The sequence below is a fragment of the Mercenaria mercenaria genome, chromosome 8 (genome assembly GCF_021730395.1).
Source record: "Mercenaria mercenaria strain notata chromosome 8, MADL_Memer_1, whole genome shotgun sequence".
NCBI lineage: Eukaryota > Metazoa > Mollusca > Bivalvia > Venerida > Veneridae > Mercenaria > Mercenaria mercenaria.
The window spans coordinates 63,137,367-63,209,455 of NC_069368.1; the positions used below are offsets into that span (position 1 = coordinate 63,137,367).

The following is a 72,089-nucleotide window of genomic DNA, read 5'->3' on the forward strand; positions in this document are numbered from 1 at the left end:
AAGAGATATTTTTGCTGAAAGGATCAGAAAATGCGATCTGGTAGATTTCGCAAAATACTTGTCACATCTGCAAGCGTTAAATTTTAAAAAAGATTTAATATTTGTGGGGGTATTTTTTCTTTTACAATTATGAAAACCCTAAAATTAATCCGTTTTGAATTCATTTATTTATGTTTTTTATGCAAAATCATCGTTTTTCAGCGTTATACTGCCTTTTCCGCAAAGAAACGTCACAAAGTCAAAATCGTGGATTTTTATAAACGTTACTTGTTTATAAAACTATAATTTTATTTTCGGGGGGCATTTTTAGGCTATTTTGCATGGGAAAAGCTACCGCGCTCTTCCCAAAAAAAAAATGCAACAAAAAAAAAAATTACATGTTTTATTTCCCGGGAAGGAATTGATTTTTACATATAAGGCATATAAATAAAAAGGGGTAAAAGGGCAGAAACACGTTTGATTTTTTGGGATTGTTTTAATACTGAAGTGGGCTTCTATCCTTTTGTTGTCGTAAAAACCTATTGTTACGAACGATCAAGCTTTTTCGGTTAATCATCTACTCAGTTAATGGACAAAAAACAAATTTTAATTTTTAAAAGCGTACTCTTATGGTACTAAAGGATATGAATAAAAACATATTTTATAAGTTTTAAATGAAAAAAATTTAAATTCTGCAGGTTATGCTCTTCTTTACTCCGTCAAAAAAATTGTATAATATAGTACAGAATATTTTCAAGAAATTTGGGTAAAAATTTAAAATTTTTCACCAAGAATTACAGTTTTCAAGTCTAAAAAAACCCAAATAAAATCAAAATGAAAATCAAACCCCTTGCCTAATTCCCTTTTTTCAAACGAGTTTATTAATTTTTATAGCTCTAGCTCATAGTTTTATAAAAAGGGGACTTCAACAAAACTTCTTTATAACTTTACAACTCTTGGCCAACGTAACGCCTCCCAATTTATTTTTTTCTAAATTTGATAAATAAAAAATCTTTTTTAAATGAAAAATTTCAAAGTTGACAAATTTTTTAACAAAAGAAAGTTGAGACATTCACTTATTTAAGAAGCCTAAAAAATAGAATAAAAAGTTAGGGGGGTTTATACTGATCGCCCTTACTAGTTTCTGCTTCATTTACATAGAAGGAATTTTGGTAAAATGTTATTATTATTTCTAAAGGAATTAAAAACTGTTTAAAATTTATTAAATTTTTTTTTATTTTACTGATTTTTTTTTGTAAATTTTTGGGTTTACAGAGTACGTTTGAAAAAATTCCCATTTTATGCTTCATAAAATGGCCCACATGCAAAATTTAAAGTATTACACCCGGTTAATTTTGATTGTTTCCACCCCCCTCGATAGTTTCTTTCATAGCTCGTTTTTTTGCCAAGGTGAGATCTCGTATTAAATAGTGTTTTCCTTTACATGACAAAAAAAACATTGTGGTAATCATTTTACATGCGCTTTAAAAATGATGATAACACTTATACTGTTCGTCTTAAAATCCGTTTTGGTTCCGGTCATGCAAGTTACGACTACAAGGGAATAACTTTTACCACACCCCCCCAATAGCACGGGCCTCGCCCCATGTGATTTTAGACTAAATTTCTTTTTTGATATATCGCCTAGGGATACATAAATGTGGACTCGTTCGGGGTTGGGCAATATTTTTATAATACTCTAAAAATACTTTAATCGATACCGTTAGGCATTTTCTAAAAGGATTAGACACTTAAAAAATTTAGTTTTAAATAGGTGAATACTTCGAAGGGCCTGGACTAGTCAAATGCAATAATATGTCAGGTTTCCCTAACACGTCACTGTCAGAAGACTTCGGATGCCCCTATTTTAAAAAGAAAATGTTTTCAACAACAAAAAAAAATTAAAAGGGAAAATAGGCTTATTTGAGAAAAGAGGTTGATTGTTTGCTCCTTCGTATAAATTGGGGCTTTTTAAAGGGCAAGTGTAGAAAATTTCAAAGCTAACGTGATATTGTGTTAAAATAATTGTTTAAAAGCTAAAACGAAACAAAAAAAACCAAATTCCGACACAAATATTACATTTCCCCCAAAATGCGAGTGCAAGTTGGATTTGGGTTTTTATATTCCCTATGATGATAAAAATTTTCAAACACTCTGACGTTTGCCCTTGTACTTTGTAAAATGTAAAAACGAGTTATTAAAATTAAACATCAAAGTTGATCTTGCTTAAAAAAAAACACTTAAAGCATTCCATTCCCCAAAGAAAATGAGAGGGGTTTTTTTAAAAACAAATAATGCCTACCCTATTTTTAAGGAAACCAGTTAAATCTATGATATTTCACTTTAGAGATATACTATTTTCTTGAACTACTTAAACTTTTTAGAATAATTAACTTTTTATTTATAGATCAGTAAGGGTTTGGGACCAGTAATCACAGTGATTCATTTTAATTGGTGTCTTAATAGAGCTTCTTAGGGCGTGTAAAAATTTTCGAAGATTTATCAGTGTCGATGTTAAAACGGGGCGTAATTGCTTTAATCAAATGAAAATTTTCGAGACAAACTGCCCTGCCGGGACCGCTACTGGGGAAAATTGGGATTTTTATCAACTAGGGAATTAGACATTTTAAAAGTCTGAAATAAAAATTTTTAGAACCACGTCTCACTGAAAACGATACAAAAAATTTCGCAAGAATTGTATTTCCTTTCCAAATTATTTAAAAATATTCAGTTGAAATTTGTTTTTTTTTAAATTTATTTACTGAGTTGCTTACTCAGGTTTACCAAAAAACAACAATGTATGTAAAAATAGGTTAACTTAAGATTAGTATTGTTTTATTTTCATGTGAAAATACAAAAATATTTATTATAGTTTTATTATCGTAACCTGTTTACAGTGTGTTGCAGATATAAATATTTTTGATAAAGGGGAAAGGGTTAACTGATAAGTTTTTAAAAATTTTTTTTTCGCCCCTTTTAAAAAAAGGTAAAGCTTTTCCCATGGGAACATCGCGTAATGTCATCAAACCCCAAAAAAATGTTGTTGGGTTTTTTTTTTGCATCACGGAGACAGTGTTTTCGTTATTTTTGTGCAAACAATTTTAGTTCGAAATTTACAGAATACGGAGCTATTTTACACCCTTCCAGGGTCACGTCTGCATCTGCGACGGGGTCCCGATTTGGTTTGTTTTTGTATGTAAGCTTTTATCAAAGTAAATAGAGGGGAATTTTATTGCAACTTCCAATTGTTTTTTCACGAGAAAAATGACTGAATTTCAAAATCTATAACTCTCTTTTTTCTTTTTCGAAATATGCCCTTTTTTGACTTTAAAAATTTGCACTAAGCTTTTTTTGTAAGCCGGTATTCGACCCAATGGGAATGGATTTAAATTTACTGTTGATATGACTGCATTTTACATTCCCTGCTGTACTTGGTATCTTTAAAAAGTCCCCTTTTTTCGACTTTTTGGTTTTTTAAAAGTTTTTGTATGTAAGTTTTTATTAAAACCTACAGACGCAAGGATTAAAAATACAAAATTTTTCCACTGCGCTTGCACGAACTGATTGCACTGTGCGTTTCTTACCCTGTTTTCCATTTTTACATTTTTCCCCCCCCCCGCCCCCTTTTTGACTTTTGGGTTTATTAATTGACAAGTTGGTTTTAATAGTCGAGCGTTGCTGCCTTCACAGTTTTGATTAAATTGGATACAGTTAACGCAAATGGCCCCTAATCATTGTTGTTGTTTGGGATAAAAAGGTCATGGTTAATGAAGTACATACCCAAAAACGACCGCATTATCTAATTTAAAAATGTTTTAAATCAGTAACTAAAAAATATGTTATAAATTAAAAAAAAGGGAAAGCTTCCATTCTCTTACATTTATTTCTGGGGATTTCTACTTTCTAAAAAAACATATTTTGGACCCACTTTCAAAAGGACTTTTGGCATTTCAAGCTTTACTTATATTAACTTAAGAAAAACCGGGTATTTTTGCAAAATTTGATTTTTTCAATAATCACTTTTCTTTTTCATTTTTAGCCATCTAACGTTTTTTTGATGTTTTCTTTACGTGTTTTGAAGTATCTATTGTAATTTATTTTAAAGTCGATACAGTCAAAAAACCCTTTTCATTGTTAGCAAACAAAAAAACAAAAAAAAGGAAAATTAAATTTTGTGATTTTATTTTTTTGTTTTACAAATAAAACAAACGGGATCTAAAAATAATCATTTTTAAAGATAAATTTATTAACAGGTTAAAACATTGTTATTATGAACTATTTTTAATTTGAAACTAAAGTCGGATAATTGATTTAAAATATATCGAATTGAAAAAAATTTTTAACAGTTTTTTTAAATAATTAAATATGTCTTATTCTCACACGTAGATAATTTTTTTTATGTTTTCCCCGTCATAAATGGAACACTTAAATACGCCTGCTAAATTTTAATTATTATTATCAAAAGTGTCTAGAAGCCTTATTTTTTTCTTTTTTTTACAGCAAAATTATTTTTGGGAAAGAAGAAAATTTCTTTGAAAGGGGATCACTTTTTTATTTTTAAATGTGTATGTCTGTAAAGAGATAAGGATATACATTTCCAGGGGCATCAGTTTTGAAACTAGTTTTAACATCCCAGTTTTATTTTGGGGGTGCTGACTGTTTTTCAATTCGGTTTTTTACTGTGTTTTTATTTATGTTGTTTGGGGGTTCCCGGGAATTTTTTATAAAACCTGTAAAAGGGTTATTGTAAAAAAAATCCCCGATAAGTAAATTTATTCTTTCTGAATCGAAGACAAATTGCAGATCAAGGTTTGACATAAAACCAGACTCATCATGCGCATTTTGAAAAAGCAAAAAAGTTTTTTTTTTTTTAAATATTTTTGACTTTAGAAATCAAGTTTTTTAAATCGTATAGAAATTATGATTCGAAAAAATTTGATTTAAAAAAAAAAAAAAAAGAAAAGCCAAATACACATATTTATTTTCCCGTTGGGATTCTGACAATATAATGGACATCTGCTTCTAGAGTTTTCTGTTGATAGAAATCGTTGCGTCTTAATTTTCCTTGACGTCGATTACAATTCGTTTTGCAAGGGGATGATTACTTTGAAACATTTTTATTTGAATTTCGGGACAATTTAGGTCTTTCAACAAAACAACTTTTTACAATGACAGAGTTTTTTAGAAATTGGTTCAACTCGATTTTTACGACTTGTCTTACCTAACCAACAATTGAACAAAACGAATACGATCTGCAATTTTTAAAAAGAAATCAAAGCTTCGATAGAAAAAAAATTTTTAATTTTTTGAGAAATATAAAATTCCAGATATGCCTGTTCAGTTTGAATCCCTCAGTCTATAATGCAAAATTGTGCAAATGTAGATTTTGTTCATGCAGTTATTTTTAAAAGAAAAACGATATCACTTTTTTTAAGTTTTAACGTTTATTTTTACGCTAAGAAAAAATTTTAATCAATTCATCAAAAAAGAAGAACTGTTTTGAAAAAGTTTTGTAAATTTTTTGTTTTTTTGCCGTGAAGTCAATAAGCCTTTTTTGCGCCATTAATTAAACCACTAAAGTAAAAATTTACGACGGGAAAAGTGAAAAATTTTTTTTTATTTTAGTCAGCGTAAAAGGATAAATTATATTTTAAAAATTAAACTTAATTTTCTGTTTTCCTTACGGGGAAAGATGAATTAAACTTCCATTTTAATTTGTAAACACTATTTCTTCCACAGATGAGGTGGGCATTAAAGATATAAAGTTAATGGTTCTGGGATGTCGGTACACCATCTTCCCCGAGAAGAGTAAAAGGGTCGCTTTTATTTTATTACGACCTTTTTGAATGTAACAAAGAAAAAATTTTCAATTTCCTGTAATTTTTGAATTTTTTAGCATAAATAAAAAATCTAGTGTCATCTATGGGGTTCGGTAGTTTTTGTGAAATAAGGAAATCTTTTAAATTTTAGTCATTTTTCCTCTGAAAGCTACAAAAAATGTAAATGTGTAATAAAAAAAAAACGAACATTTTCCCTTTTATAGAATTTTTGTGGTATGTTGCATTTTCATCACGGCTTTTTTTTTCCTCAAATTATATTTGTTGCCAATGATTTTTTTACTCAAATTTAAAAGAAATAAGTTCATATTTCAACCCAAAGACTTTTTACTTCCATTTTTTCTTTGTTTAAAAAATATAGTCCCTTTTTGTACGTTTTGAAATCATGCAGTTTTTCTTTTTTTTTTTAATTGTAGTGGGACAAGGATATCAGTAAAAAATGCTACTTTGTTAACACAAAATTTGAACAGAAAAATGGGTTTTAAAATACTATATTTTTGTATTACAAAACCACAAAACTGGATCCCAACGTTCTGCATCCCAAGGGAAGGTAAATGTAGCGATAAAAATTAGAAAAATGCCAATTAACGATGTAAGCACCCCTAAGTTTTAGCCTCACCCTAAGTTGTTAAAAAACTGTATGAAAAGATTTAAATTTTTTTGAAGTAGCAGTACCTGTTTATATTTTCCATCGGGTAATTTGAAGAAGTCGTTATGATGTAACAGATACGATTACTTTACAAACAATATAGCTGACACATTCGTCTAAAGCAAACCAGATCTAAAGCCGCTCTAAAACTACACTTTAAAAAAAATAAAAAAGTTGAAAAACTGCATTCGCCCCCAAAAAAAGATAAAATGAAAATATTGCGGCTTGTTTTTCTGAGCCGTTTATGGGCGGTAATGAAAATGCAAGCACGCCCGCCCCCCAGCCCGAGTTGAGCAGAGCTCAAAATTTACAATTTTTTAATACCAAAAATTTATTTAAAGACATCAGATGATTAACAAGTGTCCCGGGTTTTAAAAATATGTTTTTTATAGAATTTAAGAAAAAATTTACCAAAACAAAACTTTCAACAAGAAAAATTTCCCAATTTTTTTAAAAAAACTGCAGGAATTTTACCGAAAAACCCAAAGGGAAACTTGCCCTTTCTTTGGGAGCCTAATACCATCAAAAGATGACTAACAAAATTTACGTGTAGAGCCCCGGATTGTTGTTTTTTGTTGTTGTTTTTTTTTTTTTATAAATCGGAAAGCAAAAAATTCATGTTAAAAAGGTAAAATATGTGATTTTAGTTTTACCAACATCAAATTGAGGGATTACGTAGAGATGAAAACAAAACCCCCCCAAAAAAAGAAATGTTAACAGATAATCAGACCGCCGATATTAACGGTTTTTTTGGGGGGGGATAGTTCTACCTATTAAACATAGAAGGAAATTTGGTGCAAATGTTAGATTATTTAAAGAAGTTAATGAAATGTTTTTGGGTTATTGATTTATTTTTAGTTTATGATTGTTTCGTAATTTTGGTTCATAGAGCGCGTAGTAACATTCTATTTTTCCCCCTTTATCAAAAGGAAACCCGGTGACATCAACTTTTTTGCATCGCAAAATTTATAATTGGGTTTGGGTTTTAAAATTTTTCACATAACTTTTCATCCGACACCTGACAGGATGGGACTAGCGCCCCGGGTTCTTTATCGGAGCACTTTTCAAACTTCTTTATCGGACGTGTAAAAAAAGTTTTTGGGAAATTTGGGTTCGGTATGTAATGTTTTTCAGTTTTTTAAAAATATTAAAAAACGTTTTTATTTCTACATTTTTTGTTCTGTTCCTGATTTTGGGGGCGTTTTTGGTTGTGTTGCGTTTTCATTTTTTTTTTTTGTGTTTCGTTTTGTTTGGAAAATAGCGAAAATCGTAATTAATTCGTAGTCGTTTAAGAAACTTTAAAAAATTAAAACAAGTTTTAAGAAAAAAAAAGGGGCAATAATATTTTTTTTAACGAAAAAAAAATGTTTTAATTCGCAGTTTTTTTTAAAAACAAAGGAAAAAAAAAAAAAAACAAATTTTAAACCGCCCAAAAAACAAAACAAAGGGGGCCCCACAATAAAATTTTCCCTAGAAGAATTTATTGAATGGTGGGGTTTTCAAAAACCCATAAAAAACGGGGGGTTTTTTTAAAAAAAAAAAAAAAAACAGAGTGACATTAATATTTTTAATGTAACAGAAAGAAACATGGAGATATTTCTTTGGACATGTTTTTCTCTTTTTTCATATCATTGAACAAAAGTTGATTATAAACTTCACAATACCAAAAATTTTTATAGGGAAAATGCCCTTCTTATTTTCTAAAGTATTACCAAGATCGGCATTTTCTATGACATAGCCCCAAAAGGGGGAAACACATAACTAAATATATCTACCCCTCCGGAACCCCTACATGAAGCCACTTTGGCAAATTTAACGGATATAAGTTAGTCAGAAATTTAAGAAAAAAAAATAAAAATCTGCATTTTATTCTTCGTTATTTTAATAAATAATATAAAAAGATAAAAAATCTCCAAACCCCGGGTAAAATTTTTTGTTGTTTAGTTCGTAGGTTTTAGTTTGTTTTCGCGAGCAAAGCGAAGAATGTTAACAAAATTTAATTTTTTTTACACAAAAAATAAATTGTAAAATGCACTATGAAAAAAAAGCAATGCCTCACAAGAAAGTTCGAATTTACTCTAATTATATTTCTTAGATTTTTGTATAAATTATAATTTCCCTTTTTACGCAAGTAAATTGAAGTAAATTTTTTTAAGTTTATTCAAAATACAGGGAATTTTCATTTTAAATAAAATTTCCCGTATCTTTTCTTTTCAATTTTCTGGAAATTTAAAAGGGCTTGGACACTATCATTGGTTTTAGCCTACATTTTGAATGCAAAATTCTCCATAAGTATTTAAACAATACCCAAATCGTTTCGAGTCAATGATAAACCAGTGTGTTAGTTAACTTATTACAGCAAAAAAACTGTTTTTTATCTGTTCCTATCAAGATGTTTTTCTTATTTTATCTTAGCTAGGATATATTTTTTTGAAAAATTAAAATGTTTAATTTCCGTAAAAATATAATGTCATCACTTTACGGAAGTTTTACTTATATGAATTCCAGTCGAAAAAAGTGACAAAATCTGTTTATTTAAGGAAAAAATAACATTTTAAAAATTAAAATCCTAAAAATAAATAAAAAAGCGAGCGATATTTTTGCAAACAACCTGTACTTGATTTATCTATACACTGTTCGTAATGTAAAGTTATTGATGCATTACATGTATGAATAGATATACATGTATAAGTGACCAGTCAGTTTTATTACAGTGGTTCAGGTAGTTATTTAAATACATGTACATATCTGTATAGCTGTGTTATAAGTGATGGCAGGTATTTGTGTGCTGTATAACATTAATACTACGAAAAGGCAGTCATCTTATCAAGCCGTAGGGTTGGTTCTTGCTTGGAATAAGTACCAGTGGCACAGATAATATTTGAGCCGCGCCATGAGAAAACCAACATAGTGCAATTGCGACCAGCATGGATCCAGACCAGCCTGTGCATCTGTGCAGTTTAGTCACGGATCTATGCTGTCCGCTAACGGTTTCTCTAATTCCAATAGGCTTTGAAACCGAACAGCATGGATCCTGACCAGAGTGCGCAGATGCGCAGGCTGGTCTGGATCCATGCTGATCGCAAAACACTATGTTGGTTTTCTCATGGCACGGCTCATTTGGCTTAAACATTTAATAAAAATGTATCCGAAATGACAGTTCTTTGTGGGGATTGCCTAAAGAAGCTGTATTGGAAAAAATTAAATCGGGATAAGTCTGACAACAGCCCATTTAAAGATAATGTTGTCTTATCAGGGCAGAAGTTGTGAGCAAACACATTCGAAATGTATCATTTGTAGGGCTAAAGTAGAAGCAGGTCGATGCATAAAAATTCCACCTGAAACTCGACTGTTCTGGACCTATGCATCACAGGCATATCAATAACAAGCGTTATTTCTGTTTGATGGACTATAGTCAGGATCAGATTATCTGCTGTGCACATATTGACTCTTTTTTGTGGTGTTTAGTCCGTCGCAAAGAACAATACTCAATTCAGTTTTCACAGAAGGAAAAACATGAAGTAATGAATCCGTGTGACATTTAATTCGTGTCTAACAGAAACAAATATAAACGCGCAGAAGAAGATGAAAAAAAATAAGAAATGAAAAATATATAAAAATACAAAAATAATAAAAACAAAATGGAAAACAAATAACATCCTCATCGCTAATGGCTGGCGTGCGCGTCGCGAGGAGGGCATGCAGACGATTAGCTGGTGTGTTGCTAGTATTTTACAGCACACATTTGCCAATGTACTGCAACAAACAACCAGGATAAGCCAATGAAAATTTAACCCAACGAATAATATTCACAGTAGTTGCTTCTCTCACTACTATACATGTATAAAATGCCTATGTGTACCCTTTCAAACATTTGCATAGTATTTGAGTTACAAACAGATGTAAAAATATGTGACAATCTAATTATTAAACATGAATGTAAAAAGTATTGGTTACTTTACATCTAGGAACACCCTGTAGTTATATTTTTTGTTTAAAAGTACTGTTCCACCCCTTGAATCAAAACAAAAGTCACGGAAAATGTGTATAATTAATATCTTCATGTGCTGGCCAAATATGGTTTTGATGCACGGGTGGGAACAATGTTGTATAAAGCAAAATAGCTTTTATATGTATAATAACAGGGTACGTAATTCTATTTAGAGCAAAAATCACAGTTTTATGAAACAAATATTGAAAATTTGACTTTAAGAAATAATCTGAAATATGTATTTTGATGGTGTATGTAATTAAATACTTATTTCTTAGTGGTTTATTTTTCACTCTTGGAGTAGGCAAATTCATATAGAAAGTGTCCGAAGTCCTTTGTTTAAAATGATACATGCTCAAATCTCCAACACTGTGTATCGGACATGTATGGCGTGATGACTATGATTTCTTGATCATTTTGATCAAGATAAGGGAAGTAATTGAATATCAAAGTAGTTTCATTCAGAATAAATTGGGTGACATTAGCCGATAGTGTAACCTCAAACTGGGAACGGTGCTCATTGTGAGGCATTCTGAACCATCTGGTCGGACACCCATACACTCCCCTTAACCTTATGTATAAGGTACCCAGATTATCCCCATGGTGGGCATCCGCAGGGGTTGATGGTCCTCAAATGCTTTCTTTTCAAATCATACGAATCATAGAAGTGCCAAAACCGAATGATAAACAGATGAGAATTAAATACAAAAAATGGAGCATTCTTTTATGTTTGACTTATCTCTGTAAACTATGCTCTTATATTCCAATGAAAATATGAATAAAATGACGGAATGTTTATAAAGTATTATAAGACAGACTGGTTGAATGGATGCTTGATTGTTTGAGTGAATGATTGATTCATTATACGAATATTATGAAAATCGATTAAATTAATATATTAGACTCACTGACTGACTGGCATCTACAAATGATAGGAAATGAAATGTTGTAAGATTGACCTAAATGTTTTAAGTATAAATCATTAAATGTTCTAAATTAATGTGTGATGAATAGACTGATTGATAGACTGACTAATGGAGTTATTGATTGAATAAAAATTAGTCATTATTTATACAAATAATTATTCACTAAATTTCATTAAGGAAAGAGACACTTGAGAAGAATGAATGAATGAATAATAAACTCCACGGTTGATTAATACATTGACTCATTGGTTTATTGATTCAATCAAAGAATGAAGGAATTAATACATGAATAAAACTTTACATATCAATCGAAATAAATGAGTAAATGAGTGTACAAATAATGAAAGCATTTATGTGGGAACTAACTAGGAAATGTGACATAAATAACTGATAATCAATAAAATATAAATAAACATACATAATTATCAATCGAATAAACAAGGGAAAAGGTAAATAGTATTCAAAATCAAATAAGAAACCAAAGTTGCTCAAGATTTCCGATTACTGTGAAATATAAAGCCATTTAATATTTAAAATACATTAACTTATCACTTAACTGCGGTCACCTTTGTTTCTGCTAGAAAAGGGTATTTGTGGATTAGAAAAAAAATAGTCTGCATATTTACCGTATGATCTTGAAATGACCATGTCTAATTATTATATGACTTGTGTTAATTTATTTGGGTACCGTTATATTATCTTCAAGAGCTTGAAGAAATCACTCTCAGTTTTATATATTCATTTAGACTGTTCACTAGCCAGATTTAATGGTTATTTACTTCTAAAAAATACTTGGATAAAATAACATAGATATATGTATATTTTATGACACAATACAGAAACCGCTTAACCTGTTATCTTTGTACGCTATACAATACGAAAACCTAACTCGTGTGAGCGGTATGCGTAAATATTGGAATATCAATCCTAAACCACATGTAAGACACTTGGATAAGTTTAACCCATTTGGTAACCTCAAACTGGACATGTGCCTTTGTGAGGCATTCTGAACCATCCGCAACCCTAGACCCGCCTTAACATCATGGCATTAAACTTTACGATATAGACATTTGGCGTAAAATTTAATCACATGACCTTCACATTTACTTCTGTGAAGACTCTCTCACTTCATATAAATGATCAGAATTATTTCTAAATTATTTCATTAAATTCGGGATTAAATGAAATTTTTGTCAATTAGATTTCTTTTTATACTGACATTGTGTTAAATTTGGTCAATGGTATTCAAAATTTACTTGCATGAATTTCCACTAAATTCAAATAAATCGTCAGATTTATTTATCTGAAATATCGTTAAATTTGGGATTGTATGAAGTTTTGGTTAATCATATTTCTGTTTATATAGTGATTTTGTGAAATTCAATCAGTAGAATTCAAAATATACTTGCATGAAGATCCTCTTGAAATTACAAATAAATCAAAGTTTACATAATATTTAAGAGTTTTTTAAATGCAAAAGAAATTTGGAAATTTCGTTAAAAAAACAAAACAACAACAACAAAAAAAAAGTAAAGTAAATTGGAACTAAATTTTGAAATTTAATTTACATTAAATTCACTTTAATGGAATTGCATTCAAAATTCATGTGATTAAATTACATTTTATCTTGTATAAAAATTCAAAATTCATGCAGTGTGTGTTGGCTTTTTTCCAACTGACAAACAGTATCATTTATAAATATTCTGAACATTTTGAAATTGATGCTATATTTTTTAGGACATCTACAATAGCTGGCTTTTATTTAGATAATATCATCTTTGAAAACATTCTGTCTTGTATTTTTTTTTTCATATTAGTACTTAATAATACCCTGAAAATTTTCACTTAGTTTGGTATTCGGAAATAAAAGATGGATTCCTTTTGATGTATTAACTTCATTATTCTTGTCTCATTTTAAACTTTTACATTTATTCGCGGGCTATATGAGTCCTTTAACCTTTACTTTTTGACAACACTGTTCAATGCAATTTCACTTACGAAAATGGCAATAATACAAGTCGAAATATTAACCCCTATATTTCATCCAATACAATTTAGGCAAGATGTGTTTTCTTCCCAGTTATTTTTGCAAAATATTTTAAACAATATATTCATTGTCATCAAGGTAAATGATTCCTATGAATAAATTCAAATTTTAAAGAATAAAATGAAATAAGAAAACTGAAAAATGTTTACAGGTCCATTGGTTTTAATCTATATCAGTTTACCTAAATCAGTGTCCAAAATAGAAACGGAAAATCTTTTTTTCTGTTTTGGTCCAAAATGTATTTCAGCGGTCAAAATAAAGGCATTTGCATAACAAAACATGACATTTTGTGTAGTCTAAACAAATGTAATCGCCAAAAAGACTTAAGACCATGAATGGTTTCATCGGGAATTCCCGACCAAATATTTCTGTACCATGTTCCATTTTCAGACGTTATTCACACTGAAATTTTCACTTAAACTATTCAAGCACCAAAATGTAGAGTTTCATCGGGAATTCCCGACCAAATATTTCGATTCTACGTGTTTCATTTTCACACTTTCCAAGCACCAGCATTTAGGATTTCATCGGGAATTCCCGACCAAATATTTGGATTTTATGTGTTCCATTTTCAAACGTTATTCTTACTGAAATGGTCACTTAAACTATTTAAGCACAAGCATGAAGGATTTCATCGGGAATTCCCGATCAAATATTTCGATTCAGTTCCGTTTTCAAACCTTATTCATACTGAAATGTATTAAATAACTGTGGTGTAGTGGACAGCAGTAATTAACGCTGAAATTTAGGAAATGAAATAAAGTTGCTTGATTTTTAAACAAACAAACAACGACAAAGATACTAAGAGCTTTATTAATGCCTTAAACTTACTACATATACATCTACAATATGAGCAGCGCGCCAAAATACATATATGTGAATTAATTAATAACAATGCGCAAAGAGATGTATAATTATTAAACAAATAATTATAGCATAACTAAAAACATGAAGCACCTCATAATTCATAACCAAGCAAGGGAAAGTGTATGAAGACAATTCCTTCAATTTACACAACATTACAAAATACACATGACCCTCCGATAATAGAATATAATATACCTGTGATGATCAATGCAAAATATCGTCTTACTCACAGAAATGACAATTTATTTCATTAGTTATTAGCAACAGTAAACAAAAAAAGTTGAGGTTGAACAGTATAAAACTAATTTGTAATAGTATTCAGAATAGAGTTGTATCTTACACAGTATAAAGCTTATCTAAGTTCCATCTTATTTTCAAATTGTAGAAATAAAATCTGTAAAAAGATCCTTTGGAAGCAAAGAATGCAACCAAGAATAATAATAGCAGACTCGGTTTTAGTCCAATGGTTTTAGTCCAATATATTTATTTTTATAACCCTAAAATGGCGTATGTTCGCTCTTGTCGGCACAATAAACCCCACTTTAGGTTTCTATTTGCAGACCTCGCATCGTTTGAGTATACATGTTAACATAGAAACCATCTATTTTCATGCAGAATGCATTCCAGTAGTGAAATAATTGTGATCAAAACGTTTGTTCCATACGAATGTGGGCAAAAACGAAATAATTATGATCTCTCTACCTTTGACCCCTTTCAGTGACGACTTAGAAGCAAAGTTCGACCGAATTACTGACCTTATTCCTAAAGAACGTTCATTTTCGTACGCCGACTCAACGCTTTATTCTACATTTTTCCAGATGAATCACGTAACAACATTCAGTCTATGGAATATGCCCAGAAAAGAAAAATATATTACACAATTTCTCTCCTTCTCACACCAAGGTGTTAATTTAAATTAGGTTCTTACTGAGGGCATTTGATTGCTAGCAATTAGCTTGATTATAAAGTCAGCATCATTGCAACTATATTAATCAATCTTATTTTATGTTATCACACTATTTGTACAGACTACATTTCATTCTGTGTATGTATCAATACCCACACAGCGAAATGAAAATTATTAGACTTAATATAAAAACAACACGGTCAAAACATTTTTATTCATTGAATTGAAAATTTATTATAAAATTATTGCAGTGACAAGATACATTTTTATCTTACTCGCCCTAATTTTTCATCCCCCATTATAATCATTTTAATTTGATTATCTATTATTAATATATTGTTAAATTAAGGACTAGTGGAAAATGCATTACGTTCGGTTTATCTAGCGTGTAAGACTACCTCTATCAGATTTTACAGACTGTTCGTCGGGCCTCAGTATTACGATAATGGTTCGAACTATACGTGTATTTATATTGAAAAAAATTGATACAAAGAAAATATAGGGCGAAGATGTTAAATAAAATATGGGATCAAAGTAATATTTCAATCTTTTTTTAAACATAAAACTTACCAAATATATATCATACATTTTAAACTAATTCAAGAGGTTTAAATATAATATATCAAAATACTATTCAAAATTGTGCAAATTGTAATGTCTTCAATTACATTCCGTTTTGTAAGAAGCGAATGTTATTGCGACTATTGTTTTTACTGTGATGTTTATCTTCGAAATGACGTCAGGTTATATATGATATGACGATAACTATGAATTGTCTACATAACAATTTATGTTGGAATTGTTTATGTTCTTAATGCACATATAAATACTACAAAATAACTTGTATGGTCCAAATCCATAGAAACAAATAGTAAATGTACAAAACTAGTAATAATTACGGGGCGCTTCATATTAACTCCTAACTGCCATATAAAATACAGAAGGAGGTTGTTACATGAAACGTGCATGCTTCTTATCCAAATTTTGAATCCACGACCGAATAATAAATACACAATCAACCATTACGCAAAACATTGTAAATCATAGTTTCAAAACTACTAAAAAATAATTTGCCGGCAGGAGCCAATTAGGTCACAAACACTGAAATAAAAAATAAATCTTATAAGTAGACTGTTTCAAGTGTTAAAGACATTAAAGCCTATAACTGCCAGGAAAATAATTCAATCAACTGTATAGAATATCATAATCATTCCAGCAGTTATAAGGTTATATTATTTTAAAAGGTTCATGATTAAAATACCGACATAAAGTGATGAACTGTATCAAATAGTTATCATTTGTATAAACTTGTCACGCCAACACATGTACATTCACATGTGTGTGTTGTTCTACATCACACACGTGCTAAACTATCTGAATAAATGGGCCTGCCAGCAAACTTAAAGACAGACGAAAGAGCAAAATAGGCTTGTTCTACAACACAAAATTTAAGTTTTTGAGAAATTTAAGAAATACTTGTCTCAACTTTAAACACTATATTGTTTTGTCATACAATTTCAACATATACATTAAAATATTGTTATTTGATTTTATACAAACAACGTAAAAAAGCATGTCTGAATACAATATTTGTTCATCTTGAAACAAAAATACTTATGAGGACGAATCTTGTACATATTAAAAGTACAAACGGTAGTTTGTTTTTGGTTTAAATGCCTTTTTATAACATTTTTCACTCATATTACATGTAGGAGGGACTAACAGAAATATCATTTAGATACGTAGAACTAAATGTATAACGCAATAAGCAATACCAATGTTCTCAGTATGAATGCATAAATGCGTGATAAATATTTTTGATAATTTTCTAGTAATAACCTGTTTATTTGTACCACTAGTTCAGTAAATTGCGTTATATTTAGCCTTCGTTTTGATGATGTTATTTGAACCGTTTTTCTTGTATTCTCGTGCAATGGACACTAGAGCAGTAGGATGACAGCGCGCTCGACAATCAAAGAACTGATTAAAAATGGGGTCAAAGTATTAGCACAGATATTCAGACAAAAGAAAAGACATAGATTAGACAAAAAATGTCCATGTATTTGTGGATTTTGATACTAGTAAGTCTTGCACTAAATGTCAATGTGACAACCAATTTCAGAGTCTACAAAGGGCCATAATAATTTTCAGCAAAATTAGTTGTCCGAGTTACGTACTCTTGCCTACAGATGGACATCATTATGATAAACAAGAATTCAAAGTATAAACGCAATATGTTAAATAATTTTGACAACATGGACTCGTATGAAAATAGAACAATTTTCCAAGTCCAAAAAGGACCGTAATTCATCCAAAATAGATGACAGAGTTATGTACTCTTTCCTACAGATAGATACTATTATACTTAACAAGTGATGAAAGTTTCAAAGCCATATGTCAAATACTTTACACAAAATATGAACTGGTACGAAAAGAAAAACTTATCGAAGATTTTAAGTCAAAATGTGCCATAATTCAGACGAAAATCCTTGATGGAGTTATGTACTCTTGCCTATAACTGTACATGGTGATGGTAATCAAGTGTTGAAAGTTTCAAAGCTTTATCTCAAAAGATAAATATTCAAGACTTTGTCAAAATGTGGACTGGTAGGAAAAACTTAACCAAGGTGTGACGCCGACGTCGTCGTGAGTAGGATAGCTCTACTTACTCTTCAAAAGGTCGAGTTAAAAATGATATTTCGTCTTCGAAAGTAGGCTTTTTTTTCAGCCGGCAGACAGCCTAGGGTTGTTATTCGACAGACTCCTCCTACAGAAATAACTGCCAGGGTATTAAAAGTACCAGTCCAGTGTGTATGATACAAGCACTTGAAGCTTTTCATTTTATTGAAAAACGTAGATGCTGGATCACTATACTATTTTAGCGCGTCCAAGTCAAAAGTGTAAAAGCACATACTTTAAACGTACGGAATAGTGTTATAGTATTTATGTAATAAACACATAATCCTCAAATATCTAAAATCACGAAATACATTGACCTTTGTTCATTAGTAAGAATATAACATACATTTGTAACAAAAAAATGCAAATATGTAAACATTACACATCTATATCGAATTCAATTGTCCCTTCTAAAATAATAATATGCATGTAATCAACAATATAAAATCTGGTCAAATCACCACAGTATTAAATAAATCTAACATCAAGGCCTGTTGCATACAGCGAACAATTTTGATAATAGATGGAGGCGAATCACCTGAAAACGGAATGGAATCTAGAGACGGAATATTTGCGTAACAAAATATCGTCCATCTCTACGAAATCTACCGCTGATTATCACTGAGCAGACCAGAATCATTGCGGAAATTATTAATGAATAGGTTACATGTCAGGTATAATAAATAGCCATTTACTATCTAAACAAAAGCGGGCCGTTAAATGTGTACAAGAGGTATACTGAAGAAAAAAATAACTAAAAGAGGCATCAACAGAAAATATTAAATTTGATTTGTAAAAAAAATGGTTACTTCTTTAAACTGTATCACTTACGATATAATTACGTGTGCGCTAATTGATCAATATCCTGTTATATGTTTTGAACACAAATAGAACAATTTATAAAGGTGATTCTATTATGACTGAAATGCTTTAATCATCATAACGATATTATGTCAACGTGAGTTTAGCGCCATGTATGTATCAAGAAATAGCACTTTCAAATTTCATAAAATATATATCTTAATAACATGTTTTAAACGAAATATCACATTGCACAACTGTGTTGATTAATATACACACATACTGAGTTAGATATTCGCTTTGCTGAATAATTCGCAATAATTTTGCCTGAACAATTATATTCCATCATATTTGATTTATTTTTTAATAAAGAACATATTAGAATCGAAATAATTGATAGAAAAACAGTGTTTTGTCACTATGCATTCACTGCGGTTATACGTCGTCCGGGATGATTTCACTTGGGCTGCGCCCTCGTGAAATTATTACACCCGACGTATAACCGCCCATCGTGTATAAATAGTGATAAAGCACTTTTTTGCTAGGACATATTTCTTAAATCAGATATCAGATTTCACTTATTTCTTTAATCAAATATCAGATTTCTGATGTTCTATTTAAATTAGTTTTGAAACAGAAATACTATGTTGAAATGTTATTCTGTTTACATTTAGTTTTAGAAATAGCTACAATATTTGCAAAATGATTTCCTTTCGTTTCTTTAAGATGAAGATATTTATCAATAAGGAATATTACTACATAAATGGTCCCAGTGTTTTGTTTTCATCTTTTATATAGAACTTTACAACACAGTATCTAAACACAGTATCTAAAACAACACAATAGAGTACCAAGCAAATGAATAAAATATGAACAAAGCGCAAAATCGCACACATACCACAAATACGGATCGTATTATCCCTTGAAAGAATTCTTGTTTGCTAATTATTGCTTTTAAATATGTTCATGAAGGTTTATAATTAAGAAATAATTTATAGAAAAATAGTGCTTTATCATTAAATTAATTCGGACGGCGTATAACCGACCGAGTGGATAAATAATGATAAAGCAGTGTTTTGCTATGAATTATTTCGATTCTAATATGTTCTTTATTGTAAATTTATATCAAATATGATGGAACTGTTTCTTTCCGCAAGCATGGCGCCAATAGTAGGTCTTTGTTTGTACACGCCAAGACCGGAAATGGTAATACGTCTTGCGGCAGAGTTCAGTTCGGACGAAAATTATTGCGAATTATTCAGCAAAGCGAATAACTAACTCAGTATGTGTGTAAATTAATCAACACATTTGAGCAATGTGACATTTTTGTTAAAAACATGTTATTGAGTAAAATATTCCATGAAATTTGAAAGCGCTGTTTCTTAATGTGTACATGGCGCTACATATCACGTTGACGTGATGTCAACATAACATCGTTGTGATGATTAAAGCATTGTTAGTCATATTAAAATTTGAAATAAACACAGCTTTACTTTGAGCAGCTGATTTAGACAAAGTATGCTTTTACACGTTGGATAATATAATCCTGTTCAGTATCCGCCAATAAGATGGTGTTTCTGTTCATTTTCCCGCGAAATTTAGTAATCAGGTAGCTTAAGTCTAATTCAAGCTCGTCTTTCTTGTTAATTGTAAGACAATCCTTCACAGCAAAGTTTATACTGACACCGCATCCAACAGGCTTTTTGGAAAACACCATTTTGCCACTATCGGCAAGTATTCCGATAAACACTCTTTTTCTTGTCCATTCAACCACAGCGACCTGGAAACATTTATCAAGAATATCATCATTAAATGATTCATATATAGAATTTAATATACATGTATCTACTTTCGCAGAATACAGTCAAAATGATATCCTGCTATTACTGAAACATGTTTTCTACACTGCTTTTGTACTTATAATAATACTAGTATGTAAAATACAGGAATTAGTTGTGTGATCCTAGCTATCGGTACCACAAACACTCCAACCGGAGCACAGGGTGATGAATTAACTTTAATGCACCGTAAAACAGTCATACTATTTTTTCATTTTTATTTCACCGCTATGTTATAAGTAAATATTACTTATTATACATGTTACATATAGGTGACTGAATTGCACATCGGATAGTTTAACATTATGCTTTTTTTTTACTTACATCAGATATGTCAATTTTATTCAGGACTTTGAACTAGTACATAACTATTTTACAATATTAATATGTATAAATGCATATGTAATAAGTTAAGTATTAACTCTGTATCGGGAAATGTGTACTCGTTATATAGTGGAATAATATTGCACTCCTAAAGAGGTCGTGTTTATTTCCCGATAAAAAGTTAGTAACCTATACATATATCCCACATTCTACAAAACATTATATAGTTTGTCCTTACAGTAACGTCAGTAGTTTGTGGTCGGATCGTTTGACTGTCATCTGACGGTGATACAACATGGCAATTCTGTAACATAAAAGTTGCATACAATAATAGAATGACTGTACAAAATAAGCAAACATTTGATAAAAGTACTAAACAATCAATTTTACATTATTCATCAGTGCAACATTTTACTGACGTTATACTTTTAAAACATTACACATTTTATTTCACATAGTAATCAGCATATCATAGTTAAATCGTGTTTACCTCTGCTGTGATTTCTTTATTACCGCTTGTCTGTTTTTTTCTTTTTAGCTCGTTTTCACCATCAGCGACCTGCAAAACCATCATACGGCACGGAGTGAGAAAAACGTCTTTAAGTCTGTTTAATCTTGCTTATTATACAAAGTGTTATACTGAATCTCATTTGAGCACTATTTGATAATTTAACTTACGTTATTCCAGAAGTGTTTTCAGTAGTTTAATAATCAGCCAATACAATTTGCCTATACGGGATGATGCTAACATATATTTCTATATTATTTTATACAGATTATCAGCAGGTGTACGACTATTTTACCAGGATTAAAAGTAGAACCACCTAAATTGTGATAATATATCAAACGTCTTAAAAACGTGTCGTCTTTTGCAGATTCACCTCTTTAGATTAGGATTTTAGTCAATATTGAAAAAAAAAGATAACATGGATGTATATTTTTAAACTAAAGCTGTGTACAATGTAGGTCTTTGTTTGATTGTAATGCAATGGTAATACATTATATCGCTGGTTCATTTTCCTACCTTTTATATGCTGAGTTTTTGTGCCTTAATATATAACTGATTATAAACGTTCAAATCAAAGTTCCTTAGAATTATTTTTAAGCAGCATATATGTAAACAAATAACCAAACCTCCTCTGTTGTTCTTTTTCTGTGTATCACGTGATTTGGAAGTCTTGCCACAACTACAGAGGGCTGAAAAAGATAATTATACTTTTAAGTATAGATATCGTGATCATGATCAAAATGCGAACATTTTTTATATAACATTTCGTATCACTTACATTTGCATTCGAAATGTCTAAACGTAAAATTTACATACAAATAGCATAAATGTTTAAACTGATGACTAATTTACGGAGGCAAAACATGGATCAATATATTTATTCTTTTGTATAAGCAAAGAGAACTGATTTACTCTAAATTGGTTCGGAAGCTTTTTTATTTAGAAAACTTGTTACCGGGAGAATTTAACTTTATTTTACCCTGTAAAATATAACTGGTACGAGTACACGAGTATAGATACAATGTACATGCTAATATACCTGTATAAATAAATAAATAAATAAATAAATAAATAAATGTCGTACTTTATTATTCTGGTTTGGTTCTTGTTCAGCATTTCCTGTTACTACGTCTCTAGTTTGCGGTCTCAGTTCTTCTCTAGAATGTTTTCGGGCTCTGGCAGCTGCATCTTCTGCGTGCTCTAATCTTTGATTAAGTTCTGTTATTTCGATCCGTAGGTCAGCATTTTGTTTCTAAATAAAAAGTTTCATCACTTTCTCACAAGTCTTAACATAAGTAAGTCACAATAGATAAAACAATACGTACATATTCACGTAAAAGGATAAATCGTTTGCTATTAGATAAAACTGATCCTGTGGCAATCCAGTCCTTTCAGTAGATAGGTAGGGAAACACAGATGCCATCAGACAAACTCTTTCAAATATATTCAAATACTAATGAAGTAAAAGTTTCATAAATATATTGACTTTAATAAGATATATAAGAAGATCTTTGGAGCATAGATAACCAGACATAGATTTGCAACATAGTATTCAGACGTTTGGCAGTTACATATGTGATGAGTAACAAAGCTAACCTGTAATGTTTGTAATTTCCGTAATGACGTTTCTTCGGTTCTTGACATCTGAAATAGTTACAAAGGTACACGAAACAATATAACATAATACAAATGTTATAATAATATCTTTCGCACCAACATCAACAACACCTTCGTAGACCTACGTAGACCATTTGAATTTGAATTTGTAGACCATTTATCATGCATTTTAATCATTACTCAATTTATTTGTATTGATTTGTTGACAGATCACACTAATTGTTTGATTATATACTTACAACGTCAATTTTCCTTTGAAGACTTAGATTCTTTTGTTTTACTGTTTCCAAGGCAGTGTTGTCCGTTTCTACCTGTTCTTGTTTTTGTAGCTCGACCTCTAGTGTTTTCACTTTCTTTCTTAAGGACTTATTATCTTCCTCTGTTACACGGTTCTTTGACTGTAACATCAAATATTTTCTCTCCAGCTCATCAATCTTTTCCAAAACTCGCTCTTGACAGGCTTCACTGCTGCCATTTATAGAAAAAAAAGAAATATGTTTTAACAAAATATATTTATTTATTAATATGCTAAGACTGCTTAATACCAAGTGATGCCGGAGTCTAGGAAGATTCTCAGTCCGTTTATCAGTCAGTCCCTCAACATTACCTACGGTTTCAATTCAATTCAAATTAAATGTGGTATGTTTAGCATATTTCAAATGGACATGTTTCACAGAAACGTCTATCCTCAAAACGGTCCCATCAGTTCAACTGAAACACTATTCTAAATGCACGAGATGAAACCCTCATTGTTCTTTAGTTATACCCCGTTTTATAAGTAATTGATCTTAACCTCCATTTTCTCTTTTCTTTAAATTGTAAATAACGTAATATTAATAATGCGCATTTTTCCTTTCAATATCCAGTCGAAATTTAAATTTTGAAGATTTTCTTGAATCCAAACATCATATGTAAACAGATTTTACCAACTAACTGTTACTGCAAGACATTTAATAAATTTAATACAAAGTCTGTTGAGGTCAGGTTATCTGTAATACTGTGTATTTCTTTCTTCGTAATGACACTAAGTAATGTGTTCTCAGAAAAGCATTTTCTACTCCATAGAGTTATAAAATGCGGTTCTGAAGTTACATTATGTAATGAAGAGCTATTATTACCAGCTATCAGTAGCCGCTACAAACTGACCGGCAACAAGATTAATTGAGTTGGAACTGTTTCAATATCTCTCCCAGCCAGATGTTAGAGTCAGAGATAAAATATATTGCATGTTTACAAAGTGGTATTACAGATGATTTTATGGCAGCTATTATATTTAAGTTAAATGTCTGTTACGAGTGATGCCAGTCTAGACAATTAAATAAATAATGTAATTCTATATGCAAACTGTATACTTTTTGCATTAATTATTTTCTCAAAAAGGCAAGATGTTTCTGTTTTTTCAGCATTCGTCTTTACTACATTACGATTGAACTTTTATATCGTTTTAACCGCTAACAAATATTTGATCAAATAAAAAGCATATTACAGAATATTAGAATTTTAAATATATTAAGTGGCCATTTTTCATTAATATATTTGATCTTAACATATTCACTTCAAATGTATAAAACCTTCATCAAATTTAAACGACTGAAGACAAGACTAACTACTCATCAATTTAATAATAACAAGGACTCTATTTATATGCTAAACTACATACTTCTCATTCGTCTTCTTTTGCTGACGATGAAAACTTGTCTTTTTGCTCAACAGATCCTCCAGGTATGTCTTTCTTTCCTCTATACTCTTAATTCGAAGTAACTTCTTCACGTGCGTTTGTCTTAATGGCGTGGCAGGTTGCCCCAATATCTCCCGTCTTTTCCACGCTTCTGTGAATTTAAGAAAAACGCCCCAGACTTCATCGTTCAGTACGGCACATTGTAATTCAACCTCAAGTACATTTTTGGTCTTGGCTCTCTGCAAAGAAACAAGTTTGGTTTTTCAAATGTGTGGAGCATTATATTAAGTATTCATTGAATTTATTATAAGTTCATAAGATTTTCAACTCGATCAACATTTTTGATACTCTGATATCCACCAAATACATGGTGCTAAACAACAGTTGATTTGAATTATTCATTGCTAAAAATGCAATCTGTATTAAACTCGGAGATCTGATCTTTAATTTCTAAACAAATGCGTTTTTTTTTCTAATTATCGTATATTAGATTTTCCTTTGCAGTACAACTACAATCAGTTTCAAGAAGACGTAACTTCTATATAATTATACATATATATATGGTATACTACGCTGAATTACTTACGTCGACGCCCATAACTTCAGCAGCCGTGTCCCGAAGGTGACTTGCACACTTTTTCTCATTGTGCAGATACATTGCTTTTGATGTAGTGTACAGTCGTCTGAATAATTTTACCTTATCCTCAAATGATGTTGCCATCGAGTGCTCATGTTGTTCATTATGTAGCATTCCGATTTTAAACGCTTCGTTATCGGTCAGCTTAGTATATATGTCCATTGTAACATGGGTAATATGGTCAAGTTTCTGGTCTCTCAAATTTTGAATTGCCTGACGGGTGTGATTTCCTCCTATAACTTCGATTATACTTCGGCCGGGTGTTTCGATGTCGATATGGCCCACATATTCTTCAACATAGCCGATTAACACACCAAATGTGCATTTGTTTTTCATCAATTGGTTTTCAAGATTTTTTACGTGATTTTCATCTAGGTCCCGCACTTGTCTACAATGAGCGGGAGCTGTCAAGTTTTCGATAGGCACCAAAATGCTTCTACCTGTTACGGTTAAAATGCATTTTATAATTGATTAATAGACAATATTCTATGCAGAAAAGAACAACATAAAATCAAGCATACGTTACAAAATTGAATCACAATTACATTAAATTGTCCAATGCTTATTTTCTTTTGATATATGATTGACAATCAAGTGTTAGTAAAACAGAAAACAGTTTCAGTGGGTACCAGGGTGCATAAGAGCTATAACTACGCCTCTGTAAAGGACTCCGTTATGTGTGTGTGTTTGTGCGTGCATGCGTGCGTGCGTGTGTGTGTTTTCAAGGAATCTTTTAAAGATAGTATTCATATCCCTAACAAACAAGCTTAACCGCATACTTTTGGAGCTAGGAATTTGGCTGGTTGCGTTGAAATTAGTTTTTGGATGCAGCTAACCGACAGGTAGTACAATTGCTTCTTACAGGCAACCGTTGCGGAAGATTCATCAATATCTGAATTAACTAATAACGCATTACTATTTATTTTCATTTATGTATATAAAACTAGCACGGTATTTTACTTTAAACTAATTCTTACCTATTACGTTTGAGATGGGACTTGAATTTCCTGTTCCGGAATGTGTAATAAATGCATCATTCTGAAAAGTGTGAAATATTATTCAAAAGTTGTCAATGTTATTTTCATTAATATTGTCTAAATACGGAAACCTTTCAAATACCACTTTAAGGATTAATTTATGATAAAAAATGGTCAGCAATTGTACTGAAATGTTCTTTGTTACAGAAGTTTTTTTTTTCGTTCGTGAGGTTTAACACTGTTTTGAAACAGAGTAACCAACGTCCTTAACCTAGCGACATTTTTTTTTTCACAAAACATTGCCTACAAAAACAATGTAATGGGGCAACAATGCATGTAAATGTTACCTATAATTAATGTAATTCACAAAGATGTTGAGCTGATCTTGTGTTAGATGTTCGAGTCTTACATAAAACAAATCAATTTCTTATGTTGATTATTAGCGGCAAGTTACTCGAAGATTCATCCATGCAATGTAAGTTACTGACCAAACAATACCTACTATGATTGACCTCTAAGTATAACACTGACCTTTGAGAGAGGGACTTGGGTCTTACTCATGGCATATCGTTTCCCTATGGGGAATATTTATGCCAAATGATTTTAAGAGTGACGGGCGGACGGAAGCACACAGCCTATTTCTAGCCGTTTTCTTCGAAAAAGGTGGCTTACAGAAACATACGCAAATACCCCCACCCCTTATCAGAAACATGCGGAAACTAAGGTACATCTCTTAGTTTCCATTAGGCAATATTCACTTAAATTCAAACTTAATAATTGTTTTATCGAAATCGCTTACGCAAACAGATATAACGAAAAGGAGAGATAAACAATTATTAGTTGTAGTTATCTCAAAGTTTCAAATAAACTGCAGTGCATAATTGCTGAAAAGATTATTTTAGTACAAGTTTTACGTGGCAAGTGCTTTAATTCCTGATATATAATGAGTGATCAAATAATTCTATTACCTTGACAATTTCTAAATGGGTATGATTTTAAATGAATTATTTAAACCTACTTCTTATCCGCTAATAACTAAATTATCTAAATATACAAAGTTTGATATGTTGAAGGAAGTTTCGTTATATGACCTTAATCGGACTCATTGTTTTCAATAATACCTCGTTATCGGAAATTATTTGCCATGCGTCTCGTTCAGTGGCATTGTGGCTTATCCTGACGTCCTCTACTGTTTCTTTTGCGTCACCTTTATCTGATTCGGAAGATGTTGACTGTCAAATATTAGGAATAAGGAATTATGAATATTAATAAATACTCATATATAAATACATGTATACACAAATAACTGTTTGCTATACAAACTTGTATTCTATGTACTCTTTTCAAATAATATATAATTTGCTTATGTGTGCCACTGTGAAAATCTATTAGTATTTTTAAGTGAGCATTTATTCTGGGACATCCTGTATGAGAATGCTTTGATAAACAGTTGTTTATGAGTCTGTTTGAACTATTTATGCTTAATTTAGTCAAATAGTGTTAAAAATTGATGGGAGATTTAGAACATAGTTGCAACTTACATTTTCATATTCCAGTGCTTGAGATGCTTTAGATACATGGAACTCAACACATGCCTAAAATGGAAAGAAAATATGTTAAACTTGGTTTCGCTGTAAGTTGTAATCAGTTATTATGTCAATACTAGACGGTGTCCCAAGAGTTTGCACCATTTTATCAAAAACCTTTTACTCTGATAGGATCTTTGGAAATGTTTCACCTACCAGGGATCTGCTATAATCACTGCATCCTGTCTGCAGAAATAAGACTGAACAGATACATTATTTATATTTGTTTATCTTTTGTGGTCAGATTAAAAAAAAAAGGTATTTAAAGGAAGGATCTGTGTGTAGTAGCCAGTAAGGAAAAAGATATATTTCGATATTTTCTGTTAGATCTGTGTCGTTGATGCATTCCAGGCTGCCGGGAATTGATATAGTCGTTAAGAATGATACTGTTCCGACATATTTTAAGTACGCATACAGATTGTGTTCTCCTGCATGCTTAATTTCACTATTTGTCTAACATTCCCAAGGTTAACATGTGTGCAACTGCTGAAAAATGCTATGCTTCGAATACTGGAATACGTACAAATATTTTCGCTTTTGTTTTTGTTCAGTTTGTTTCTGATACATTTAGTTTACCATCATATGTTAATAGTTTACTTTTTTTAGAAATGAATGTTAAAACATAGTTATGTATAAATAAACTTAAAGGGACTTATTAGGCCAATGCAGCTACCGGGTGTTTTCAAAATTAAAATAAGCTATATATATATATATATATATATATATAAAATGCAAAAGTTTGTACCGGATCAAGTATATATATATAATGTTACTCATGTAATGTTGTTTATTTTTTCTTTATATATATATATATAATATGTACGGGATGAATGTTATAATACTATTAATATGATACTGTAACTAAAATGTAACTATGAAAACGATACAACATAATTTAGTGAAAGTGCCAAGTGTTTTCCCTCGTATTCAAGAGCAATTTTTAAGCTCCATTATCAGCAATTATAGAATAATGATAAAGAATAGTACAGATTCAGAATCAGTAAATTATGTTTACGTAATATTCATTACAGGAAATTATAAGTTACATATTAATTTAATAAATCAATATATTTCAATCCTACCAGGTTAGGTATTAACAACAATCTAATAGGATGACGTAATAAGGATAAAGTGTAAGTAGAGAGAGTAGGTACAGTTACTATATGCATTTTATTTATATATATATATATATATATATATATATATATAATCGGCATATTAGAATTGAAACAAAACAGCAGAGCTTAACTGTCTTTTAAGGAGGGTCGATACCTAATTCGTCTTTCGATTTTGACGAAACTTTGTCCAACTGTAGCACTATGGTTCCTTATTATTTTTCCGTCGTCTTGGAAACAATACCTTATCAGTGATGACGTCACGAACGTCGCAACTTAGGGTGCCAAAATGCATCAAAACCGCTGTTTCGATAATAATATAATAATAATAATTATTATTATTATTATTATGTTTCGAGACTTCTAAAATACCTAATTACGATTTAAAATGAGTGAAACTTTACATTTTGAAACTTATTTAATTTATATAAGGACTAGCGTCTTTATAAGTGGTATCGCACCACATTAAAACGGACATTTATCATTTGATTGAGCAACCCATGTTCCTTCTGATATTAAATTTTGACAAAAATAAATATACGCAAAAATGACATCTTTGAAAAACTACAGGCTCATTAAAAGTCTGATTTTTAGCACATGTGGTCAATTTACAGATGAAATGTCAAATAATAAAAGGGAAATTTACGTTTTTAGTTTTTTCACAGTATAATGTTGAAGACAAACCGTCCTTCCTATTTTTGGACGCATAATTCGGCGTTTTGACGCTAGATGCTAAAGCGTCACATGCAATTTGAAATCTGTACACGTGTTTGTACTTCGTTCTACGAGGAGAACACGTAATAAGCAAATATAACTGGAGGAAAATGAATTGTAAAACTTTGATATCGAATCGTGCGCATACTTAAATGTAGTTTATAAAACCACCACGCATAAATATTTATTTTCTACTAACCCCACCACCATGGCAATTATTATTAAATGTACAAAACTAGAAACATGGAGAGCTCTATTGAGATTACGGATGTCTGTGGAATTTATCGCTTTTCCCTTTCTACATCTCAAATATGTCGGAGGTTTACGAAATTGCTTCATTCCGCTTCGAAAATTTGCCGTTAGAATAGAAAAATGTCTATACCCCATCTACTTGATTTGTTATAAGCTCACCCGTGTCAATTATCAATCCCTTATCATGAGTTATTATGCACATTAGTTACATTTGCTATTGTATGTTGTTCAAAGGAATAGTATGATAATGTGTGGTTCCATAACGCTAAAGGGGTCAGGAATAATGCAGCTCTCATAACAAGTAGGGATAAGCCAGACTAGTTCCTTCTTCTAAGTCTGGGCATCTTCTCTATAATGTAAGAAGTCGACCTTTTTTAAGGTCAGCTATTTACTGCTGACAGTTTTTGTTGTAATAATAAATGTAGTTTATCTAAGCATACAGACACTAAATAGAAAAATGGTGCGAAAAAAACGGTATCGCATAATGGCGGATACAAATAGTCCTCAGATTTTTTGCTCTGTAGAGCTATTTTCCTTACTTTCTTTGCAATTGTTTTGCTAAAATCACATGACAGATTTATGCTTGACATGTAGGTATCATTTTCATAATGAAATAACAACATGACAATTTTTTTCATGGAAACTTAGATCATACACCACCAGTATAATTTGGGGTCTCATTTTTTAGCTGATTTTGCAGTTTGTGTGTTTGACTGAAATTATTTTTCTTACATCAAACATGACCCCTACTTTTTTATTTTTAGTTTGCACTGACAACATTCTTCAAGAAAATTAAGTAAACAGGCATTTAAAATGGGTCCTGATGTGTGCTGCGGTCATTGGAATTAGGTCAGTTTTGAATAGAATAAAGAACAACATCTATTTAGTGTGTTATAACCTCTAATAGGATTTCTATTCACTACAGCTTGACTTGTAAAACTAATGTTAAAATGCAGACAGCTGGACTTACAAAGTCTGTTGAGATCAAATAGTCTGTAATAATATTAATTTCTTCACACTGACACTAAATTATTTTCTCAGAAAAACATTTTCTCTCTAGGCTCATCTCAACAGACTTATAAAATGCGATTCTGAGGTTATATAACATCATGAAGAGCCATTAGTAGCACCTGTCAATAGCCACCACAAACTGACCGGCAACAAGATTAATTGAATAAACTATTTCAAATGACCTGTACCAGATGTTTGATTTTTCTCTAGAACTGAAAGAAAGCCAAGCCTTTTTCATGCAGAACTGAAGTAATTGGTTAGGCATTTATAGCTGCTGAATAGCTGCTGCAGAACTTTTTTTAACATTCTCATCTTTCGAAATGTTTTTTTTTTTATTTGTTTACATTACTGTAGAAAATATGACAGGAGTCAGGAGTTTATGTTATCAATATAATATTATTAAAATTGCTTTAGAAATCGCTAGTTTGACTTTAAGAAAGCATTACAAATGAAAATTACTTTTTCAAAAAAAGAAAATTGATGCATCATAACAATCAAGGCTGCCATTACCAAATTCTGCCTGTAACAGTTAATAAAAATAATTAACGTCTCATAATAAATTATTATGGACTTTTAAAACTACTTAAAGTTTAAACTGCGCATTATACTACTTACGATTTACTAATTCGATTCACAAAAGAACAATTTTTTGTAGCCAGACGTTCTATGCAATTGAAAAATTCAAATAACTATTATGGCATAACCATTTCTGTGGTCAGTTAAAACAAGGACATGGAAATAAAGTAGTATGAAATTTTACCTGAAACGGTGTATGTCATAATTATAATGGTGACATTTAATGCAGAGGAAGATCCTATGTGCACTTTCAGGCATTGTATCCGACGTGGGTAGACATCAGTCTATAACCTACATTTCCCATTCTATTAAAAAATATGTCCACAGGCCCATTACAAAATCCCCTTTTCCTCTTTCTGTGACCCCTGCACCCACCCATTTACTGTGGCTTATCTCAACAGGAATTCAACATATAATTGGTGCACTTTTGTATGTATGTTATTTGATTGGGGATAAATTACATATTATTGTACATTACATTTTCATCTGTCTGTAAAAGTGTTATAACATATTTTCATGAAATTTCCTTAAAACCATGTGTATTAAAATATAAATATTTCCTGCATGAATTATTTAGACCGCTTAATTTTCATTTATTTCTGTCAACAGTTGAACTTAATTTCATAAAAATACTACTTATCAAATACTGCAGACGTGATTATTTTTGCACAATTTTTTTTTTACCAAATCGCGAATCCAGTTAAAATGTACGCGTAACACATCTCGCTTTATATTAGGAAAAGTAAGCATCATAAGGAATTTCATTCTTTGTGTATGTGAATATTTTAGCATGTTAACCAGATCGGAAGTACCATTTTCATCATTATTTAAAAATTGACACCATGAATACTTCGAGCGTTTCCAAAAACTAGACAATTAATCTATACTAGCTTGAAGAATAATCATTTTTGTATTTCAGAAGAAAAATGTAGCTTATTACTGTTTTTAAAAGTTATCAATTCAAGAACAAGAGCTGTCTGTAAGACAGCACGCTGCTTGACTCTGAATTAGAGCTTTGCCAGTAAAAGGGACATAAATTTGTTAAAATTCTAATCAGAGTTATGGGGATTGTTTCTTATGGTGTAGCCTTTGATAGTAAATAACTATTTTAAGTTTCAAGTCAATAGCTTTAATAATAACAGAGACATTGAACGTTATGTAAAACTTTAACCAAAAAATTCTAAGTTAAAAAGGGACATAAATCTGACAAAATTCAAATCAGAGTTACGTGAATTGTTTCTCCTGGTGTAGACTGTGAAAATAAATAACTACGTTAAGTTTCAAGTCAAAAGCTTTGATAGTAACAGAGATATTTGACTTTATCAAAAACTTTAATGAAAAAGTTCTAAATTAAAAAGGGGCATAAATCTGTCAAAATTCAATCAGAGTTATGGGGATTATTTCTCCTGGTGTAGACTGTGATAGTAAATAACTATTTTAAGTTTCAAGTCAATAGCTCTGATAGTAACAGAGATATTTGACTTTATCAAAATCTTTAACAAACACCGACGCCGACGACGACACCAGGGGGAGTGCAATAGCTCTACATTTTCTTCGAAATGTCGAACTAAAAACTGCAATTAACCACAATTGTAGCAGCACTGAGTAAGCATATCAGCATTCAATATGACTGAAAACTATGCAGGTCTTACTTTTCGTGTTTTTGCTGATTTACTTTTCCAGTTGGAACAAACTTTCCTACACCCTTTATAACGTTACATGTATTCCATAATACATACAACATAAAAATGCTTTCTTAAATCATGGAAAGTTGAAATCATATTTATATTGTTTTTCCCTTAAACAACCTGGTTGATTAAACAGGCTTAATTTTAACTATGATTGAAAAATTTCTCTACACTATGACATATAAACTTTCAGATTGATATGATTTTCTAAAGTTGCCACCTTCAATTATGTTGGTCAGTTTTCAAGTCATTTGTTATTGTTATTACTTAGCACCCTACTAATAAACTTTGATAATGTGGCAGTTGACCTCAATACAATCGACACTGTTTATTTTCCAATACAGGTAAATCCAGTATTTGCTTTATAATGAATCTATGACGGATTATCTTTGAAAACCCCTGGACTCAACTGCCACATTATCAAAGCTTATTAGTAGTAGTGCACAGCATGTCTTCACTATCTAATCAGAATTATAATTGATGTAATACATTGCACCATGCCATTCACAGGGACCACTACAGTCTAATTAACATGAATCTGCATGGGGACTGTAGATAGGGGGAAAAATTGTGACTTATTGCAGAGATTAATCTACCCTCTGACATAAGTAAAAAAACTTTGGCGGTATATTGAATAAAATGTATTTAATTCATTCACAAAAATGATTTGAAGGTATCTTGAAAAAAAAAAGATTTTTTTTTTCAATTTCAAATCTCTTCCCACTGTTTTTTCTTATCAAGGATTCAAACAATTCATAAATAGAATTAAATTGACAGTATATTGATGTAATTTATACATTTTCAAATTTAAATTGTAATTTATTTATACTTACTGGGATCTTTCATAATTAGTGAAAATTGATTTCTCTCTCTACCTTACTCACCAAGTCATAAAAGCAAAGCACTGCTTATTGAACTCTTGGGGCAGTCGGCCAAAGGTTACATTACATCATGAACACGCTTGCAATGATCTTAATGAGATGGTGATTACTAGCGAGTATGAAATCTGTCCGGTTCAGAATCGCATTTGTCCAGTCGTTAGAGATAGAGGCAAGAGATATTGTAAAATTTTTTAGAAAGTGGTATCAGAGAGGATTGATTTTATGGCCAGGTGCTTGACATTCAATGACTCTAACGACTGATGCCAGTCTAGTAGACAGCCAGAAACACAAGTTTCTCGGCACTTCTCTTTCATGGGATATAAAAGAGTGACGCAGAGAGATGATTACATAAAATAAAAAGCAAAGTAATTGATACAATCCTACATAAAAGTACCAAATTCTCCAACTTCAGCTAGAAAAAGATAACTGTTCAGCAATTTGTTATACCTCATGGTTGATTAAATGTTTATTACCATTAACCCAATCTGAACCCAGAGTTCTTCATGGTGTGTTACTGATATAATCCTTATGATTATCTAATTGAAACCAGATGTTAGCCAATAGTGGACAGTGTAGATACTTGAAATATAAAGATGATAAAGTAAAACATTTTTTTCTTTTTACTTGAAATATAAAGATGATAAAGTAAAACATTTTTTTCTTTTTCATTATCTCCTTTCAAAATATTTCAAACAATAGGAAAAACAATAACATCATTAGATACTAAACAGTAATTAGGTGAAATAGAAGGTATCATACAAGACTACTTTCTTTCGGGATTTAAAAAAAAAAAAGAAAAAAATAGTGGTGCAAAAGTTTGTTTGAGAAAGCATGTAATTCTATATAAAAAGGTTACATAGCCAAAAATAGTTTGCTCATAGGAGAAGTTTAAAAAGTTAACAGAGTTACGAGAAATCTTTAACCCATTAAAATGTAGATTCTACTTTCACATATAAAAAGTGCTTGAAAAGAGACTAATTGCATGTATAAAAGCCTAAAACATATGTGTTTTCCATTATGCAGTTCTCGCAAAAAAGCATCACCATGTTTGAAGTCACCCAAAGTAAAGATATTTAAATATTATTCAGGAAAGTTACTTTGTTAAATGACTAGTACTTACTGTGCTAAAATATGTTAAAAATTATTACCAAGACATGACAACTGTACAAGTATAAAACATAGAAATAATGCACTAAGCATACATGTCAATGGTGTATTCCATTGCAATTTGCCTAAAATGTATGACAGTAGAAAATTTTAGTAATTGTTAATAATCTGCTTGAAACTACATGTTTAACAGGTAAGGTGAGAATATAAATGCGAAAAGCAGCCTAATAGCGACTGCGACCAGCAATTAGCTATTTAGTCAGTATATGTCTCTTGAGATGTTCAGCAAACAGTATGGATCATGATCAGACTGCACGGATGTGCAGACTGATCCGGTAACACAGTGGCCGTAAGGCTGGCTTTCACATGATGCGACTCAGATGCTGCTTCACTTAATACATTAATCATGAGTATAAGTTTCTATAATACTACAGTTTTTTATTAATACATCTCAGAGCTACTTGTATATAATCTAGTACATATTTTTAACAATCACCTAATTAATAGTCACATTTAACGAAACTAAGCACCAGACTGTTTGAGATTTTTTAAAAAGTTAATGGTACTGTCCAAACTGAAGGATGGACAATTTCATTACAGAAATTTACCAGGGTAAAAATTAAGTTACTCTGGATATTTTCACTCTGTTTAGAACATTGTAAATGTCTTCAATTAAAATCACATTTTCATTTGAATGCAGATCTTCGAATGTATTAAATGTTTAACAATTATAAAATCCATCTGTTTCAGTTGACAAACCGGAATAAGATTTAAAAAAAAAAAAAAAAAAAAAAAAAAATGTACTTTATGTTCTCGTGTTTTGTGACTGCATGCTAATTTTGCAAGATTTATATCAATATATATAATTTACATGTATAATACTTTTACATTTCTTTCCTTTTCAATCTTAAGTATAATTTTAAAGCAGCATGCCTCCAGATTAGGCTAAAATGTAATATTTCTTTCAAATTGAAATTTGATCATATTATGAACATTAGAACATGAATTTGTGTTTCTAAAATATTTTAAAAGTTCCAGATCAAGAAAAAATGATGACCGCGTCGGGAATCGAACCCCGAACCGTCGCGGCAATAAAGACATTTTCCCGTCGTCGTAACCAATAGCACATAGCTGAAGTAGTGAATAATGACTTCAAAATAATGATACATGTATTCATAATCGAGACAGTTTACCTGGAGTAAAAGCGTAAAACAGCAAATTCTCATGCGTTTCCGTAACATAAAGTTTGTCAGTAATAAAGCTTTAAAGCCTTCTTAAGAAATATAGCATTTATTTCAAAATTATTTTTTTATTATTCAATGATCTGGAGGCATGCCGCTTAAAATATACACTAGAACAGAAAAGAACATTTCAGTTTCGCAAACATTATGTCTTGATTAACTTGAGCTACATGTATGTTCAGCACTGATCACAGGCTAGGAAATCAGGTGAGTGATAAAATAGAAAAAGTTCCAGCCTTGCAAAAATGAATTTAACTAAATGGCTATACTTATCGGAGCAAAATGAAAATACTAAGAAAAACTGTATGTTTTTGCTTTCTATCCTAATAGTGTGATGAAATAATCAAATTTTGCTCAAGCAAACACTACTTGACCATCTTGATGTGTAACTGGGCTTATCAGATCACAATGGGCAATGAATTGGCTACCTGCTGTGAAAACTGCTACACTGACCACTTAATGGTTTCAATGTAGCTAACAGTACACGCTTCCTCAGCTGTGAGAAAATTCTGACAAATAATTAAGTTTTAAAGTGGATAGATAAAGTAATACCCAGTATATGAGAGATCGCCGTGTTGTCACCCATTATATTAACACCTGTTTATCTGGTGGTGGGCAAAACAAATGTTGCTACATCGTTTGTGAATGGGATCGATTTTTTTAAAATATTTTTTTCGCTCATTTATGGATTTTAAAATATCCAAAAAAAATTCATAAAAGCTTATGATTTTCATATTTTCTCATTTAAATATCTTTTTAAAATGAATAACTATTTAATATGACATATGAATTTAATAACGGCGTAGCGATGCTGCAAACTTTGAGAGAAAAAAAAACACTTTAAGTTAAGCGTTCATAATTAGATCTAATCCATTTTATTTCGAAATAATGATTAAAAGTAATCAATAAAATGCTTGTTTTATCTTCTTTCCATTGATAAAAACCTATTATCATGTGTGTTTTAAGACAGACATCCTTGTTTACAAAAAAAACATGGACGCTCGGCGTCTGCCCACTCGATCTTTGTCTTACCAGTTCTAAAAATAGAAAATACAACGGATTTGTATACAAATACGATCATTCCTATATGGTGCAAATTAGTGGTAGGAATCTGTTATAATTGTATTTATCTTTGTTATAAAAACCATTAAACATTCGTCAAATTCGTAAAAGTTACAACATTTTCATAAATTGTGTAAAAATAAATGGGAAGTATTGATGCACTCGAGATAATTTACTTCATGTATAACAAATCACGTGTTATTTTCAAAACTGTGAACATATAGTTACTATTATAAAACATACTTCTTTAAAACTGGAACAACTGATACGTATTAGACCTTCCTGTTTAAAAGTAACAGAAAAGCCTATCAAGTGATATACACCAAACGCTTTCTAAATTATGTTTAAAAAGTGTTAAATATATGTGCTGAATAGATATATATTACTTGTAATATATTAGATATGGCGGTTTTGCATGTTATATGTGATCCCAGCATCGATAATCAATGTTGATTATTAATGGCTTGGAAATATAACGGTCCTTCAACGTATTGACACAAATAAAGTATGATTCTTTCCAGGATTGTTTTCACTTTCCAGAGAGGCAATCTTCACTTTTATTTTGACTATACTAAACAATCCATATTTAACAACTGACACAATATTGGTTGAGAGTTCGACAGCCTTTAAAAGCAGTACTTAAAAAGGTAAATGCTATAGATTCCGGTAATTTTATCAAAACTGATAAACAATTATCTGAGTCAAATAGATTTCTGCATAGCTTCGCCACATGCAACTGACAAGTTTGACTGCACATAAACATGAGGCACCATCATACAATGTGTACTTTTGATAGAAGTCAAGAAATAACTTTATAAATGTTAAAGACTTGGACACTTAGCAAAACTTCTTTAGCCCCTCACTATCTTTTGAAATGTATTTTACAGTTAATACATGTACCAGTATGTTTTTTTAAAATTGCTCAAATAGGATATTAGGAAATTTAAAGTAGGTTGAAACATACGATTCACAGTTTATATACGAACGATTTTCGTTATTTGACTAGTAAAAACACTTGACATAAATAGAATTTCTATATGCTGTCATAACTTTTTTAATTTAAAAAGAAACAAGATTTGGTTTTGATGTATCAGTGCAGTTTCTACACTATTATCTCATACATTCAGTTACCTGTTTTATAAAATCATTACATTTTTGCGCATTTTCGTAGTTTTTTCCAAAACGAAAGAAAAGAGGTCGTAAACTAATGAAATCAAATCTAAGCGTCATCTGATTTTGTTTTTATATTCAATGAAATGAAATTGGTTATTACAAATATATTTCGCTAAACTTTATGTAAGAAAATGAATACATGTTCTATCAGAACTAATAAAGACGTTGAGGGGGCGTAATATATTTTGATTAGAAAATAAGTGAATCGCACATAAATTATTTAAATTTAGGTTTCTTTAAATATTACTACCCAATACATTTATTCAAGAAAATAGACAAGACAAACCTTCATTAAGGTGAGTTTTCGTTATTATGCAGTATATGTACATGTACAAGAGGGATTTTTTATAAATGCATGCGACAACATATTAATTTTTTTGGTGTTATTCATATATGCAACAAAATAACTTACGGTCGTGTAGCCCTTTATCCATTTAAGAAAGGCAGTCCTTGACGAACGGCAACTCTTTTCAAGTTGATAGTTCCCTTCCGGTACGAAATTGTTGATATTAAAAGTAAGCTCACCATTTGATTCTGTTTGTACCTAAAAAAATGATAAAGAGCAAAAATATATATGACTAAGGGTCTTAATAAACTAATGGAATACCGATTGTAATAGATAGACTAATTATTATGATATGATAAACGTTGCTAAAATATCACTGTTACAATCACAGCGCTGATTCTACATGGAACTTAAAGCGGCGTCATAAATTTGGTCGAGCGGATAATTTTGTTTAGAGTCACTTGTTACTTATGATAATTATGAAACTGAACCAAAGAACAATAAACCTTTCAATGATAATAAACTCATTTTACCGGAAAGTCCCATTGAAAATGAAACATTAAATTTATAACACAAAATTTATTAATTTAATCTTGTATGCACTTACCAATATATGTTCAAATTTGCTGGCCCCTTTAATACATCTTATGGCTGAGGGAGGAATCCTCTTTGTTTCCAAAGTACCGTTTTTTGTCACTGTCCAAGTATCCATATTCGTTGTTTAATTCCCTATCGAACTTCCTTTATATTTTGATACGTTTGAACCATTTCCCTGTTACATAGAACATTATATATGCACGCATGCATGGGCCCGCATGCATAATATGATACGTGTACTCTTAGAGGAGCGAAATGAATATTCCGATTGGACAGACCTACAGGAGGCGTGCCTACTGACATACTAATTTATGGTGTAGCTGTTTACCAAGACATCTCGAGTACAATAAAAATGTTGGCTAGCCATAAAAATCTCTTTAATGGCATTTTCAGAACAATTTACAATTTTGACGAAAACAGAAAAAAAAACTTAAATGTAACTATGAAGAAAAATAAATATCACTTTAGATTAATTATGTATGGCATATACCTGAGTACAAATATCAAAACAGGTTCAAATTTGTATTGCAAAAATGAAACGGTGTGTAGGGTAAGATAATAGAGTAGGTTAGAATATTTACGAGAAGCATTAAACGTACTGAGAAACGACTCGCTTCACTTTCCCATTCAAAATGGCCTAGCATCATTAATGGGGAAAATAACATTACATAAGCAAGAAATAAATAAGTAAAACAAATAATTAAAAATATATACGACGTCAGTAAAGGATAAACTTTTCTCTTTGGTCATCAAGAAATAAATATACCAGAACACACTGGGGCACCGCCTTGGAACGGTCAGTGGCAAAACCACCACTGGAGAGTTTCAAATGGAATATATTCTTGAAATTATAGTAAAATTTACAATAAAGTTTCACTCTCAAATTCAGCTGAGACCGAAAGATGTTTTGAAAACATTGGGCTACACCAGCGTTGCTTTGCCCTTTTTATCAGACTATCGACAATCTTATTTATTTTTATATTTTTAAGGCATAACAAAACTCTATCGACAATGCATTTATTGCATAATACGTAACGACTGTTTATATCCAAAATATAAAAATTTAGGATTATCGTATTCAATTTCAGGGAGCTGATTTAAACTCAGTGTATTACACACAATCATATACCTTTTAAATATATACATAATAAAGTATGTGTTCGAGAACACTGAAAATGTTTGTAGTCAAGGATGCATTAACCGGGTGACAAATGTGAAAAAAAAATTGGTTTTTCATATATATTTGACAATGTCAATCGATATAAAAGTACAGTTCTGACTATTTGATAAGGTTAAAGGTGATTATCGGGGGACTCTTGAAAATAGTATTGTTTTAATCCACTATAAAGACTTTGCTTTGAACCTACTTAGACGGTTTACCTAGACATCTGCGATTTTACTTTTGTAGACATAGATTATCTGAGCATCCACTTAGAATACAAAATTGGAAGATTCGATGGAATTAGAATACCATGTGAAGAGAGATATTGTTTTATCTGCAACAGTGTTGATACAAAAGATAAATCTCATTTTGTATATATTTGTCCTGCATATACTGATATTAGAAGAAAATAGATAAGTAACTTATACCCCATCCGTCCGTCTATTTATAAGTATTCTCAATTGTTAAGAGCAACTGATAGAAATATTCTTGTGAAACTATCATAATTCATTGGCGGTATACTTCTAAAAGCCGATGTTGAAAATCGTATTCAACGCTCTAACATATGTATCTGTTAATGTCTTGTTATAATATTATTTTTCATTTTTTAGCGGAACTGTATTAAACATTTGTTGAAGTCTTAGAATGTTATCTTGAACTTAAAAAACGAAACGTTGTATTCATCATCAGCTCCAATGCGCATGTACTGTTATTATGTTGCTATTTTTTATTTTATTTGATAACCATCATTATACAGCTATTGCAATAAAATTTGTTTCTAGGATTACTTGTGTAAATTGGCATGACGCTTTTCGTACCATGGTGATTAATTTGTGCGGTTTCATTATGACTGTGACTCAGGGCAAACCTGAAGCTCCGGTTTAAATTACAGACTCCGGTATATACCGGATTCAAGCAATTTGAGCTGAAAGTAATCTTAATGTATATATTTTGTAGTTATGGTGATACAAACCCTAACCTTTAGTCAGTATACCATGCATATTGTACTCTAAATACGTGCGAACAAGCAATAATTTTCGCCGTGCGCTTCGATCCGGGTATGCCCAGAAGACCGATCCAGCTCTGCAGTGAGCTCTATCGTATTATTAATTCGTTTTCTCAAACACACGACGACAAAATGGCGCCCGCCCAACCGAACTTCGCCTCAACTTTCTACAGGGGCGAAATTGAGTGAGGCAATGTTTGAGGAGGCGACATACGACGGGGTCACGTTGTACGTTTGACGGTGTGTCGGTGTGACAAAAAATGACAAATATAATCGGACCATTCTTTTTTATTTATAAGGATATGGATACTGCCTGAAGACGAAATCTACAAATGCACTGTATTAAAAGTGTGTTCAATAACTGCAGCTTTATTTAATTCATATATTAATATTTAATATTATGGCCTCATATCTACAAAACATTTTCAAGTACAGCTGAGTTTCACTTCATTTTCCACTTACACCTAAAGTGCACGATTATTACAAATAAAATGCTAAGTTAAATTGACAAATGACTATTCAGTAGAAATGGTCGGTTTCATTTAGAATATAGCAAACTCTAATTACATCCTCAATCTGTAATTCACCTGATGCCGAAAAATACTTTTCCAACATGGGGCTTGGTGTCACATTCTAGTGGCAATTAACAATGACATTAATTTCAATTTTAACTGCTGATAAACATCTGTTCACAATGCCGCTTGTTTGAACCAGAATGTTCCCATGTCATAAAAAGGTTTGCTTTCACTTGGCACTAATTGTATTTATTGTCTACGCATAGATGTTATAATATCCGATGTGCTTAGTACCTATCCATTTCCGCAGAAGTATTTTTTTCATAGTAAACAAGTGTTTAGACAATAGTTATACTAGGAAGCTCGTTTGATACAACATATATTTGATCGATTGAGAGTGTGTGTTGCTAATTCATTGTTCTAAATACAAAAAAAAAAAAACACAAGAAAATTAACTGACGTAAATTGTGATTTAGTATTATTGTCTTTCCTACCTACCGGCTAGGCAACATAGATGTAGGGAAACCGACTGCTGAATTAAACGTACTAATGCCTAACAGAAATATTGAAACATTTTCTTGGCGGAAACAGCATGCAAGTCTATAAAATAGCTTACCAAAGCATTCATATGTTTTGACCTTAACTTGGTTTTATGTCTACATGTAATGTGCATGCATGTATTAGTACTTTAGTAAATTGACCATTGATATAGATTTATTTTTTATAATAAATGAAAGGTATACTTAAGTATATGATATTGTTTAAACTCTATCGAATATTATGCACACATAGTATATAAACATTTATGTATCTCTAGAATGAATTTCAGATGTCAGAAGGTCCGAAGATTCTTACCATGTGTGCGCTCGTTGTTTCAATGTATTTGTATTAACAGTCTTCGCGTTTCTTTATTTGAGATCCCTTGGTCCCTTTTCCTCTGCCAAGTATTTATTTATTTATTTGGGTTTTACGGCGCATCAACACAGTATAGGTTATACGGCGCCGAACAGGACTACAGATGTTGGTTTCACATCTCATTTACATCGAAATAAAAACATAAGGTATGGAATCAAAATTTGCATACCTGCCAAGTAAGACGTAATATACTGTTTACTTTACTGATTATAAAAAGTATACACTATTTGTTTTTAGTTCTATGATCTTCAGTTCTTAAGGGAATGAATAAGGTAGTTTTACAACTTGGAAAATAGCAGTACTTTTACAATTAAGAAACTAAATACAATATTTAACATGAAAATTAAAAGAAAACAAAATTAAATCATATTGCGTCTGGTGTTGAATAGAACAGAACACAAACTTTATTCGTGTAGTGAAAGATGTTTCGATCTTTATCTTCTATATTTGATGCAATTTTTAAAAAATTATATGTAAGTCAGAAAAAAGATTGCAAATAATGGAAAACAGTACACGTAATGTACATTTGCTTTTCAAATTGTTACAATGTTCAAGAAACAATTCAGTATTTACGCAAATCTGGAAAATTCCTAGTCTTTTATTCTTTCAAATATAAAATACCAAACTATGTCTAATAAATACTTTTGCACACATGCTTATTGTAAAAAGTTCGTTTATATAAAAAGTAAATCAAATATGGTCAGGTAGCACTCTTTCCTGGCACTTGTACGGTGTAAAATAATATGTAATTCATGATAAAATTGCGGCCGTGTTTAAATGAAAATAAACATGATTAGAATTGATATGAATATGAAAACTTCTGAAATGTTACGTAGTTATTACAAACTTTGACACTAGTACCATAATAAGTAATGATTATAAAAACATGACTCAGTATATAAATCGTCCATAGTTTGTGCTATATGAACGGTATACAGCCAATGCATAACGTACACTGTTCCTGAACAAATCACTTTTCCAGCATTAAATTACGACTTCATGGTACTGAGATGATTATGATAGCTCTGATTCAAAAGGGTCATACATTGGTACCACATGATCCATGCAACAAATTATAGAATTAGAATATAATAGGTAAAATAGGTAAAAAGAGTGAAAGTTATTTTTACAACCTATATAATTCATTAATAGAATTTTTAAAATAGGAGAAGATGTGCAAAGAGTTTATAATTTATTATAATTTATTTTCTGTGATCTAACAGTAATATGTTATCTTATAGAAAGTAAAGAAACCCCATCACTTGAATCATTTTTGCACTTTTTAGTTATAATTACGAAATTTAACCAGTAAAAACTACGCTTATTTGTAGAAGTCAGCTGTTTGGATGTTTGTGTTTTCTATACGAGAGGTTGAGAAGGTTTAATTGAATGCAAATATCAAATGAATACCTTTCATGCATTTAATAAGAATAATTATTAGGGGAATACCATTAGAAAATCGGTGATGTTGGCTGCCAAGTAAGTTAAGTGTTTTCTTGCAAGAACATCACAAAAGACAAATTCTCTTGTCCAAGTTTCAACGTAATAGAATTTTTGTCTCAGTAAGTATGTAAGTAGCAAGTAAGTAATGACTATAGGCTACACATAGGTTATACCATCTACCGCGTGGGCTCAGCATCAAATTGAATTACAGGAATAACCTTAGAATCCCAAAAAAATAAAAGCAAATGTGTTTCTCTTTTCGCTCACAATTACTATTTTAATGATAAACATTCTACAAACACAAATGCTATAACTAAAAAATGCATTAATTTATGGATAAACATAGACATATATAAAGATTTGACACCGATGGCAATAACTCGCCCATTCTTCCCATATCCTACACCATCCTAATCAAACGCATGTCTGAAAGAAAATATTATAAGATGATAGATCTGGATTCAATTCTGGTTATCATTTCCTCACTTGAATCTTATATATATTATCAGGTCCCCGTTCGTGTCTCGAAATCTGCATTCCTTTATTGCATTAAAGTAACTGGTTACAATATATTCGGAGTTCATGCGTACTAAACGTAAGAATATGATCGGTAAATTCTTGCATTGTGCTATCTATTATATTATACATAGTTCTCTTGAATGATACATGTTTATGAAAATTAGAATAAGTATATACAGTAAAACAGTAAAATTTTAATCTGTAAATTGTACAAATGTAGATCATCAACTCTCAAGTGAAAGATATTCCATGAAGGATATGTGTCAAAGTTTATTAGAACTATCAAACATTTCAGACGGTGTCACATTGAAAGTTTACAATAAATTTTATTATGAAAATGTCTATTTCATTAAAATACGGCAATATTGACGTGATCATATATTCTAATATGTTTTTCTCTGTTACACTCTTAGGCTAGAATGACGTCACGTTAACCTGCGGTGACATCAATGTTTTCGTTGCGACCTTGAAAGAGTGCTAAGAACTGTATTCTGACTACTGTTTTAGATTCATATCGTATCAGGTTTGAAATAATTCATATGAAAAGTGTTTTAATACTATCTATACACCCGAGCGGTAATACGTAGAACAAATAATTTCATTCGGGCTGCGCCCTTGAAAAAATATTTCGCCCGACGCATAATCACCCGTCGTGCATATAAGGATCTTACAGGCCTGCCTATGTAAGACGGGGTTTTCCCTACCCGAGGGACAGTGTGGAATGGAAAACCGAGCATTAGCGCGGTTTTTTATCGATGCTGTCTCGAGGGTAGGGAAAACAGCTGTCTTACACAGGCAGACATGTTAGATCATTTTTATTGCCTATCATGTTCAAAATAGATCGTGGAGACAAATAGGTTTTTGGTATTTCCTGACATTATTTATAAAGTTTATGACATCACAATGGTACAAGTACTATGTGACGTCACCCGAGTGCACGGATAAATGTATACTTTCCCAACTAGGTAGGCAAGAATAAACTCTCTTTTGCTATAAATTATTTCTAAACGATTTTTCATCATTAAACACCGAAACACTGGGAAAATGCTTCTACGTTTTATATAAAATACATATCAGAGTCAAAATCATATATCATAGAAATGGTGCTACATTTAACTGGTACACTCTTGGCCGGCATTTTATTCGCAAGACTTATACACCTCCCTCGCCCCTTCCCCCTCCCCACAGACACCGTCCTGTTCTGATGTCATTATAATTTTGTAACGCTGACGTCACATCGACTTCTTATTTCGGGCCATATATACGACAAAAAATTATCATTCTCTGCTTCATTTACTTCTTTGTACTAAAATCGAAACAATATATAGCGGACTTATCTGTCTTGTAATATGTTTAAACACTAAATCCATTGTACATCGCATAAAATAATTTACTTGTGTACAAAAGGACGGTGAGGTACCTTCACACTTGAAACATCTCACTGAATACTTCTTGCTTCACACTTTAGACCTCTTACTTCAAATTTTCACATTTCATACTTCTCGCATAACAATTCACACCTAGACTCAATACTTCGTTCACACTTCATAGATTAAACATCATGTTCCTTGACGTCATTATGCTTTTTGTGTATTGGCATGACTGTGCATTTAACATTTCTTTTTCCATTTAATATTTACATTTTAACAATAAACATTCTTTTATTTTGTGAAAAAAAAAATAAAAAGTAAAACCTGATAAACACTTAACTGTGTCTTTTGCATTCTGAGAAGATGAGCGACAAATTTACTATACATTCGACATGATGTTAGGGTCAGCGCTTGCTCCCTGTGAACATATAGCGCGAAGGTTCGACGGTACGATGGCGATAACACTACAGTACGATGATAATAACACGACATTACGATGGCGATAACTTAACAGTATAATGACTATAACACAACAGTTCGATGGCGATAACACGAAGGTACGATGACGATAACACAACAGTACGATGGGGGTAACACGACAGTACAATGGTGATTACATAACAGTTCGATGGCGATAAAACGTCACTACGATGAAAATTACACGACAGTACGAAGGCGATACCACAACTGTTGGATGGAGAAGAGCGTCAGTACAATTGTAACAGTCCGTTGTACTATCGCGCTTCGCCATCTTAGTGTCACTCTTCACCGTCATAGTGTCGTGCTCCGTCATCGCACTGTTGCCTTTCACCATAGTAGTGCCACCATCGTACTGTAGTGTTTCGCCACCTTACTGCCGCACTTTGCCATTCACCATGATACTGTCCGCTTTTTTTCGAGCATGTGCAAACGAATTAAAGTCAGATTGGATTTACTTACTAATAAGATCTACATTTCTTTCAATACTATTTGTTCGTTTCAGTTTAAACTTATTTTTATTTTAAATGCTAGAAGATATTTTTTGAGGAATTTTCATTTGATTAACACCCGGATGATATGCGTTGGAATAACAGCTACTGGGTGATATAAACAATGTATGTACGTATACTGCATTGATGTATGAGAGCAATATTACTATACGGTTCATGGTACCAATTAAGATATGACCCTTATTAATTATTGTTATCATAAATTTCTCAGTATTTAATGGTTTCAGGAGCAGCATCATTTCATTTTTTTACGAAAGACCCGTGGTGACATTTCAACTTCATGAATTCACGATTTCCACTTAACGAATTCACGATTTCCACTTCATGAATTCACGATTTCATGATTCAGCATGTGACAATCATTGAATTGTACAGAAATGAAGAATTATAATTCTGTTTATAACATAAAAATTTATTAGGTGGTTGGGGTAAATAGAAATTACTTATGTTGCTGGGGTGAACATTTTTATTTCTGGAGATCGATCACTGTTTGATATATGTATATTTTTAGTTTTTTGTACTTTTTGTTCTAGTTCTAGCTTACATAATCCAACATTTGGAAAGAAACAACTGTCCGATCGAATTAATATATATCTTTAGTGATTTCTTTTTTTTTCAGTTTCATATATTAACGACATTTCTCATGAGCACTTTTTCTGTGTCAATACACATGTGTGCTTACTTTTATGCATAGATATAGTGGAATCATTAATTATGATGTTAAAACAATATCATAAGTCTGAATTTTTACGTAAATAGTTGTTTGCTTTTGCTTTATTATAAAATGTATGTGTTGTTTTTAGAGACAAAAATACCGTTTTGGTGCTCCTAATAAACGTTGGTTAATGAGAAAAGAAGCACGATGGGCACGTATTGCTTTTCTTTTCTGTCTTAACCGGTGGTACATTAGTCTATAAATATGCAAAATTATGGAAAATCTGTCCGTTTGTGAATTGTGAAAAAAAATCTTTAAATGAGTTCATCTACGCACTAGAAATTTCGGACATGTTCTTGAGTGTCTCCCACCTGATTAAGAGGCATGTACTGGCTGTTCCAGGTAAAGACAAGCTTCGCGGTATCGGTGTTTTCACCGCACATGATAGAACCCAGTGGACAGACTTTTAGTGTACTTGAGTGCTGCAAAGTAGGTTACAGTAGACTTAGTATGTTGGAATTATCTTATGCCCTAGTGGTCGCGAGTGAGTCATATTGGTTTTAACTTAGTGTTGAGCTTGTTTTAGGCTTGACTTTAGATACCTTCTGTGGTATCAAAATTTTTCTAGTAGTCTAAAATGTGTTTAAATCTTTTAAGTATTTTCCTATTGTCTTAATTGTTTTATTGTTAATTATAATACGCGTGTTCTAGGGCATTTGTCGGATCTAAATATATATAGATCAAATAATTTTTAGTATTTTACGCTATTCTCTAGCATGTTATAGTCCTCCTTAGTGTGGTCTAGAGCCCGTCAGTATTTTCTAGAACTCTAAGGCGTGTTTTATTGCTTTTAACTAAATGTTAAGTTTTCTATAGACTGGTCTAAAGGGATCTCAAGTAATATCAAAATGTTCAGTAGACTGAAATGTGTTGAAATATGTTAATTCTTTTCCATTTCTCATAAGTGTTACAATTAAAAATCACGAGCAGATTCAGTTTGATATTAATTGTTAATCTATGTTTAAGGTGGGGCTGATTTTGATCTGTTAATAGTCGATGTCTATCCAAAGATTGTCTTAAACTAACTTATAACGATCAATGAAGCAGTTGCTAGTTTTTGTTTTGTTTTATGTTTTATTGTTTATAACACTGATAGTACCCAAGACAATGCTATTTCTGCTCCATTAAGATATGGAGTAATTTCGGTACAAATATTACGACTTACTTATAAAGGAATTGATGAACTGTTTTGAGTGCTATTGGATTTATTTTTTATATCACTAATTTTGTTTGTTCAAATATCTGAGTTCACAGATTACGTCTCTCAATAAACGGGGCACACCTGACATCAATTATATTGCACCCGGAGACTTCAGTATGACTGGTTGAATTTGCTCGTTTCCCTCTTTATTTAATTTGCACCTGTAGACTGACATGTGGGCGGGTACTTCTGTTTTCGCCCCGGCGATACTTTCCATCAGTGCCCCTTTGCATGTTCTCTCTGTCGGACGTGTAAAAAAATAGTTTGGAATCTAGGGACATTGGTATTTTGTTTATGCCCCTAACCCCCCCCCCCCCCCCCCCCCCGAACGCACAGAATGTACCTAGTTCACTAGTTACTTTTCAAATCAGTGACCTGTTTAAAAAATGCCAAAAATGTATTATCTCCACGAGAGTTCGATCCAGTAGCTTTGGCTATCTTTACGTCGTTTCGATATATGTTTTTGTATTCAAAATAGATCCATATAGTTTCTTACACTATAACATAAGTGCTGATAAGGTGTGCAAAATATTGAATCATCATATCATTAAATGAGAACAATTCAGAAAAAAAAAACTATTGTTAAGAAATAACCCGGAATGATCTTGCAACAAAACTTTCCGCAAATGTTTCTACTTTGCTTCAGTTAAAAATGAAAGTAAATGAGGACAAAGCTATCTATTCTTCAGTGAATAAAGTAATATTGCCACTTATCTCATGAACCGCAGATTAGCTTCGTTGTAATATTTCGTATTTCATGTAACAATTGACAGTATCCAGAGTGCATTTATTAAGAGCCATAATAGTATGTAGTTTGCAGTTTTTAACCTTTGCTTTTTATTATTAATTCATTCAATTTGGGGCTGAACCATTTATCATTTGAAGTGGAGTTTTACTGAAATTTTAAAATAAATTTTTTTTTTTTTGACTGAATAACGAAGAGTGCTAACCATGGTCAGCCTGCACTGGTCGCAAAGGCAGAATAACTTGCCGCCAGCAGACTAAAGGGTAAAGCATTTGCAGAAACCGTAAACGCTCTTTAATGAAATAAACAAACTGAGACAAAACAAAAGAACTTAAGATATTTCTTCGTCCCGGGACCAAGTTTCTTAAAGCTTACTTATAACAGGTTGATTGACGATGTAAAGAGGTCTTAGAGTCTTTATTTAAATGTAGAAAGTTGTAAATTCTAACTATTGTTTCGATATGTATTATAACTCGATATAAAACATATCTAAACCCTTAACACGTGCTACAAATACATTGCTTATCTAAATATGTCAGTTTCAGTTATTTTCGAGAGGAAGAATCAATAAGATTGATAAATATGTGTAATTTCCGTTTACAAAACAGTATAGAGAGATAACGTTACAAGTAATTAGGGCTAACTCACTGTGACAATATCAGTGCAGTGTGTATGAAGTCAAAAAAAAGGTGGTGCCAAAGGCTGACAATGTCAGTTACTGACATATGGTAATTTGAGGACTAATTAGTGTAATAATTAGTCAACAGAAATAATAATAATAATAAAAAAAAAAAAGTCCGAGGTAACTATACTAGCACTTGATTCTGTACATTCTTTAAACGACCTGCCGGGGTCATCATTCACAAAATTTGTCCTCTCAATAACTTATAAATTTTTTTATCCAATGTTTACGAAAATCGTCAGAATAATTATGGCCATGATATCTATTTCACGTTTGTTTGCAACCATATTGTTTTGGTAACGTTAGCGTTATGACCCTTAACCTACTGGAAAATGTAAAAATTGACAGTGTCCACGTCGTAACTTGATCATTTCATCATTTTTAATGCAATCTACTAACCGCTAGAAATCATTACAATACATGAAGTTTGATAAAAGACAATGCCGACCAATCAATTAATGATGTTACCTCGTAGATATTTTTCAAAACTTGACCTAATAACTGAAATACTAATGGACACCATGTTTTAATCAATCATTTTTTATTTGGACTCTTACTTTGTGGCTGTTTTTACTGCTGAAACATATTACCTGAAGTAGAAATGTTCACACTTATGTTTATTTAGTGATTAAAACCAACATTCAAAAACTATTTCACAGGGTTTGTGATCTTAGATTTCAATTTTTTGAACATGGAAATGAGTTAGGAATGTTACTTCAGTGTTGGAACAACATTCGAGGACCTCTACCAAAAAACTTATTGAAAATACTCCCTCGTGAATATTCATGATTTCACAGGATATAACAAACATTAACTATTAAAAAACTTGTTACTTTCATTCCAGAAACTTGGAAAACACAAAGTTAAACTATCTTGCGACCTTTATGTTCATTCAAATCGAACGAAATGGGGATTTGGTACTTCTTTTTTGTTTGTTTAATACAATGGTGTAACAGTAAATATGGCAAGTTAAAAAATGAGTTTGAAAATGTTGGCCCGAAAATAATTGCCAATATTTTACACAATCAAAACCTTATAATTTAGTGTTAACATGATTCATAAAAACCATTAAGTTACTCTGTTTGAAGTCTAAAATTTCATTGTTAACCATGCTATCTTTTGTACCTGTTCTTCGTACGCAACTGCCAAACGTCTCCACCTGAATCAGAGGTTGAGTAAGATGATTTCAGAACACGTGTTCTTGATCCCAAACCATCCACAAAAGGAATACAGCCCGCTAGGGATCGATTTGGCCCTGGGGACCCGTAGATTATTACGCTAAGCGGGGGGTTGTTCACATGCTTGGTTCTGATTGGAGCAATTAACTTATTACTATATATATTTTTTTTCCGTAAGGCTTTATTATTTATTACACACTTAGTCAATCCGAATTAATTTGGGATGTTACTTTCTATGCTACAGGAGAGACTTTCTTGTATCGGAATGCGAATTGTTCAGCAAACTTTTTAAAAGCATTTCGTTTAAAAATACACAATTAAATAAAGTGATGAAAAGACATAAGGGAACAATAGGTTGGTAGTATATTAATAAAAAAATCCTAATGTATTACATTCTAAAATAATCAAACGCTAACATTGGTCTTCAAAATGAACGATAGTACCGAAATAATGTAAACGTAATTAAGTTATGGCAAAAATAAATTAATCCAAAACTTAGTATCTGCATTAAGTCTTTTTATCGAAGATAATAAATTTGTTAATGAAAACCGAAATTACTCCCTCGTATGGTAAAAAGTTTAAGAAACAATGAAGAGAGATAATGTATATTTTATTGTCATGTGTATAGCCCATTAATCTCTACTATATTCAATACATGTGATTGCTATTTGTGTATGATTTCAGGGTTTTGACATTTCAGCTAATGAAATAGATACTATCAACCAGTTGTGGTCACCTTACCTTATTACTACCAAATAAAGATGACATTTCCTAACCCACTGACAACGAAAATGTAGTTTAGAAAACAATTTACTCTGATACGATTTAAATTAAAGGTCTGATATCGGGTACTTTGATACAATCTAAATTAAAGGTCCTATATTCGGCTACTTTAAGATTGATCTTGATATATGAATGAGTTGAATGACCTTTGAAATTAGAATTTTTGTAGCAGTACAAACAACTAATAAAATCTATCAAGTATGTTTTAAAATGCCGACGTCTTGCAAAAACAATTTGCAATACCAAATTCATTAAACATTTGTAATGCATAAAATAATATATGCCAATAATAAATCCATATAATTCTAAAATGTCTTAGAATTTAATTATTTCAATTGTAAAATAAAATTTAAAACAAAATCTATTTTAAATCATTTGTAGGCAAAGAATACTTCCTAGCAGAATAGTCGCAGATTCTGTTTTACTTTCTGTTCATGAAAGGTAAAGACAAGTGCAACGTTACTCAGGGCTCCAAAGAAGACATCTCTTACATCTAATGGTCCCTAAGATTACAGAGCATCTAAGTCCCTGAAAACAAGAACAAGAGCCGAGCAGAAAAAAGTCACAAATAGTGCACTTAGATTGCAATTTTTAAAGTTTTAAGTAATTTATACCAAATTTCTGTCTTCACTGAATACCTTAATTGCAGAGGAAGCTTAGAGCCCTGAGTACGTTTCACTTGTAACATCTTTTACTTTATAAAAGAAGTAAAATCCTGTCATGAATCATTCATTATGTTTGCCAACTAACGAGATTTGTAAAGGGATACTAGAAGGCAGAAGGGTAGACATGATCAGATGTCCATAAACTAAAAAAGAGCATAATTATAAAAAATATAAAACATGCTTTTACAAACAAGTTTAGATCATTTTATTACAAACTTACTGAACATTTTGGTGAGTACCATCTAATTTCTGATATGAACGTTTCGATTTTTGGAAATTCGAAAGCCCTTGATGTGAGCTAAAACAACAGTACACGTTGATAGGTGACACATGAAAGAAAGAATAAGTGACACATCAAAGAAAGAATAAGTGAACGAAATATTATGATTGGTTTTCATATTGTATTAAATACGATTTTGATGCAGTTCGATCTTCATGATTTTCGGACTACATAACACTGACTTTCAAGGTGGCCCTGCGAGCAATTTTGGGGTAGCACCAGGGCTCTGGACTTGAGAATTATGAAACTATAATTGGAAACTTTTTTGCGTCTTATAAAGTACTCATATCAAGCGCAAGAAATTCACTCAATCAATTATATCTGGCTTATATTGCTGATGCTTTCTCTTAAAGACGCTATGTTTGCAGTGTCTACCTGATTTTAAATTTGTTTATTAGAACTGTCTTTAATAAATTTTGAATTTTTTTACTAGTCTGAAAGATTTAACGTTACTATTCGAACAGCTTTGTATGATCTTTATGGTCTCTCCCCTTCTTCGCTGTGCTCTTGTGAATTTAGCAGTCATTGAGGAGATAGGTATATGTAAGATGATTCATATAACAAGCGAAGTTGGTAAGATGAATTGACTTACCTTCTGTTTGACAAATGTCTGTCTTTGTTCAGTTATACAAATTGTGTTATATGCACCAGGGTATATTTGTAATTGTAATCGAACACTGTCATTTTGTTTATCTTTTTAAGTGAATGATATCAAACTGTGCGTGCAATCTAAGTCCCACCTTTAATAACTTTGAGCCAATGTTGTTGATATGAAAATAAACGTGTCTTCGTTCCTATACAAAATATACAGTAAATGACAATGTTTACATATAAGACTTGTCGGCATTTATATTGTTGAATGTGCAGCTATTTACATTGTGCAAGACTTTTCTTGTTGGGACTTTTGTTGTAACAAAACATAGCTGTTAACAAATTTGATAGTTAAAGGAATGTCCCTCTATATTTGGAAAACACAAGTAGCTTGAGATAGAAATCCATCATATATATAGAAATAGCGTTTTTGCCACAAAAGTACTAGCTCGAATAGAACACTCACATATTGCACATAGACAAATACCTATCCATATTTCAATAACACAAACAGTAGAATATGCTCAGTGTTCTTAGATACTATTTCGAAGTGTTTATGCAAGGATACTGCAAACATCAGTTAAAACCAAAAACTGAATATCAAATTAACATAGCTTAATGTGAAAGGATGCATTAACTTATCACATAATACTTTTAAAGTTATCATACTAAGAATCCTTTTTTAAAGGATCATATTTTTCACACTGCAAGGCTGAAAAAAATACAAAAATAAAAAGATTGTCATTTGTCATTACCACTATCACTATTTGGGCCTAGATATTCAATATTTGGGCCTAGATATACAATCATCCTGTTACAAAACATTCTGAATTAGCATTACTTGCAAGAGTTGCTAGTCACCAGACAGAAATAACATGACTATTAAGATACCCACAGCAATAACAGTTGCCATTTTAGAGGTTTAACATAGGTTTAATAGTATAGGCTCCTACATTCAATGCGTGCGTACACTCAATGCGGGAGATTTAATGCCGACCACGGCCGCCCTCTTCAGAATCATGGATCTGCCCATAAAAACTACTGTTACCAGTGTTAGGTTATCCGATACTTTCGATGTAACAATTGGGATGCCAAATACTTATGAAATACAGATGACATACTTCAAACTGAATGTCTTCGATCCCAGTAAACAGGTAAAATGGATTGCGTTTGGGCAAATGAATGCGTTACAAATGGCGTATATGCTAGTAAGGAACATAACAAACAAACTTTCTTCACGGTTTCACGGAAAACGCCGCCTGGTGCCATAACGTGACTTTATATTATGCTTTCGTGGTTATCCTTGATGCTTGCTGCTTCTTCCATTCGATAACCTGCTACGCGATATCTTTCGTTTAGACCGATGTAATTTTGTAGGCGAATATCATCCATAATTTCTGAAATGTTTCATTAGCAACTAAGCCAATGCATTTACGAAAATCCAGCAAGAATTAGAACACACGAACATGTTAAGAATGACAAGTAAACAAGAAATACAACAGACTCACTTTCTCGATTACATTCAAGAATATGTCACTTACACAATATAATAAATCATGTACATGCAATGATAAGTCATTTACACCAATGCACCAATGGGGAAGTCATTAACACACAATAATAAGTAAATAACATGCTAAAATAAGTCATTTACATCCAGGATTTTTTACTTAAGGTACTTCCGCCATCTTGAATTTAGAGTGACCTTCATTTGCAGTGTGAAAATATAGTTAACAAAAGCTTTCAAATGCAGCTGTTCCATAGCACAGAAACAGCTCAGTTTGCAAGACCTGAACTAAAAGTAGCTGTATAAAAAGTGATAATGAAATTTGGAAATAAAGAAAGCAAATATTTTACCTGTTTTTTTTTCAAAATTTTGGTTATATCTATACATCCTTTCCTAATGCTTTCTTAAAAATTCTTACTGAATAGAACTCAACTTATTACAAAATCTGTTTTCAAATCTGACCACTTCATGTATTAAAACGAAAGTACATTTGTACATGTTGCTGTTTTCAGCATACATAAAAGTCGTGCAATGCGCGGACATTGATTTTTCCATGTATGATATACCAAACTGTCTAAACTTGTAAGACAAGTGTCAGACTCAACGTGAACAAGATTCGTTTCAAAGATTGTGCAAGTATAAGAAAGGTGTAATTCATTTTACTGGAATTTCTATACTTACGCGCTGCTTATCTCACGGACATTTGGTGGAAATGGAATTTTCGGCACTTTCTGCGGTAACTACCGAAATCACTTAACGTAACTTCCTCACACATACGTGACTGTATATTTGAGCAGCGCCATGAGAAAACTAACATAGTGGGTTTGCAAACGACGTGGGAGATGGAAAAAAACAACGTTTAAACTAAGTGAGTATTACTGGTTATAATGCATGTAATGTCGTCATCGACTCGCATACATAATAAGACAATTGTTTTGTTATGGCGACAGCAACTGAAAATCATAATTAAAGGAAGCCACAACAATGTTCAGTCATCTTTGTCGTTATCTTCAAGTGGTACAAACAATGCTCAAATTGTCCAGAATTGCTTAAAACAGCGGAGACGGAGGGAGAAAATGGACAAACTGCGAATGGACGTTAACGCCAATGTATGTCACCGTAGATAAAGACCAAGTACTCACGCTGAGTACCCTGTCCGAGATGAATGTCATAAGTTTTTGTATTATAACAAAACGACTTGTTACGGCTGAGGTATTGCTCATGAGAATTTATAATATAAATTTACAAATATGAATTAATGCAAACTTAATGAAATCATTACAATGTGGCACAACGTCGTAAACTTTGTTGAAATATGACAGCCGTGCGCCGGGTTCGTGTAAGTGACTGTTTTCTAGGGGGCGTAACTACTGAATGCGTAGTCATTATCATGTCAAATTTGCAGTGCAGTTAGTAGAAAGATTGCGAATCAATATGGTATATTTCTTGTTTTGTTTCATTTAAGTATATAAGAGCTAGAGAAAAAGTCTACGTTATTTTTGAAGAGCCCTCGTAGCAGTATTACTTTTGTAATAATATTATTTATTTACAAGGTAAGTCTGATAAACGACATCGAGAATTCTAACTGACCTTTTAGAAAGCTGCATTTTCAAGTACCTGAAATTTTCCACTTTGGTTAAAAAGGTACTTGAACACGTTTGCTTTAATTTAAGGTGAACAATAAACTAGTGCTCTATGTTAAAAATCGAATAACTCATTTCTGACATGTTAGACAGTGAGAAAACAAACATATCGTACGTATTATTTAGCATGAATGATTTGCACTGTGAATACATACTTTTTAAACTCAACATTTAATTCCACGAGTACATACATACATACATATGAGCCACGCCATGAGAAAACCATCATAGTGACTTTGCGACCAGCATCCGCGCAGTCTGATCAGGATCCATGTTGTCCGCTTTTAAAGCCTATTGCAATTAGAGAAACCATTAGCAAACAGTATGGATTCTGACCAGACTGAAACAAACAAATACCCTTTTTGTATATTAATTCATAACAAAAATATAAACAAACAAACAAAAACGGGAACAATGTTTATTTGATTGATTGAGAGTAACATCACATCGAAACGACAAAATGAACTTTTCCCAGGTTTTGTTGTAGCGGAAATACCCCAGGTGCCCCTCCAGCCATTTTTTGGGGCTCAGACTAGTACCTAGATCGAGACAATAACCTCAGCTGGATGGCTTCCTTACGTGAAAAGTTTTACACCTCAAGTGAGGTTTTGAATTCAGCGAGGAATTTGAAGCCAGCGACCATGACCATCAAGTTAACTTTTTTCTTTTGCAAGTATAAAACTTAGATATTTAATCAAATTTCGTGAACATAAATGATACTCTCAATGATATTTACCACATATACATGTCTGTTGTTGGGCTGGAAAAACATAGGTCAAAAATTTAAACTAAAAGCTATATTGCATAAATTCTTTGCTATTTCTGTGCATACAATTCGGTTGTTTAAAGGCTAGAATATCAAAACAAAATACAGGGAATAAAACATATCTTTGAAAAAGTCCCCATCTTTCATCATTTGTTTGGTTGCAAATATTTTTAGACAATCTTAAAACATTGGGCCGCAGTATTTCTGGATACTGGTCCGGGACAATTTAGATGGTATAGTGATTCGTTATTAGATGTTTCATGCGTCGTAACCAATTTTGATCTATCGATTTTTTATACAATATCAGAATTCATGCAGGATGTTTTTAAAAACACAGTATGTACAGCTAAATATGTTAGGAGGTAATACAATTTGTATTCAATTGTAGATAACTACGAAACACAAAATGCAATAGGTTGAACTTTTCGCGCGCAAAGCCGATTATTAAAATCAGAAAAATCTCAAAAGTAACTTTTTTTTGTATCTTGGTTCCTCGTTAAAGAATGAAATTTTTCACACTTTCATAGATTTAAACTGATATAAAACGTGTACTGCAATTCCGGCATAGAAATACACACTGACTTTACATTACTGCGGTGTTGACAGCGAAGGCAGCGGTCTAGTACTAAGACTGTCTACGAAACCAAGGATAACGAGTTCTTCATCTGAAAATTACGAACATTTGGATCAGTGTTCAGTTTACACCTGAGAATAATAGACTTGCTATTTGCCGAGTGCACACCTGGTTTCTATCGTCGTTAATATAAAGTAGACTTTGAAATATATTCGTGCACATGCATGATCTCATAAACACTTCTTTAATGTATGTTTTGTGAAATCAACAAATAACTGGCTCAACTGAGACACCATACTTTAAAGTAAATTCAGTTTATTCACCATGATGTTCAAAATGCACGGGAGTCTCGTGATAGTACATGCTTTAATTTCACATGGTTGATGTGTAAACAAGTAATTAAAATTGCTTTGTTTTATTTCTCACGGAAAAGATCGGACGTTTTTTGATATTGGAATAATTATAGAACATATATGCATTTAAAGTTGAAAGTTGATTGTTTTCTACAGGACGTAAAACTGAAACAAGTAAGCACTTTTACTTTTTCAGCAATGTCTCTCAGATGAACTTTTACATTGCTTACAAAGAGAAATCAATGTTGTGTCATCTTGAAATGCGTTGTTCGGCTGAAACCTATAGTTCCCGGAAAAGTTCTAAATTCAATAGAATGTGCAATATTTCCAGTTTTTGAAAATGATTGAAATTTAACTTTATTTTAGAAAAAGTTCCGGTCTTTCATTAATATTTTGACAGCGGATTCTTACAAATTTTAAGTGAAACGGCTTTCTTGTCCAAGAGAAGTGTGTAAAGCGAGAAACTATCATTACACATTGCGTTTATTCTTTAAATGTAAAGGATCGGTAACAGATTAAGAAGATCGGACAGTGCAATACTATACTAAGTGGATATCTCTAACCATGTATAAGGAGACATACATATTTCAGTAAAGAAATCTGAGGTAAAAGAACAATCATATATCTAATTCCTTGAAATAAACATTGCGGAGAAATATTTCAGAAAAAACTACACGTTTTGCGCATTAGAATATTTAACGACATTTTGTTTTGAAAAAATAACGCTCGTGTGCACTATGTTGGCATTTCTTTTATTTGAAAATAAATATTTTATAGCAATTTAAGTTGCATACGATATCAGAATTTTGCACCAAAAACGTTGACCCATTTTCTTCCAAGGCACTGTGGAGATAGGGTTCAGCGTAGCTTTCATGCCCGCAAGTTTACCTACAGATATATATATTCAATTTTTAGCATATACTTTTTGTGTCCTTGCTTTTCGAAAGCAGTTTCACATGAATTTCTAATTTCAATTTGTGGAAGTACCTTAAACATGCACCTGTCCCCGTTGAATTGATAGTGTTGTTTTCCGTTTTAATTTATTTACCTGTAATAGACCAATTTTTTATAATATAGCGATTGATGATAACAAACATTATTTTATCTTATTTTTTCCTGTTAATTTTGCTTTTCCAATTATAATTATTATATTTAAAAAGATTTAAGTCATTTTCAAATAGAAACAGATATATCAAATGAATAATTCACATAAATCATATATTTATTACCTCCCTTTATCTAATTTTTTAATTCTTGTTTTCTGTAAGTACTTAAGTAGCGCGGTGGTATGTCTATTGTGTAACCTGATAAGGGCGGCTTCAAAGGGGGTGGGGGTGCGCACCCGGCGCGTGCACCCCCCCCCCCCACCTTTAAAATCGCCGAGGCATAGGAAATTTGTGTTTTGTTCTGTAATCAAAAAAGTGCAAAATATGCATTTTTCTCCCTCGCTACGCTTGCATACGTAATTTATCTCTTGTTCTTGGTGAAAAAATTATTTTCTCGCTCTCTACGCTCGCATAGGTATTTATCTTTTATACTGGGTGAACAATATGAAATACGCATTATTCTCGAATCCACGACATCCCGCACTCGAAGTATAAATGGTACATTAAAATGCTACCACATACTTATTTATGCTCATAATGCTAATCAAACTGGTGTACGAGTATATGTTCCATTTAGTATTTGCTCTCATGACAACGAAAGATTCAAAGATATATTTCAATTATAACTTATAGTATCAGTCATTAAGAAGAAAGATGTAACATTTAGCAAGATGTGTTTTATATAAACTTTCTAAAACAGTAATTTGCATGAACAGATAAATAATGACAGGTTATCAATCTAGAATAATAAATATATGTTTAAAGATATTCAGCAGTTGGTAGAAATCTGTCTTGTTGTCACCTTGCCATAAACCTATTGCACATTTAAATAAGAAGGGCTTTTCGCAGGCCACATGCAAATGTTTACAAGCCTAGGTGTAATTAGTTATCTAATTCAGTCATTAGAAATGTTTTTTAGACTCCGTACCACATTGTCGTTGACACGCAAAAAGAAATGTGATCTACTGACCACAGTCAATCATACTATGAAGTAGATAATAAATTGGAAACAATATCTCGTGAGAATTATTTTTACTGAAAATATCACCCAGTATATAACTATCAAGATATGCAACAAGTGACATATAAAGTATGTCCACCAGAAAATCAGACAATAACAAAAATGCATTAATGTGCTTTTCCATAGATCAAGGCACCATCAACAAGGACAAATGATATTACCTGTATTTTCACTAATCATATCATGGTTTTCACACACATATTACACACATACACATATCTAAATGGATATTACTCAGCGGAGATAATTACACTCATCCTTGCATAATCTTTAACTGAATAAATATGTTTTGTTAAAATGGTGAACAAAATAGTTCCTAGTGTAATAAATGTTTCAGGCATATCTACGTGTAGATAGCAAAAATAGCAAACTATTTCCACACAGTTTCTTACTTTCCAAAGTTGACGATGTTCACCATTATTTTTGCTTTATCAGTCATCAGCTTTGACCCTGAACTGTGACCCTGACCCTTTGAAACACCATCTTGTTGGACAATTTTATCTGCTAAATAAAAGAGCTTCATGCATGCCATTTTTACAGTCAGGATAATATCTGACTTGACCTTTGACCTGTAAGTGTGACCTTGACATGATTAATATAGAAACAATTCTCAATGAATATTTTAGAAAGAACAAAATCTGACAGACTGACTTACTAGATTTACTAGTAAAAATCAAACAGTAATATACCACAAGCAAATAAAGTTCGTAACTAAAAGGAAACAGTGCGCTTAACTATATGATGCAGGTAATAAAGTTTGAACCGCTCAGCTAAAAAACATTAATTAGTTATATTAATGTCAATAATGATTGTGTAAGCCACATTGTATTCTTGAAATTTCTTCTACTTAGATCAATTTTTGCTGTCTAGATACTGCATAGGATATACAGATTTTCCATTTACATAACACATTCTACACAAAAGTTTATTTATTATTATTATGTTTTTAATATCAGGCTTCCACTGTTTGTGTTTTGTACTGGTAATTTTATTGCAGAAATCATTTTAACATACTGAGATGTAGAAGACATGATGTAAGCTTCAAGATAACCTAGCATCTAATTTGATCTACATTTTATAAGGACAAACATTTCTAACATGATTTATACAAATCAGGTAGTTCATTAAGTTTTTCAATGACTGGCCAAGGGTCATACGTCATTGAGCTCAGGTACCCACTTTTGAACTTGACATAGTTTAAATACAGAAACACATTCTAAACAGATTTATGATGATCAAGCTGACAAAGTGGCCTCTGAAGTATTTACGAAGTTTTTCCATGACTTGACCTTATTACCTTACAGTGAATTGTCTGAACCCAGAATATGTCCTTTTTTTTTTGTTTAAATTAGAAAACGGGTGTTTCCAAATATGTTATTTTTCCTGTGACATCATGATTATATTTTATCTAATCTTGTCAAACAAAATAAAAAAATACCTACCGTTGTATTTGTTTCTTTTTTACCATAAACATTTTCATTGATGAACCATGCCCGCATGTCACTCCAGGAGAACTACGTTCCAACGTAAGTCAAGTCTCATAGATTTCATGTGACATATCTCAACGACAATGTTACGGTGTCGCTCCGTATTGCCTTGTTGATTCATTTATTATGTGCAATAAAGCATTGATTCTACGTTTTCATAACTGAAAATATGAGTTTTATGTGTGGAAGCATTATTAGCTATTTGCAGAATTTTGAAAGATAAAACGAACTAGCTATAAATAAACTTATGTAAGCTACATAAATGTTGCAAGGCCGCAACGATAACGGACAATATGTGACAACGTCTCACGTAAAGTGTTGCAAAGTCTCAGCATCATAATTACCATTTGAACTTGTAGAAAATTCATATTTACATTTTATCTTTACGTTGGGAACATTTCTTAGACACTTTCATAAATGACTGGATGACGTCTGAGCAAGGTACAACAATTCAATCAGTATCACAAATGTATTTGAGCCGCGCCATGAGAAAACGAACACAGTACGTCTGCGACCAGCATGAATTCAGACCAGTCTGGTCAGGATCGATGCTGTTCGCTGTCAAAGCATATTACAATTAGAGAAACCGTTAGCGAACAACATGGATCCTGACCCAGACTGCGCGGATGCGCAGGCTGATAAGGATCCATGCTGGTCGCAAACCCACTATGTTGGTTTGCTCATGGTGCGGCTCAGTTGTTGTTATCATTTTACACATTATAGTCTTACGCAGGCTGGTGTAAAAGTATTTGAATTGGATGCATACAATTATATAAAATTTCGGCATGAAAATTAAAACGTTAAGTTAATGCTCTACAATAATACCATGGACTGTTGTAAGCATTGTTGGTGACTTATACACAATAGTGGTGTTCAGCTGAACCATTACTCATACACTCAGTTTTAAAAAAGTGTATACATTCTATTCATTCCAATGTTTACATTTTACGTTAAAAGTGGGTCGAGAACATGTAACGTTTTAATGCTTGGATGAACATTACTATTTTATACATTATTGCATTTCTTTCTTCCTCGTCCTTTTTAAACACGCGCATTTCCTGAAAATTTCATTATTTCGCATTGTTTTCATCTCCCAATTTCCCTATCAAATTCACGAAACTTGTGTTTTACTACGAAACGCCATACTTATGCAGTTTGTTGCAAATATAAGCATTTATTTTAATCTCAGACAAATTTGCATTTTACTGCGTCCCTTTCTTAAAAAAATAACTTGCTTTTCAACAATCTCATTAAATCATTAGCTATCTATGTTCGCAGTGACTCAAGTATTTATACCTGATCATTTTACTAGTTCTGTTTAATCCGTTTGCTTTTTTAAAACTCACAATTAACTTAATGAGATATTTTTATTTTACTCTTTTAAATCCCGTATAGTTTTACATTTTCCCCTATTTCATATGAAAAGATTTTGTTCTGTTACAACAGATTCCTTTAAAAAAGATCTCTCTTTAGAGTTAATGTATGATCCGCAAAATCTATAATAGATTTTTGTATGAATTTTACAAAAATCATTAAAATCGGCATTGTATATTCTGTGCGCCCATAGTAAGTTATAACGTGAAGGCCTCCGAGGCCAATGGTCGCTGACTTCGAATCACTTGCCCTCTCAACTATGCGCTTGAAAATAAGCTTTGGGTGTGGGATTTTCATGTAAGAAAGCTATCCAGTACGCTTGCAGTAGGTCGTTTGCTCTACCAAGATGCCCGTCCGTATATAAAATAATGTTCAGTGGGCACCTAGCGCCTTCTATCACAACGAACCTTAATATTTTTTTATCAGAGTGACGAAAACGCTTCATTAATGTTACTAAACCTGCTCAAAATAGCTTATACTATTCGTTCACACTTACCAAATAGTCGTTGTTCACGTAAGAACACGTAATAACTGATACATGCGTACGCAGTTAATCAATACTGTATAGATTTTCCGGATCGTGAATAAGGCCTACTTCCAGAGCTTTGCACAAAAAGTAGGTATTTCGTTACAAATGTTTTCGTCATCATGTGCAGGCGTGTCACTGATTTTGGCCGTAGATAATAATTATTATTACTTTCGAATGTATCAGGAACCTGAAACGTCATAACTCGAAACAAGGTGTCCTCAGGGGGGATATTTCTATCCCTCCCAAAAAAAACTGTAACAAGTATGTAAAAACTTAAGGAATGAGCAATTATAACCAAACGAACCATTTACATTGTTGTCTCTCCCTGAGCACATCTGATGTAGGTGCAACCAGAATATGAACTTCAACCTTTATATAAATCCAATTATAAAACGTATACTTTGACATTGAAGTTACAAAATAATTGAAAGATATAAAAATCAAGTTTGTTTACATTATTGCATCAATCAGTGTAATTGTTTCAAAAAGACACTTACTATACTTCAATAATTGTTTCAATGCATTGATAAATAATGCTAGGGGAAGCTGTTACACACAAAAATATGCCGTAAGAAACTCTAATCCTATTCAGCCTGATACCTGACCTGATTTGCATTTGCCAGGATATTTCTGGCTAGAAATCCAACAACTGAATCTTAGATGGTTAGAACAACAGTCACAGGTTCAAATCTTGAACCAGGCACCATTATCCTATATAATTTCTATCAACATTATTGCTAATTGTGGAATAAAACATCTTTTTATAAAATTAACAAAACACTTTTTACTAAACAGCTGTTGCTGTAAATCTTGTATTAATAAAACACTGTTTAGTTTCTCAATTTTACAGATGAATCTATTCACTTAGTAATCAGAAAGGTAAACATATATGGATGAATAAATCTCATTACATTATGGGTGGGTCAAGTTTATTGACCTTAAAAATTTAAAGTATCACTCACTTTTCCGGATTAATCAAGAAATCACATGTTGCAGTCATCCATTCTGTAAAGGCTGATCTGATTAGCAACAAAACACATCATATTCCAGTCTTGCAATGAAGTTGTTATTATAAATGGTGCAATGTCAGTAATCAAATATACGATATTAATGATAATTCAATTTTGTGTGAGTCACAGTGACATCACCACCATATATTAATGAAGTGGAATTTTAATATGCAGGTGGACATTACATTTAGTGCCTTTGCCTGAAAGGGGAATGGGACGCTGAAGAGTCTGAAACATTGAGCAAATGTACAATCGAAATGGGGCTCTAACTCAGGACCTCTTGCTTACAATGACACTCTACTTACTGACCTAGCTGCAGCTACTGTATGTATAACATACACAATTAGGAGCTATGGTAACTTCTGCATCCAATGTAAAACATAGTCAAGAAAAGTAAAAATGCATCTTCAATTAATGGCCAATATTTTTAATTTGTTTGAAGATATTTTGTTATAAATTTATCATTTTTCATTAAATCCAATCAGTGAATTTACTATAGTGGTTTTCTGTTACTCATAGCCTATCCATTGTCACCTGTGCAGCTTTTCTTGTTATTCAAGCGAATATAGTTTTTGCAAATCGCATGTGTTTACCAAAACTAAATGTTATTGAATGTAGAAGTTGATTACAATCTTGTGAGCTAAAATTTGTTCCAAATTTCCTAACTGAAAAATATAGCCTATATTTGATAAAATCTTTATTAAATTATTCATATCCAAAAGGGGCTTTAATTTGTATTAGCAGTTTTAGCATTGTTTCACTAAGACCATTTATTAATTTTGATATGGATGAGTCACTGAAGTGTACAGGCCAGTCAGACTGTGATATTATAGGATTTGGAAACCTTGTGTAACATAACCATGTTAGCTTTTTAAATCTGATAATAAAATACAAAATTGTATTGTTTTCTTTCAATATGGTTGGATTTATTGTGCACAGGTGACAGTTGTGGAAGTGACAGCTGTCACTGTGTGAATGTTTACATGTACGCTTTAACTTGTAATTCCCTGAAAGATCAATGATCCCCTTAGACTTGTTTAAAATTTCATTCTCTACTTAGTCTTGGTAAACTAATTTATGCTAGCTATATACATGATAATAATAAAAAAAATCCAAATAATTTCAAAATTTTCAAACCGAAAGTGAAAGTAGAACTGAAATTGAAAAGTGGTGTTCTGTCTGATATAAAATTGATACATTGATATATGTTTACGCTACTAATCTTACCTACATATTTAAATTACACAAATAATTTGTCAACATCGCGAATGAAAATTATTGAAACGTCTTACTAGCAGCAGAAATCCATCATTAAAATTTGTATTCAAAGGTCAAATATTTTCCGGCTCAGAAGTTTCACACATCAATTATATATGTCATTTATACAAGTAATGTAATAGAAATTACTTACCGACAACATGAACATAAATATCAAGTTATTGTCTGTGTTAAGAAATTTCTGAAAATATTTTTCTTAGCTAAGAACTTTTCTAAGATGTTTTATGAATACAATTTTAAGAAAATTTCTTTACAAAGTAAAATATTCAAGTTAAGTAATTTCTTTGTGAAATCTTAGAAAATGTCTAAGATGCTTTGTGAATACGGCCTCATGTATATATAACGGTACTTCATGGAAGGAATAGGGTTCCACATGCAGTATGTAGGACAATATCAGCTTTATATATTTAGGAAGTAAAGGATGTGTTGCTATATGTTTCACATTGTTATATCACTCCGATCACTTTTCATTACTGTGTTTAGTGTAAAAGCCTGTTTTGAACTGACAAATACATGTTGACTTATATAATTGATTTATTCTCCATTCATAGCTAGGTAAATATTGTTTCCATTTTCATGATTGTGAGAGATGACTTACATATCTACAGAGTAAACCTCTAACTTTGCTGCAGTGTAGAACTATGTCTAAACAAAGTAGACATATGAAAAATTATGGAAAGGCACAGCAAGCCGGTTTCAATATCAGATTAAAATAAACACTTTCTCTTTCAAATTGAATTTTAATGGACATAGTTTTTGAAGACCAGATTTTGTCACTGACGTCGAAATAAGAAATGTTAAATGATACCTGATAAACGACAGTGCCTGATATTTTGACTTAATTATGTTAAGGCATAAGTCGTTTAATTATCTATGTTTAATTTTCTCATAAGTGACTGTGATATATAGATATTATTCTGTAACTTATGCGTTTTAGAGATTTTTTTTTCTTTTCATTTTAGGGCGGCTCCATTGTTCTTACTTGGGTCCATACGATGCTTTTTTTCTTACTGAATTGCATTCTAGTGTATAAACGATGCTTTATGTACACCGACGTATGAACACATCAGCGAGTGTCTCTAAATTGTATTTTACCTACTTTTAGTAAATGCAAATTATGTGGTTTGCTCAAACCGGGGCTAGTGTGTGTGGACGGTAGCACTTATTGCAGCTGCAGCCCATGAACAGATCCATTTAAACTGAACCTGCAACATTAACATTTTATCATATTGAGCGAACTGTGGTGTTTACGCGTGTTCCCTTTCAAAATGTAGAGCCATAAATATAACATAGATACAAAGGGTATCATAATTTAAACGGGCGATATAAACAAAAAAGTTATGTTTGACCTTATTAATCATAATCATGAATAAAAGTACTGAAATAAAATCATTTGAAAAGAAGTCTAATAGAAAACGATGCATAAACACGGCAAATTTACACAGGAATATATTCATTTATATACTGATTAACTAGCTTACAACGATTGCTGATTTACACTTGAAAGGTTTTTTTGTTGTTGTTGGATTTAACGTCGCACCGACACATGATAGGTCATATGGCGACTTACACTTGAAAGTAGTGGATGGTTGTCTAACCTAAGGATTTTCAGTTACTGACTGACATTAACTTGATTATTGTAAAAGCCGTGCTGACTTGCACAGAAAGGTGACATTACTGGTCAAAGCTACGATTTATTTTCCTGTAGAAAAATACGTGTACGAATATCATTATATTTAATGATTGGGTGATTATAATGCTATAGGTAAAGTCGTGCAAGCGATAGCTAACGTCACTCGTTGTCGCGTACAACCTATAATATAAATGAGTCATTTTTTAGATATACTTTTTTCTTACGGAGTTAACCTAGGTCAAAGTAAGATTACTGTCAATTCATTATAATGTTCATATAGCGCAATAACGATATTAAAGCAACGAGATCAACCTTATTCGAAGTCACATTATACTTCCATTTCCGTATAAACGCAGAATCAAAGTAGACACGAAATTAAATATGTTTTTGCAAAAGAGGCAAAATTAATATATGTACAGAAGACAGAAAAATAAGTAACATTAAATAGCTTCATGTTTGCCAACCGGTTTCGTTTATCTACTCATCAGGGCAAGTAATACAATATGGCGTCATACAATGTGTAATTGCTAAACAACGTCATTTTATGCGTACACATGTGTTCATAGCGTGACGTCGTCAGTTTTGGTTTGAAAATGTCAGTGAAATATCGTTCTTTAGATAAGTAAATAAACGAATCCGGTTTTGCAGACATTAAGTAACCCATATAATGTTATTTATTGTTTCTTTATAATTTACTTGCTCCCGCACTGACTTTTACATTATGCATATATTTATATATATATATATATATATATATATATATATATATATATATATATATATATATATATATATATATATATATGTGTGTGTGTGTGTGTGTGTGTGTGTGTGTGTGTGTGTGTGTGTGTGTTTGTAAAAGCTGCCAACTGGGTAAGTTCGTATGAATACACACCAACGTACTGGGGATACGCCTCGAACATTTTAACAATACCACGTTATTCCTGACCTTCAAATTAGTCATCTCTCGAAATTTGAGCTTATTCTGAGCGATAAAAATTTATTTCCCGGTACGCCGGTACTGGTCATACACATATCTCACACACAAACATAATTTTACAACAATGTGTATCTTTCTCCATTTACTGCAGTTGCCCAGTTTACCTGTATACAACATACACAAAAAGGTTTAAAATATATTCACTAATTTAACATATGTTTTCATCATTATAAGCTCATGAGTGAAAAGATTATGTTGATTAATTCATCAATATTATTACCAATTAAATATCTTTTAACATTCATAAGACAGTATTATATATTTATTATGTTACCGCATATCTTTTCTGGCTTATTGTGTTATGCGCTTTTATTTCTATATTAATGACTTGATTTGACAATGTTAATGTTAAACTGAGAATAGTATAATATACAGGAACACTACTCAAAATATATACATTCTATATATTATACATTTTATGTATATTCATCGCATTTAACAAACTTTCAACTTAATAATAATCTTATTAATGTTAAACTGAGAATATTATAATATACAGAAACACTACTCAAAATATACATTTTATATATACATTTTATGTATATTCATCGCATTTAACTAACTTTAAACTTCAAGCGCGGTGCTGAAATATACTAATTCCTTTTGAATTACCGTGCTGCATTTGAAAAAAATAAATGTAGTATTACCTCCAAAGATGTTCATATAATCAGCTCATAATGCAATTACCTATGTAAATTCAACAGTAATTAATACAGCAAAGCCAGAGAATTTTAATACAGTTTCATTATTTGGAAAAATAAAACAACAACATTTGTACATTAACTGATTGATATTATTTACTACACATCAAAGAAAAGCATAAGAGGATCTGACTCCAGTACGTTTAAAATACTGATTAAGAACACGTGAAAATTATAAAACCTATATCATACAGTAGCTAACTCATGCAATTATCTTAACACAGGATTTTCATACTATTTTCGCACTGATTTTGTTCAGCAATCGCAATGTGTTGAAATCTATGATGTAAAAATGTTTCAATAAAGCATATAGGCTCATATACATGTCAGAAATTATTGTATTGTACGACGATTCAAGATAGGCATAAGTATATATATTGCATACAGTTATCTGAACGTGATGTTGTTTTTGTTTTCACGGTTAAATTTGATCAAAACTGCGTTTTAAGAAATTTTGTTTAATGGAAGGGGACGACCTCACTCAATTGCTAATCATTTTTATTAATTCAATAATATTTCACATCGAATGTGTATTGTGGTAGCATTGAATTTGGGTAGTTAGGGGAAAGAAGAGCGAAAAAAAAAAGACTGTTGATTGAACTGACAGTGACGATGAAATCGAAAACAGAACATTATACAGATGGATTCCCTAGGTGTCAGAAAATGCAAAATGTAATGTGTTGAATGGTCGTTAATGGGAACATGAAGACATTTTATTGCCGGGCCCGTGAAAAAAATGTTGTAAATTATTTTTATTGAACCGCCTCGGTAGCCTATTGGTAGAGCGTCCGTGAGAGGTCGTGGGTTCGATCCCCGGCCGTGTCATACAAAAGACGTAAAAAATGGTACTAGCAGCTTCCTCGCTTGGCGCTCAGAATTAAGAGGGTAGTGTCAGTATAATGTGACTGGGTGGGGTATCATGTCACGTGTCTACGGCGTGATATTCCAGTGAGGCAGCACTATAAAGTTGGGCATTCACTGCTACAAGTTTATATGACTGAAAAATTGTTGAAAAAGACGTTAAACCCGAACACACACACAATAGATAGCTTTCAGAAAGATAACGACATTATTCAGTTTTACGTAATGATTTATTCAGTTTTTGGACAAACTTCAGGCGAAAAAATCTTGGCATATACTTTCAATATAATCTTGAGTGGGATACTCATATTAAACAAGTTTGCTAAATGTAGAATCATATATTTGGTTATTGTACACAATCAGAGACTTTTAACAGTATCATGTCAAACTTTGTTTTATAAAGCATATATTCAAACGAACCTGGCTTACTGGGAAAAACGTCTATAATTAACACAAACAAAATTGTATGACTACAAAAACGGGTCTGTAGCACTGTTTTTGGTAATGCATTTCAAGGTTTTGATCAAGATTTGAAATTAATGATAATTTAAGATTTGATAATCGTCTTTTCTCCAGAAGGCATGTTTTATGTATAATATGTCGACTGGTTTACATACTTATTATATAAATGAAATATTTCTGCAAAAACACTCATCAAGCGCGTAGCTACCTTTACGCAAATACGCAGCTGCGTAGTGAAAATCTGACAACATACACAATTAATTGGCTTGTGTCATGCAACGGAGATGGCTTCATACACTATCATTGCTTACTTCATATTATGTTTGAAGTACAGTAAACTCCGGTTTTAGCGAACTCATCGGGACAAGCAAGTGCGTTTTCGTTATAATCTGAGTTTGTTATAAAAATAAAGCGAACCTGTTTCTTATAGACATTATTTGTATAGCAAACTGATTTATATGATTAGTTGATTTA

General features: G+C 31.7%; 1 protein-coding gene across 1 annotated transcript; it reads right to left on the reverse strand.

Moving 5' to 3' along the window:
• Positions 1–20,068: 20,068 nt before the first annotated feature.
• LOC123543657 (uncharacterized) lies at positions 20,069–47,295 on the reverse strand. Its single transcript, XM_045329724.2, has 15 exons — positions 47,164–47,295; positions 42,287–42,352; positions 39,081–39,212; positions 27,804–27,857; positions 27,384–27,494; positions 26,263–26,323; positions 25,235–25,725; positions 24,631–24,887; positions 23,210–23,438; positions 22,950–22,997; positions 22,438–22,605; positions 21,980–22,042; positions 21,336–21,404; positions 21,084–21,149; positions 20,069–20,463 (listed from the first exon to the last, which is right to left on the reverse strand). Exons 1-15 carry the CDS (start codon positions 47,293–47,295, stop codon positions 20,191–20,193), a joined length of 2,220 nt encoding a protein of 739 aa, XP_045185659.2. The 3' UTR covers positions 20,069–20,190.
• Positions 47,296–72,089: the final 24,794 nt, after the last annotated feature.

Coding starts and splice junctions, on each gene's coding strand:
- LOC123543657 (XM_045329724.2), bottom strand. CDS start 47,295: ATGGTGAAAGGCAACAGTGCGATGACGGAGCACGACACTATGACGGTG. Junction 26,324..27,383: donor AAATAATTTCCGATAACGAG/GTATTATTGAAA, acceptor CACACTTTTCAG/AATGATGCATTTATTACACA. Junction 22,606..22,949: donor GGAAATTACAAACATTACAG/GTTAGCTTTGTT, acceptor CTTTTTATTTAG/AAACAAAATGCTGACCTACG.